The sequence below is a fragment of the Schistosoma mansoni genome, chromosome 1 (assembly GCF_000237925.1).
Source record: "Schistosoma mansoni strain Puerto Rico chromosome 1, complete genome".
NCBI lineage: Eukaryota > Metazoa > Platyhelminthes > Trematoda > Strigeidida > Schistosomatidae > Schistosoma > Schistosoma mansoni.
In genome coordinates, this window is record NC_031495.1 from 29050398 (window position 1) to 29120600 (window position 70203).

The 70203-nt window shown below is 35.9% G+C and overlaps 5 protein-coding genes across 5 annotated transcripts; 3 read left to right on the top strand and 2 right to left on the bottom strand.

Annotated features, from left to right (window-relative positions):
* Window positions 1-10490: 10490 nt before the first annotated feature.
* On the top strand, window positions 10491-10757 carry Smp_200910 (uncharacterized protein; the record flags this gene model as incomplete). Its single annotated transcript, XM_018793952.1, has 1 exon — window positions 10491-10757. One exon carries the CDS (start codon window positions 10491-10493, stop codon window positions 10755-10757), a length of 267 nt encoding a protein of 88 aa, XP_018648413.1.
* A 13773-nt stretch (window positions 10758-24530) lies between these two features.
* Window positions 24531-43768, bottom strand: Smp_025700 (putative rab9p40; the record flags this gene model as incomplete). The annotated part of the gene is made up of 7 exons (XM_018793953.1): window positions 24531-24742; window positions 27555-27698; window positions 28576-28855; window positions 30145-30363; window positions 34936-35208; window positions 41012-41276; window positions 43728-43768. The coding sequence occupies 7 exons, from the start codon at window positions 43766-43768 to the stop codon at window positions 24531-24533; spliced, it is 1434 nt and encodes a 477-aa protein (XP_018648414.1).
* Window positions 43769-44981: 1213 nt separating this feature from the next.
* On the bottom strand, window positions 44982-51677 carry Smp_025690 (putative 26s proteasome subunit; the record flags this gene model as incomplete). The annotated part of the gene is made up of 2 exons (XM_018793955.1): window positions 44982-45130; window positions 51461-51677. 2 exons carry the CDS (start codon window positions 51675-51677, stop codon window positions 44982-44984), a joined length of 366 nt encoding a protein of 121 aa, XP_018648415.1.
* Window positions 51678-56346: 4669 nt separating this feature from the next.
* Window positions 56347-57009, top strand: Smp_025680 (hypothetical protein). Its single transcript, XM_018793956.1, has one exon. The coding sequence runs from the start codon at window positions 56362-56364 to the stop codon at window positions 56995-56997; it is 636 nt and encodes a 211-aa protein (XP_018648416.1). The 5' UTR covers window positions 56347-56361; the 3' UTR covers window positions 56998-57009.
* A 61-nt stretch (window positions 57010-57070) lies between these two features.
* Smp_025670 (hypothetical protein) lies at window positions 57071-60688 on the top strand (the record flags this gene model as incomplete). Its single annotated transcript, XM_018793957.1, has 4 exons — window positions 57071-57347; window positions 58360-58782; window positions 59741-59998; window positions 60116-60688. Exons 1-4 carry the CDS (start codon window positions 57084-57086, stop codon window positions 60686-60688), a joined length of 1518 nt encoding a protein of 505 aa, XP_018648417.1. The 5' UTR covers window positions 57071-57083.
* Window positions 60689-70203: the final 9515 nt, after the last annotated feature.

Here is a 70203-nt window from a genome sequence, read left to right on the forward strand (position 1 = left end):
CAACCTTGGCATTGAGATCTCCCATCAGAATGGTCAGGTCTTTGGTTGGGCACTTCTCGAAGATCGACTGCAGCCTATCGTAGAATTGGTCTTTAGCGTCTTCATCGTAGTCGTTGGTCGGCGCATAGCATTGGATGACGTTCATTGTAATGCCCTCTCTCTTTGTTTTGAAGGAGGCTTTGATGATCCTTGGTCCATGAGATTCCCATCCTATAAGTGCATTTTGTGCTTTTCTGGACAGCATCAATGCAACTCCTTGTGTATGTGGGGCATTTTCTTCTTCATGACCGGAGTATAACAGAAGTTCTCCTGAAGACAGTCGTTGTTGTCCAACCTGCGTCCAATGCGTTTCACTGATTCCAAGCACCTCCAGGTTGTATTTTCTCATTTCTGCAGCAATTTGGAAGACTCTTCCGGTCTCCCACATTGTCCGGACATTCCATGTACCTATAAGAATTGTTGCTCTGGTTGTAAGAAGGTGCATCGGCCTCATGACTTCCGAATGAACTCGGCTTTCATCATGAGACGTCATAATTATTCCTTCTACTCCCAGGGCAGAGTTTAAATGGTTTGAATGATTTTTTCTGGTTAGCGTTTTTTTAGCGAGTTGATTTTCTACGGGATGGGGTCGCTAACCCCATGCCCAACCCTCCTCCTTTACCCGGGCTTGGGACCGGCAGCAACCCCCAGAGGAGCTACAGGCGGAGTTCAGAACTAAACTACGGGTTACATAATATCGGTCAAGAGAGCTGGAATGATGCACATAATTTTGATGAAAATTCTTATGAAGATGAGGAAAATAAGTCGGTCGAATCAAATGGTGATCAAAAAGCTAATGCAATTTTATTAGGTGCTGATTCCCCTAGCTATTAAATATCCTCTAGTGAAAATCTTAATGAATTTGATGGAAATGTTTCAGAGGAGCCAAATTCTGATGACCTAAAGTCAAGTGTCGCTCATTATCATTTAGTCATCCCCAGTGGATTCTCTATTCAATGCGAGAAATATGTCCTAAATAAAGTCATATTAATTGTAATTTGGAGATATGAGGATCCAACATTGTTTCGTGGGGGAGGATGAAGTCGGCAAATACAGTCTGGATACCTACTAGCTCGGGGGTACGGAACTAGCTTAGGGAAGCGAATATAGCGTTCACAATCGGCCAGACGTAACAACATTAGAATAACAATAAAATGTGGATAGATGTGATGCAATATTCACTGACAATAAAGATTAACACCCGTCGATATATTATTGTTATATATGAAATGTACATATATGATGTAACAGATACTAATATAGTTCAACTATAATTCAACTATTAGAAATTACTACAATATCCACAAAACCCCATTCTGATAATAATAATAATAATAATAATAATAATAATCATGTGCTCACTAGTGACTGGCTTCAAGAGGTATTTCCTGGAGTTCTAGTTAGAAGCCGTGACCAGTGGAGTTCAACCATGTCTGTTGTAAAGGCAGTTACTCACTGAGGACAATGGTGGACAGTGGTGCGATTTCATGGATGCCGGCTCAGTGGTCTGGAAGTTAAGTTTTCTTGAGAAAGACCAAAGGTCCTGGGTCTGAGTCCCACGTGCGGGGTCGTGGATTAGCACTGCTGGGGAGTTCCGTGCTAGGACGAAACGGCCGTCCAGTGCTTCCAGGTTTCCCATAGTGGTCTAGCTTTAAACGAATCATGAATTCAACTATTAGAAATTAGTACAATATTCACAAAACCCCATTCTGATTATAGTATGTAACAATTAGAACTTTTCTTGGAATCCATCTATGTTGGAATAAGACAAATAGAAAAGAATAACGAATTTCAGTAGCTATTTCTTAGGAAATCAGTTTTTATAATTTTTAACGTGTATTTGCTAACACATCCAGTGTTATTTTTAGATTCCTTTAATTTCAAACTTCCATTTGACTTATTAAGTGTTGCAGCATCTTTTTCTGTCCCTAAATCGCTGCAAATTACTTATAGGCCTGTTTTCTAAATGTTCTAGTTTGACACATAATGATTTAAGAATTTCTTTAGGATACTCTTATGTGTGATAAATTGTGATCCAGTAATTCATATTTTGATTTATATGGATTTTTGACTCTGATATACAGAGGTTAACTAGGTGTTATATTCTCGTCCATTGATCATGGCTTGATCATACCAGTTTTGTGCAGCCAGCACATGTCCATATATAAGGTCACTTAGTAGCAACCAACATGGTAAAGCCGTTCAACGCAAACCATTTATTTGACAAGTATGAGATATACTCATAACAGGTAGTTCACGTTTTAATTCGCATAATTAAATGATACAAATGTATAAACAAAATTCAGTAATAATAACTTGATAACGTCTATGGAGAACAACTGATTACTTTAGTATCAACCAATATTTCAAGAAAAAGTTAACACAAGTGAATGAAGATTAGAGTAAAGTGTATTGAAGGTTCATAGTTTTGTGAAACTACAAAGGGAATTCAGTTCCAATCTTCTTACAGATGATACAACTCGATAGTAAAGAATATTCATATAAAATCAATAAATTAAATAAAACTGAATTTCAAATTACGTGTTAAGAGAAATGTATTAGGTAAAGGTAAATCTTTATGATTGACAGAAATTATTATCACTGAATAAGAACTGAATAAAAAAATCAAGAGCTTTATCTAGTGAATAGTATATTTTAGAAATAGATGAGATAATATCAGGTCAGGAGAGAAGACTATAAAGACAAGTATATAAGCAACGACCAAATAATTATGGACAATAATCATCCGAATTTCAGGTCAACAAAGTAAGCTTTAGTCAGTTTATGGGAAGTTCTAATAACTCACCTCTTTTTTAAGTATATGCTGACAATGTTGTCTGGAGAGACAATGAATAGTTCATTGTTAAGGTATTCAACTCATATAATAAAATATCTCCAGAATTATTTCTTATCTGATCAGTAGTGATAGAGTAATCTCATATGCTACCCTAGGAGGTAACTCATTAAATTTTATAGTTAAAAGGCACAAATTATTCTGAAAGTTGGGTTTTCTTCATATAATAATTACACAATAAGCTATTATTATCATACTCCGAGTGTCCTTTCAAAGTTTTCTTAAAAGAGAAAAATGTAAATCTATCTAATTTTTCAACTTTTCTCCCATCAATTATTGTACAAGCCAAAAATATTATTATTACATTTTCATATGATATGCCGTACCTGAAAAATTAGAGGGTTTTGTTTGACAAAATATAGATTAAATATGAGTATACAAATTCGTTTATTTTATGTAACAGTAGCTGGTAACTTCGAATAATCCAATAAACGTCATCTACAAACATCATCAGTGACAAAGTGAAGATTGTGTAGGTCAACTATTATCTCTATAATGTAATAAGAAGACGAAGATTATCAGAACCATGTGATATATTAGCGCAATACATTTCGAACAATCTAATCATACATATACTTGTCAAGAACATTTGTATATAAAAATAAAAGGTGAACTAGACTGGAAATGGGGGTTAAGAGTAGACAAGGACAATCGCCTTAAATCTCAACTGTTATCGTTTTTGTTTGAACAAAATAGGATTGAGATTATTATATTCTAAGTCTTGTTTAATTTAATCTGTGTATTTCAATGATTTACCAATATGTCGCATATTTTAAAGGCAATTTAGGTGTAAGATATTGAGTTTGTAATTCTTTTTAAAGATATCATAAAAAGATGAGAATGACCTCATGAGAAACTTATATACTGACGGACAATTACGGATCACGCTGAGATTGCATAGCACCAATAGACTAGATATAATTTAAACTTGGAACGAGTAAATTCACAGACAGACTAAGATAAGCGAAAACTCTTTAGGAGATAACATGATAACATCCAACCTAACGATGTTGAACTATCAGTTTGGTGTTATGGATATTGTCGAGTTTTATTGAAATTATGGATTAATCTAAGTCAGACCAACAAGTTTTCAATGGTGATCTAACTTGGATCTGTCCATAATTTCAATGGATATCAAAGTAATTGTCATTATTTAAAGAAGTCATTGAAAGTAATATTCTATCGATGATCAGAATTCGTCTTATTTTCCTATTCCAGAAACTTATATCGTTACTAAGAGTGGAAAACTTATAGAAATGTTTCTTCATATGAATCTTGTTTATGAATATAATAACTGTTAACGGGCTCAAATTATATTTCATGTATCAATAGGAAATCAGTAAACTACGTACTACAAGAAGTACTTATCTACTATATGTTCGACAAATATACATATCAACCTCGAGATCACTAAAAACTAAGTATAACTTTGAGTTCTATAACAGATACATTTGACCTCATGTCAATCTCTCCAAAAGTGTTGCAAACATCAGACGTAATCAACATCAGTTACAATGAAATACAATAAGAAATTTACTATCGGAATCAAATAGATCAAATCTCAAATGGAGTAAATTTTTCAAAGCTTAATTTATAAAAACTTGTCCTATAAAATGCTTATATATGCTAAGTCAACTTAAATTTGAATGTGAAAGGAAAGAAGAAACTTGTGTGGCATAATAACTACCGCCTACGTAAATACTATTTTTAGTTATTGTGTATTATTACAAAAATTTGAGTTTTAAAGATTTATCCTTTAAAACAATGAAATATCCCACGCAATTTATAATTGTGTTTGATTTAAATTGGTTAAATAAGATTTTGATATTTTTAAACTCAGAAAATCTAATAACATCAAATCTAATTTAAACAAAGTTATTTTGAGCAAAAATCCTTTGAATTGACCAAATATCATATTTCTTAGTTACTTCTAAAAAGAAACACACTCATTTGATTCACTGAATACATCTTGATAATTAATAACAGATAACTCCCTTTACTGGATGAGATTATCATAGAACTACTAGAAATCAGGGATAGCTGTTTATCCTAGTTTAAGAGTTCGCGATGATATTCATCCATAAACACAAACGCATTAACTGTAACCCAGTTTGTGACAAACAAGTTTATTTTTAAACCACTGACTTAGGAGATTCATTGGTCCTCATTTCTAGTCGTAAGAAACTGATTATTTAGAGCATTCATTACTTAATGCCATCAGGGATATAATTTACCTTTAAAAAAATGATTTCACTCTCCAGAATGTTTTACTACAGTTATGAGATTTTGTCATAGCCGTTTATTTAATGTTTCCGTAACAGGTGGTAGATTTAGATTATAGAATACTTTTCAAAGGTAATCTCCATAATCAATCTGATGTTGTCGTCGAAGAGTGAGTCAAACAGACTGTCGATCAGAAACACTCATTCAGTGGAAAGTAATCTAACATCAAGTTTATAGAGTAATACCTTTGGCCTTACAAACATTGAATAACTGTTGCTGTAAGATATTGTTTACTGTAGACAGGTTGTAAATTGAGACGAAACGAACAACCAATATTTCTTGACTTATAAATATTGTCCTGAAACTATTTATCAGTTCATAGTCAAATTATTCTTAACCTAATTAAATTGTGATACTTGGCTTGAAAATATTTGTTCTACAGTTCACTTAAATAAATATGTTCTCCAGCCTAGGTATGTTTAACAAAATCCTGAAGAAAGAGTTCTCTTCTCTCTTCTCTCTCACTTCAAAATACATTGTTTAATCCACCTGATGCTATGAAGCTAAATATATATGTCGTTCCATGAGCGTTTCATCTACAAGATTTCAAGAATACTATGCAATATAGTCCAAAAATGACTAGCATGGGTGAATAAGAACATGGGCTATTCCATCAGGATAGACTGGGGGTTCGAATTTATCTTGAAACTTGTCAATTACGATGAGATCCAATCTGAACCAATCGCTATATATCTCTAGAAGCCAGAATTGTATGGGCAAAACTACTTGGCAAAACCGTGATTTATAACAAACCAATCAGATTTAACATCGAAGTTGTTTGATTTTTGTGAGAAATTCATTTACTTATGCCACATTATATCATTTCGACATTATAGTAGATGCTAACTCTTACTCAAACTCTTAACCTCATCTCCTAACTTTTAGTTCTTATTCTAATTCCTTAAATGAATTCATTAATCTATTTTCATCCTAGAAAGTAGTTGACGATTTTTAAGGTTATTTGAATATATCAGGACTCAGTAGCTGAGTGGATGACGCGGTAGCGTTTGAAGCGAAAAGTACTGGGTTCGAGTCCCAGAGTGAACATCAACTCTGAGATCCAGGTACATCCAGCTGACGAGTCCTAAATAGAACGTAACGCGCGTCCTGGATTCCACTGCTAGCCACTATCCATCTTTGCTTACAATGCTTGTGAATTAAGGCAATATCGAGGCAATACGCACAGCATGCACATATGGCCAATAAGAGACTGACCAGTTGCAGTCCTAAACATCAATGGGAAGATTCAAGCAAACAATACTAAGTGAATTTATTACAAAGTTTGTCCATAAATCATATTCTCAGTAGAAACTTTTCTAATCTCGTTATCCATGAGGATCTTAACTCACTAGTTCCTCAAAGCCAGTATCTTTCTACTTACTTGCTTACTTTACAGAATTTTAGCTTCTTAATAACTTATTTCTGTTTCTATTTCCTTTCTGATTGTATTTCATTTTAATCCTATTTTAGCATATCATTTCAAGCAATATTTTACAAAACTATCACTTCTTATCTATCTTCTTGATCAAGAATCCATTTCTTATTATCAGATGATTTAACAAGCATAATTTTCTGAATAAATTATTATTAATAGGTCCTGGATTCGAATCTCGAGAGGCGGGATCGTGGATGAGCACTGCTGAGGAGTCCCACAATGGAACGAAACGGCCGTCCAGTGCTTCCAGGTTTTCGACGGTGGTCTAGCTTTAATTAACTTTTGATCTCAACCATTAAAATTATTAATGATATTATTTATTAACATATATACTATTAATTATCACAATGGTTTATATTTTCAATTATATATTATCCTTGAAAACGAATTCTCTGTAAATGTGAACTTATAGCTGAATCACTTTTCTTTTCTTTTATAGATAATCTCTATTCATAAAACTGGAAGAGATTTTTGGATGATTAACTGTAAGGTGAACTATGTTCTTCTACATAATTGTATCTAACACAATTGTATAATCAAGTGGGTGTACCAACATTATGGAAATAATCAATAATAAAGAGATATTATTACTTATTTGGTCAAACGATGAGTAATAATTAATTAAAAATAAGAACTGAGAATCGTAGTGGTCAAATGTTTATGATAAATAATAAAAAATAATTAAATTGGAGTACACGCCTATAAATGATTCAATGAAAATTACAATATTATTTGTAAGCAATTTAGGATATACAAATACAATAATAATTTACTTACTTAAGCCTTTTACCCCTCATGGAGGAGTATAGACCGTCCACCAGCATTCTTCATCCAACTCTATCATGGGCAATCCTTTCCATTTGCGATTCATCCCTTTCATGTCTGCTTATAATTCCCGATGAAGTGTATTTTTTGGTCTTCCTCTTTTCTGTTTCCCTTCAGGATTCCAAGTTAGTGCTTCCCTCATGATGCAGTTCGGTGATTTCCACAACATATGTCTTATTCACTTCCAGCGTCTCCTAATTTCCTCTTCAGATGGAAGTTGGTTTGTTCCCTTCCACAGTAGGCTATCGCTGGTGGTATCCGACCAATGAACATTGGGTATCTTATGTAGACAACTGTTTATTAATATTTGTACATTTTTGATGATGCTTATGATAGTCCTCAAAGTTTCAGATCTGTAAAGTAGAAATGGTTTGAAGTTTGTATTGAAGATTGTGACTTTGATAATGGTTGACAGTTGTTTTGAGTTCCATATGTTGTTCAACTGTAGGAATACTGCCCTTGCTTTGCCAATCCTCGTCTTTACATTTATGTCAGATCCTCCTTGTTCATCGATGATGCTGACCAGGTACGTAGACGCTTCCGCCTCTTTCACAGTCTCTTCATCAAATGTGATTGGCTTGGTGCTCTCTGTGTCGGATTTGAGGATCCTGCTTCTTCCTCTTGTTTATGTTGAGGCATATTGATTCAGAGTCTGCTTCTACACTGGATGTCTTCATCTGCATTTGTTGGTGTGTGTGGGGTAGAAGGGCTAGGTCATCTGAGAAGTCCAAATCGTCTAGTTAAATCCGTACTGTCTATTATATTCTGTGCTTCCCGTCAAATGTGGAGGTTTTGAAAATCCAGTCAACCACCAGAGGAAAAAGAATAGGTGAGAGTAAGCAGCCTCGTCTGACTCCAACCCTCATTTGGAATGCATCTGTCCGCTATCCTCCATGCACAACTCCGCACTGTAGTCCATAGTATGAAATCCGTCAGATATTGACGATTCTCTAAGGTACATCATAGTTTTGAATGTCCCACACTATCAAACACTTTCTAATAATCACGGAAGTTGATGTTTAGTGACGAGTTCCATTCAATTTATTTTTCAACTGTGATTCTTAGTGTCGCGATTTGGTCTGTACAAGATCGAATAATAACTGCATATACGAAATAATTATTTTCATTTGAGAATTTTCAACAGTTGTTTTAATAGTAAAAATAAAAATCAACATTTGATAATACATCAAATAAAGTTGAAAAAATTTGTTTAAATCGAAGAAAATTGTTTTACATTAGTAGTTTATGGTAAAACAGTTTTTGTCGATGTGAACAACTGGAATGTATTGCCCAGAGTTTGATTGCGAATGCTGGTGGACGGCCTATGCTCTTCCACGAAGGGTAACAGGCGTAAGTGTGTAATTTATTACAGTTGGGTTTCATTATTATTAGTATAGAATTCAATTTAATAGTATAAACTAACATTTCCTACATAAAGTTAAATTTATTGCCTTTAATTCATATGGCCAAAATGAAACAATTCACTTACTAGACTGAACATAAAATATTTACTCTAACAACTTTTGACAATTTGTAATATAGTACAGTCCTAATCAAAGCTAAACAATGAATAGTTACCGACAGATCTTAATGTCTTACTAGAAATTTTGTTTATTCACCTACGATTGTGTATAAAAACTGATCTATAATTTATATCTATAAATAGATTTTTTTGTTGGTGACGTGTGAAAATGCAACCAGTATACCTTTCTAATATTTATCTACACAATAACATAGTTCTGCTTTAAGATACCTTTGAACAACTAGTTCTAACCACGCGTCCAATATAATATTTCAAAAGACTTCTGTTTATAGATAATCAGGTTTAATGTTTACGAAGTGAATTTACATTCTTTTTGGTTGGTAACTCTATCGATGGTCAATGACATATCCAAACATAACAATTCAGATAGATTTTCTTATTTAAATAAGTTCAGTGTAGTGTATGTTAACTGACAGCTTTTTATCCACTATGTTGATATACTGAGATGATCCGAAATTACACAATTACAATATAAAATGCAAACTAAGAAGACAGTGACAGATTAAAACGTAATAAGAAATAACTGATCTGAACAGATCTTTTTCAATATGTTACATTTCAACAGTAAGAACACTAGACTAACTAATAATATTGTGTTGAAATAACAAAATGATAATATTATACAGTTGAGATCATGAGTCAATTAAAGCTAGACCACCATCGAAAACCTGGAAGCACTGAACGGCCGTTTCGTCCTATTGTGCCACTCCTCAGCAGTGCTCATCCACGATCCCGCCTCTCGAGATTCGAACCCAGGACCTACCAGCCTCGCACCAGAGCACTTAACCGATAGACCACTGAGCCGGCATCCGATGGTGTTTATGTCTAACTTCAACCAATCCACGAAATTGCACAATCATCTTCCATTGTACTGAGGTAGATACCTGTGTCTACGTGACATGGATTAGCTCCACTGGTCACAACTTTTCACTGGAACTCCAGGAAATACCTCATGGAGCCAGTCACTAGTGAGTGAGACTGGCAGGTTCTGAGTTCGAATCTCGCGAGGCAAGGTCGTAGATGCGCACTGCTGAGGAGTTCCACAGTGGGACGAAACGGCCGTCCAATGCTTCCAGGTTTTCCTTGGTGGTCTAAATTCAGTTGACTCATGATCTCAACTATATAAAATTACTAAGATCTCCACGAAACCCCCTTCTGAAAATAATAATTCACAAATCTGTTCTAAACAAACTCTTATAGTCACGAATAGATAAGGATTTGAAAACAAGCAAAGACTATAAAGACATCACTGTGTTGTATTAAAATGGAAGGAGCAAGCAAGTAATTATATGAAAAGCGTTTATTATTTAATGTAAACACTGCAAATTTTCAGCATAAAAACAAGTAAGTGTTAACATTTGTGATATTTAAAATTATTCCGTCTATTAGGCATTTTCAATTATCAGAAGTGAAAAAAAAACTTAAATGATGTCGCTTTGACCATAACAATGTCATAATGAATTAACTGATGTGTTTCAGAGCTTCTGATATTCAGGAAGACATCGACGAAGATGAATATAATACCTCGTTTGTTATATTTAGGAAATCGGGTACGATTAGAGTTCGGTCATCTGAATGTACCTTTATCAATGTATTCATTTTGCCAGGCGAACTCAAAGTCGGAAGTCAGTTTTTCACATGTAAGAACATTATTTATTACGTTACTGAGTCACATTACTCATATATCATTCGGCTGGGATAATATAGTTATATTATTATCCGGGATTTCGCTGTTTATGTGTAGTTTATACTCCAAACTGAATCAAAGCAGCCCTTAACTACGGCTTCACACAGGATCAAATCGAGATGTCTCCAGTTCCACAACGAGATAGTTATTGACCAATGAATCAGAATGGTGGTTGAGCTCTATCATGATTGAAATAATTACGAAACGTTGTAGCTTAGATTCTCGTTTATTGATGAAATTATATCATGCTCTCAGCGATGTTGTCGCCGTTGGAGAACACTTTTGTAAGATTTCAGACTACAACCAGAAATATATCACTTGATGTTTTTCTCCGGTTCTCCATCAAATGTCAGTCCTCAATGTAACTTTTTTTACATCACATTGTGTTTATAACTTCTGATTTCATGAATACATAATAACCCAATGACTCATTGTAGTTAAGAGTATTCACCTAACTCATTGATGCAATTATTTTGAATGCCAATAATTTAAACATGAATAGAAAGTTATTTATCATTAATCGGTACTTTTCAGTTGATGTAAATTCTATTCATTACTTAAGTTTTCATTTAACAGTTAAGAGCAGTGGAGTATTTTCTTTTCAGGTTATACTTCATTTTCATGTGTTAATTACTCAGTCTCATTGAATCATTTCAAGATTTTCTTTGATGACAAACTCGATTATTATAACTAACACCAACTGAAGAACCTTCAAAACTCGGAGAGAGAGAAACCATACAATTTTTTGTCAAAACTTAAGAATTCAGTGGAGAGCTTGCAACCATGATCTGAAGCGGCGTCAAATTCATAACCTTCAAACCACTTATCAAACACGATCTCATTCAGTCAACCCATGTTATCTCAAATTTTACTATTGTCATATCCCGTAATCATCTAATTCATTTTATTTTTATTTTTTCTTAGAATTTCAGGACTTTCATTGCAACAATATTTATTATCAAGTACAATGTTACTGTATACTTTGGTAAATCTGAGAAACTTTACAATGCTTCTTGATTTTCAATGGATTTCTAATAGATATCAAGCACTTTTAAGAGAAGCCGCCTACAATTCATTTATTCCATCTTCTATTTACTTTTTTTATTTTAAAAAATTTCCCCCAGGTTTTTTCCACCTACACCTTGTTCAATAAAAAAGAGGAAAGAGTGAGAGATTGAGAATGAGAATAACGTAAATTGTTTCGCTTTTTTTTTGTTTTCTAAATCATCATAATGATGTAAATTACATTAATCGTACTTATTATTTTTCATAGTTTTAAATTTAATGTAACTTCATTTGTCACCTATTTCATTGATCTTTTACTGTTTAAAAACAAAAACAAGAAAACATTTTTTTAATAGAAATACTTTCTTCATCATTTAACTTGGCTGATTTACATCTCAGACATAGATTTCAATAAGATTCCATTATTATGCTTCACAATGTATAGTAGTTTCATGTTAATATAGATTTTTATTAATAGTCTGGCGCGAGACTGGTAGGTCCTAGTTTCGAATCTCGCGAAGCGAGGTCGTGGATGCGCACTGCTGAGGAGTCCCACAATAGGACGAAACGGTTGTCCAGTGCTTCCAGGTTTTCCATAGTGGTCTAGCTTCAATTAACTTACGCTTTCAACTATGAAAATACTAAATCTCCACAAAAACACTTTTCTGATAATAACTAATGAACTAGTTAAGAATATATTGTTAGTAAAGTAACCTCATAATATTTAGATTACATTCCAAATGGTAGAAAACTTTCAATGTTACAATTGTAACGTAATACTGAACCTCCTTCTTTATACTCCTATTTTGTATTGTTATTGTTAAAGAATGCTGAGCTCTCTCCACTGTACGTACACTAAGCATTTTCATTTTCTATACGGATATGAACAGCATATATTTGAATGTTGGTACTTGAGCCTTTATACAAATGATTAATCAAATGAAATTGACCAGTCACTAGAGATAAACATTAAAGTTTTAACCAATTTTTGAGATTTAAGGACCTATAATTTTTTTAAACGCATGACATTTATGCAGTCATTTATATTTTATGTAATTGATCTACTTACTTAGCGTCTTTTCAGCAAGATTCTATTTTACGGGATATGGTTCCTCATTTCATGGTCATCCTTTATCCGGATTTGAGAACGTCAGTAACCCTAGAAGGGTAACAGGAGTAAGTAAGTGAGTATCTCTTTTAACTAGTACAAATTTTTTATCTATGTTTGTTTTATATCCTGGTGAAGACATAAGTACGGGTAACTCCCAGGACCTATTACCGGACTATTATTAGATATGTATTCTTATTGTTTAACTATTGAGTAATTAGATTGTGTATATTTAAATTCATCTTATTGTAAGCTTCATTCTGACCTATGAATTATTGTTATACGATTTACTGTCCCTAAATTATATTCAGTTTATTGATTATTGTCTCCCACGTTCACAGCCACATTTGGCTTGATCTTGTACAAATATTTTCTATTTCATAGTATGATGCAGTCTGTCTGTCTGGTATATAAACCGAATATGCTTGAAATCGATGATTCGCATATCAGAAACTGCAATTGGTGTTGTTAAACTCAATTGGAAAGGCTAGGTGAACAAAGGACCAATAAGGACGCTAGACTGCTCATACCAGTTGAACGTCATTGATTTGTCACAGTGTTGATATTAGAAAAGTCGTATTTCGATTGGTGAGTAAATCACGTGATAAAAGTCGGACATAAAGTCACAGCAGTTTGAGTCCCACTTTAGGTCCTAAGGTTAATAATATTGAACTGCATACTTTCTAATTCAAAAGTGGATGTATAGCATTGAAAATACTATATGTAACTATCCATAATTTATCTATATATGCTTATATACTAATATTTTCATGTTTTTACTCCTACTTGGCACCCGGTTGTTATCAGTTTATACGATTAAACATTATTAATTATCTGTTTAGTTAAGAAGATCAATCTATATTCCATATTTTACAATCTATTAAACGATTACATAATTTCTACTGAAAGATTTCATTTTTCATTTATTTAAGAATCTTATTATGTTCAGATATTTCATGTAAAACATCTCTAGTCTATTATTAATTACTGTTAACCTACAGTGGTGTTAAATGTCAGCCAAGATTTTGTTCATTAAGATCTATATAAATCAATATGAACATTTTTATCAAATAACAACTTAGTTGAGATGATATTTAAGTAATGACAAATGATATTCATTTGTAAAACATATGGTTATTATATAAATAATATCATATCTATGCATTATAAATCTTGATAAGATAAAAATTCCAAATGAATAACAATAATACTTCATTTCAATAATGTTCTTATTATATATAGTTGAAATCATGAATCAATTGAAGCTAGATCACCATGGAAAACCTGGATGCACTGAACGGCCGTTTCGTTCTATTGTGGGACTCCTCAGCAGTGCGCATCCACGATCACGCCTCTAAAGATTCGAACCCAGGACCTATCAGTCTCGCACGCGAGCACTCAACCATGGTGGTCTAGCTTCAATTGACTCATGATTTCAACTATATAAAATTACTAAAATCTCCACAAAACCCCCTTCTGATAATGTTCTTATTAGTCGAAATAAATAACATTTATCATACATACATAACAGTTTTGTTTATTGATCATTTTTTTAAATAGATATTTCATATAAGTTGATCTTGACAACAAAAATTGTGTGATACGTCTACGTCTATGTTTGTACATAAAGGGTAGAAAAAAGTGATTAAATCTGTATATGATAAACAGTTTAATTTACTTACTTCGATTGTTGACATCGATATATTTAATATGGGAAGAAAACAGAATAATAAGAAATAAATTAGTTTTCTCTTACTCTTGTTGACATTTCATTAATTTAACTATGATTTAATTATCAGTATAGGGTTGTGGAGATTGTCGAGTTTCATTGAGATCATGAACCGACCGATGTTAGACCACCATTAAAAACTTGGAAGCACTAGACGGTAGTTTAATTCTTTTCAATAGTGCTCACCCACGAATCCTTATGCGGAAATCGAATACAGAACCTTCAGTCTTGTGTGGGAACTCTTGACCCATAGACCATTGAGTCAGCATCCAACGGTGTTCATAAATAACTCCGATCGATCCACTACTTAATTAAGTGAAAATGAAATTAAACCTTCGATAATTTCAAGTTGATTAGTTTACTAAACGAAGTTAACTGAGATAAATTGTTTAATTGTCTATTCGAATGATCTTTATTTGATCCAGATAAATTTAGAGTAAAACTCAAGAAAACGTTAGTAGTCAACTAGTATGATAAAATCAAAACAGTTGTATACCTCTTATATATGTAATTTCAATCATGATAGTTTAGTATTTCATGAGCAAAACGAAACTGAAATCTATTTGCACTTTTAATTCAGTTAGTAAAGTGCTTAGTGATATTTGATGGTTATCTGAAGAATTTATCTTCATCTACAGGGAGACTGACATTTCTAGCCAAGATCCGAACAGGGATCACTCAGTTTAAAAGCTTGGGACGCCATGACTAAGCCATTCTAATTGCTTCTGACCGATACCCCTTATTTTGATCGATCTTCTAGTATAAATACATGTCATGCTATATATTCATTAATGTCAACAAGGTTTTGTCGATCAATTGACTATATATGACAGTGGCATAATTATCTTCAAAATTCCAGATATACATTACTGATGTATGCAGATTATAGCAAACTTAGGTTCATAATTTCTTGCCGATGCCCTCCAACTACTCCACACTATTTCCAGTCACCTAGACTAGAAGGCATATTGCAATTAAGTCGGTAAAATTTAGATCAGCTGTACGGACCGTATAGGCACTACATTAGTTACTATTTAGTATTTTTTTATTTAAGATAACAGATTGGTCTCAGTTAAACCACCACTGAAAACCTGGAAGCACTGTATTTCTGTTTCGTCTTGGAACGAGGCTATTTGGCAAAATTCATGCACAACCCCACTTCGGGATCGAATCCGAGATTTTCAGTTACGAGCACGAACGTCTGACCTCTGAATCGCCGAGCTGAGACCCAGTGATGTACATGTCTAAATTCAATCGATGCGACATTCCATAGCCACTTTCCGTCGTCATAGGTGGATGACTGCCTAACACGCAACATTGTTGGACTTCACTAGTCACAGGTTCTCCCTAGAACTCTAAGAGTTGAAATTAAGCATATGATTATCATGAGAGAAGGTGGGTGGTTTGTGGAGATTGTACAGCTAGGAAGCTTCCTAGTTAGGGTTATTGTGGTCTAGCTAAGTTCGGTTTGGAATTTTAGCTGTAAAACTTCCATAATCTCTACAAACCTCCCTATATTGATATTACTTATTGAATGAAGAGTATTGAATACTTATGCATAAAAAAATGATCATAGATTAGTCTACCAATTGTAAACTCCCACCATTATTTTCTGTTATTCAATACGTGATTATGCAGTATCCTTTCAATTTCAAGTAATAACTATTATTTCTTTTCGTTAGGAACAAGTATAATTACTTGGAAATACAACCCTAACTTTTTATAAATATTATCTCCTCTCAAAAATTCTTCTACGAATTAACTCACACCTTACTTTCATTAATTTGTTTCCTTTTTTTCGTAAAAAAAGTGAGTAAAATTTTTTAAAACAACATTTTGCATAGACAAGAAGCAAATTAATATCTATCATCAGGTTAACAATGACAAGAGTGAATAAAATTTTAGAAAATCCCGTAAAGAAAAATTCAACCAATGAAGCATTCCTTAATAATATTGATTCTTGGTCGGGGTGCTCTATTTTACTCACTCATCCAAACTTTGTTTGAACGAGAGCACATTTTTATCAGATTGTGTTTTCAATAGTTGAAATTTGATTTCTAATCGACTGTATACATAAAAGTTGGTCATTTGAACTTTGTGGGTTTATACATTATGTAAATATATATTCACATAGAAAGTTTCTGATAATTATTGCTACCCAAATTAAGTAACTTTGGTTGTTTTTGATCAGTTAATGGAGCACTTTTATAAATATATTTGTACATTTTTGAATCGATCAAAATACCTGAAGATTTAACTGATATAATTCATCGAGAGAATGAATCGACGAATGTTAGACCTCCATTGGAAACCTAGAATCACTGGAGAGTCGTCTAGTCCTAGTATGGGACCTGTCAGCAGAAAGCATCCACGATCTTTCACGCGGGAATCGAACCCAGGACTTTCGGTCTCACTTGCTCACGCTTTACCTCTGGACCACTGAGCCGGTGTCTGACAATATAATTGTAAACTTCAACCAACCCACGAAATTTCACGACCATCCCCCACCGTCTTCGGTTAGTAACTGCCTCACACCCGACACGGATTAGCTCCACTGATCATGACTTCTCACTGGAACTCCAAGAATTACCTCTCAAAGCTAGTCACTAGTGAGCACATGACAATTATCAGTATAGGGTTGTGGAGATTGTTGAGTTTTGATTGAGATCATGTAAGGTGGCCTAACATTGATCGATTCATGTTCTCAGTCAAAACTTAACAATCTCTGCAACCCTATACTGGTGATATAATTCATTGAAGAATATATTATAATATTAGTTTCTACTCAGCAGTACAGTTTACATAAAATTTCAAATTAGTTTAGCACATATGAATACCTCCTTGAATTCATATACAGAAGACAAGATTTATAAATATGACTCTATCAAGGTAGCTAAACAATTTGTTATTTAAAATTAAAACACGGATTTCAGCATATTCCGTAGGGAATATGCTTTTGCAAGTGGAGAGTTGTGATTGCAGGACAATGACCTTATCGTGTCCCCTTCCGGAAACAATCCTCCTTAGCTCGGCTAATAGGCCTTCAACAGGCAGTGCGACAGATGTCATATGGATTCCACTAATACTTGTATGGCTCTTCATGAACAGAGGGCCACACTAAATGTACTTGACACTCTGAAGCGATGTCATAGTGGGAACCGTGCAATTTGAACACTTCAGAGATATGAGTCTAGAGGGCCTTGTAGCAAGCCCATTCAACTCCTGTATTTTTTGTGTGCTCTCTGTAATCCTAACATTTAATCCACTGTAAATTTATGTGTGAGTCTGATTGAGCGCATGTGTCTGCACATCAATTCTTAATCTATTCTCTCATTGGTTGTAAACAAAGACAATCAATAATTTATCCACAACCCATTAACACTCATAAATATATGTGGATTTTTAACACTCACACACACACACACACTTGTTTTCCCGGTGTGCTTGCTATCTGTACGCTTGCGGGTTTTTACCGAGCTTCAACAATAAACTATCTCTATAACTGGTGTTCAGGCTTTTGAATAATCTCGAGTAAACCCGTAATTCTACTAGGAGATTTAGCCTGCAGTAAATAATCAGTTAGCGGGATATTATTTATTTATTGGAGTCAGATATAGAGGAATTAATCCTCTACAGCCTAACCGCTGTGTTCAGTGTCTGACTATTCTATATAAACCTCCAACCAAGCATGTGTAATGGCGATGGCTTCACAATAGGCTATGAGTTCGGTGCTATTGAAATGGATCTTGCTTTAGATCCAAATGAGTGCAGATGGAAATAGGAGATCGGATTTTAGGAAGATAAAACATATGGGGTATCCTGCCATGTTTTCCTAATGAAGTGACGCTTTGGCTTTCATGATCATCTGATCAAGTACAGACAAACATGCTTCCCAAATGATTGACCTAATCAGAAAACTATAGATGAATAGGAAGCTGTAATTAGCAACCAAATAGTAGTGTACACAAATCATCAGTATATATATATATATATATATATATATATATATATATATATATATGCATCTCAGATATAGGAGCTAAGATCTTAACAAAGTGGATACGTAGCTTAGTCTAAAAACTTACCTTGTTTGCCATTTCTCGCCTACAGCTTCATATTGAGACAGCACATGTACGTAGGCGAGTGATATTTTTGTTTTTCCCCAGTCTATCAGGAGGTGGGTTATGATTTGATAAATGTGATTGGGTTAGTTCAGGATACACTCCGGTGTCCCTTTTTTGTGTGCCATGTATGGTGGCATGCCTACTATTCAAATATGGACGCATTCGACAGTGTGCTCCTTAGGGTGAAAGAAGTCTTAGTGCCTAATTAATGGCAGCCCAGGACATCCTATCAGCTGTCATTAAATACCTATCAAGTAGATTATTAACTACATTGGGACTTAATTTGTAGAATTCGGGTATGTAAAATAATGTATATCGCATTACAATTTTCGATATTATTTTAATCAGTTGTTAATAAGTAGCCTGAGCATAGAAAAATTCATCTGTAGTTCTGAACTCTTTTTTGCATTGAACAAAGTCAGTCTTAATTCGTTTGAATAAATAACAAATACTAGTTTAATCCACAGTTGAAACAGAGAGTCAAACCACTAACAGAATATAAACATTTTGGCAAGTATTATAGTAATATTTATTTATTTGTTTGTTTCCTATGGCAATCGACCTAGTATATAAATTAATCAGATGGCAATCAATATCACTATGTATAATTTCAGTACTGAAATGATTATTTCCATTATTTTTGTTTTGTTAATCAAGATGATATTATTGTACTTTTCAATCGATCTTTGAGGTAGTTTGAAATAAATCTAGAATCTGAGTTCATATTATTCTTTAGCATTCATCAACAGTCCCCACCCAAAAAAATTCCACTCCTAAAGGAAAACCATTGTATCGCTGTTCCGAATTACGTAATATACTATTTATCATTTTATAAATCTGGCCGCTTAAGTTCACTAGACGCAGTGGATTTAGTAAAACAATATTAGTCAAAGGTCAATTAGAACCAAAAATTTACTTATAATAGTTCAGCTGAATGATATTGGATGAAGTAGATTAGTTGCAACTTGGAGATCTCACTAATAATCCATTTGATTGCTGAATTGAGTGACAAGGGTTATAATTCCACAGGAAGTATCGATCCCTCAGTGATTGCAAATATGCTTTGAAGATGAGTACCAGCTAGGTTGAATCATTTGCACACTTGAAAGCGAACCATAGTTCATGAGATGTTGAGATACTTAGATTTGTGAATGATCAACTATCAATAAGGAATAAATAACAAGATATTGATCAGTCAATATAAACCATAATTATTTTATTAGAACCAATCTCATGAACCGTTACGTAAAATATTTTACAGTAAAACAAGACAAAACTTAGATATAGACTTGGACAAATATTGGAATCTATCAATTAACTTGATCAATACATTTTCTCTGTCTTAACGAGAGGTTTGTTCAAGTACGTAGAAATCGAAAACTGGACTAGTCACAAGCCACAGACCGGTTTATTTAGATAATATAATAAATTGTTGTTACGTTATAGACTTTTGACTTTTTATCCATCCGATGATTTATTGAAATGATAATGAAATGCTTCACATACATACAAATACCTTTATACAGAGATGAAAATAATTAAGTGAACAAATAATAAAACTGTCCATTGGACCAGCCATACATACGCACACATAGACATAGATACATAAATTTTGTAAGGAATCAATCAAATATTTAACGTCATTAACGAATTCGTTTATTTTTTCTACCTTATAAATAATACAAACTCGAATGTGTTACAAAACTGATCTTATTGATCTGACAATTTTATAGTATTCCGTTAACTAGTTCAAGGATTCATTACTTGTGGCTTGTTTATTTTAGAAAGACAAAGACAACAATCTTTCGTTACTTGAATAACTGTTATAACTTGTTCCGAGTGAATGACTTGTTAACGTATGACATGATAAGACCGCCAATCAGAGAGCAGCGAATTATCAATTGCAACATTGATACACGGAAACTGTACGAGCAGTCTAGAGTACGTGTCGGTCCTGCTTCTGCCTAGCCCAGCCAGTTCAGTCCAGAACAGCCTCTGCGGTATGAATCATGGCAAATAGTGTAACAATAGTTTATTGTTCAAAATAAAGCTCATGATAAGGGGAACATGAATATGAATAGTTTAGTTATTTAGCAATTATACGGTAAAAAATATATGCATAATATTGGTCCATAAATGATTCTCAAAAGTTACCATTCATAATTCTCTTCGGGATACAACAATAACGTTTTCGAAAGCTATGCTAACCCAAAAATACATATGCCCCTGAACATGTAGGTATAATATTTACGCAACAGTTATTATTTAGGGTTTAAACAAAGAGAAAATTATCGCTTTATGATTGATAAATATATCATTGTTGGAAAAAAAATATATCTATAGTTCATAAGATAGTATTATGTGGAGGATTTTCCTCTGGTAAAGTTTGAATCATACGGTCAGATGTAATTTTTTTATCAGTTACATTTTAAATACGGTCAGTTAATGAAAAATACGGTTTGTTTTTAAAATAATGCTCCACAAACAACCACACTATAGAGAGATCTATTTTAAGTAATAGAATAGTGATCATTTTTTTTGTTCTTGATCGAGAACAGTAAATGGTTAGCACCAGAGATGCCAAAAGAAATCATCCTCACTAGTGTATCTCCATTAAAGCACAATCCAACGATCAATATTCCCAGTTATGTTGCGTAGCATCGGATTACTCGGCATTCGCCATTCATACCACTCTAGGGTTTTAAACTAAGATCTTCAAGCTTCTTAATGGGAGTTTGATCTTCATATCACTGAGTTGGCATTCAATTATTTACATTTCTAACTCCAGTCAATTTGCATAAATTTGTGGCTATCACCCAATTCCATCAGTGATATTTGTTTCACGCTTGACATAGTCAAGCTCTACTGGTTAAATATCCTAACTACAGTCTCGAGAATTAACTTTTAAATTTGATCACTACTAAGCTCATAATTGTACTTGATTTTATTAAACGATGGATGTTTATTTCATTCTAGTTTCAGATTCTTCAGCACTGTATATCAACAGACCTATGTGGTATGGGATCGGCCACATTTAAACACTCCCGTATACAAGGCATAGAGGGTATACATTACAGAGGCAGAGGACAAATGTCTTGTGTTTAGTGATTCTAATAGCTCCCCAGCCTGAAATTGGAACTTTCATCCACTTCCAAATTTTAAATTAAGCTTTTGTTAGCTCCGCCCAACGGATACAATGGCGTATTTAAAAAAGTACGTAAAATAGGCTACACTATGTTTCTTAATATTACTATTGTAAGGCTCTATATTAATGATCCTGCATCCATAAACATTGTTGACTATCTTAATTTTCTGTTTATATATTTTAATACTGCAAATAGTCAATAGATTTATTTTGCTTGTCAGTGTTTAAGAGGGCGTTTTAATTACAGATGTATATGTATATACTGAGTCACGGTGTCGCTGAATCACAAAATAATATTCGAACATGAATCACTTTCGAAGAAATATATCAAGATGTAGCATATGACTAATACAATATTGCTTCATCTCAAATAATGACGTTTTCAGTTACTTATTTTTAAAATCTAGTAGTAAATGTTAGTTCTTACCTAGAAAACAAGCGTTTATCTGAAAAATTTATCAAATGTCAGTTCTACTATTGCTCGTTAATTTCCCTCCACTAGTACAATGAGAAACGTTTTGTATTATCAGGTGTATACTACTTGTGAGTAGTATGAAATCGAGTGCATAAAATGATGACAGTAATGGATATGAATCATAGTAACTACAGGAATTTCTAGTTATTTCACCTCCAGTCATTCGGACAACAGAATATTAACAATCTACAGCTGTTATCAGACTACAGAAACCAAATAAGAAGTGAAGACCCATAAGATCATAAACACTGTTAGTTTTAACGAAGCCAGGTAAACATTTAACTGCATAGAAATAACAATCGTTAATTCGAAGTTATAGTAGTTTTTACCTATTGTATACAAACAGGTAAAAATAGAATGATTCTTAAACATCGAAATGGCATCAAACTCATTTATAGTTAATGAAAACTCAATTATGTACAAAACTCGTATATGAATTCTTTTGCTTTTGCCAAATTATTGAGTTCATTAAAAGATTTCCCAATGATTGAATTGTGATCATATAAATGAACTATTAATCAGCTGACCATAAACGTAATTGCTTTCTATGCTATTTAAATATTTTTCATTATAGTTTTATGAATAAATAAATGTCCATAAGTATTATAATTTAACATATTTTTATAAAATTTGAAAATAATCTTCATCACGATTTAAAATTATATGAAGCTCCTCAGAAACGCCCACGTATATGAGATCAAAACCGTGACCCTGAAGTTTCAGTGACAGTACAACTCTGAATAACTGAGTCAGATTAGAAATGTATTTGGTTTCAATATCAGTTACTTTGTAAATAACGACCACCCAATATTTTTTATCTCACTGAAAAAATATGGCTGAACTCCAAGAATCACAGTTCTTAAAATAATTAGCTTAGTGTTTACTTTCTTCGTTTCGTCTTAATTCAGAGGGCTTCATTATTCGTTGAATAAAACACTGGAATTTCACTCACGAAAAAAGTTTGCAAGAACATATTTCATTTCTACTGACTTGTTTTAATTAGCTTCTATTTCTATTTCCGCGTTATAATATACAACAGAATGCAAACAGGTGTATATTTCCATTTATAGGAGTGATAATAACTGATTGGAAGATTTTATTTTTCTTCCTAGTTTATTGTCATTTTGTGCAACAAGTTCACTCTGATCGAGATGATCATACATCTATGATAACGATATTATTCAGATTTTTCATTCACAATAAATATTCGAATCTTATAATTAGATCAAATATTATTTCTGATGAGACCTGTTTTATTTAATTACATAAATACCTATTTTCGTCTTGTCCGCGGTGAATTCGTAGCTTCTTCAAGTTTCCGGCGGCTGAAAATCAATAGCCACGCGACTTGTGTTTCCTTTTTATTTACAAAACAATTTAACTTCGTCACTCAACTTTGCGTAAAATGTACCGTTTTAAAGTATACTACTTACTAATAATAAGTAGTATAGTTTGACTGACAGTTTATTTGTTGCCGAGTCAGGCTGAATCACTTTGCGGCATTTTTTTCTGTCATGTAACCATTTAATAGCAATCAATTCATGGAATAATATTCATTCAATCACTCACTATTGGTTTAAGCATTTCAGTTTCAAGTAAGCTTCTGAGAGTAGATGTTAGATATTATGGTTAAATGGTACAAATTCGGTTGTAACAGAGTAAATTTATTCGACTACCTCATAAGTTTGTACCCTGCTTTCCCATTATTTTAATCGAGAAGTAAGTAATTTCACACATCTGCACTTACTCCTGATCATTTTTATGACGTTTTTAAAACATTTACCTCGAAGACACTGTAATTAATTACCTATTTATTGATGGTGGCAATAAGCAAATATTCCATCCCAAGCAAAGATAGTAGCTAGTGTTTGTTTCTTTTTTCTATTACTAATGGTGGCGCATATTTCTAATTCAATAGGAAATCCATGTACTAATAAACCCTATATACGATCTTATAAAACATAATAAAATTAGGAACTGCGAATAATGGAAGAACAATAGACAAGAAATAATTTTATTTATATAAAAAGATAAATGGTAAAAATGAGTTCCATATTTAGAACAGAACATCCAGTTAGATGACTGTCGTAAATACTTACCTACTCAACAAAAACACTCAACCGTCTGAAATTTCAAAAAAAGCTATAAAACGAAAAATTTATGAGATTTTAATTATTCCGAAGTTGTGTAGAAATACATATGAACGTTCAGAATTTCATGCATTTAAAGGGGATTATAATGTATTGCAAATTAATATTTTATTTGCTGCAAATATATATTAACATTTTCCATGTGAAGAACTTTGAAGGATAATTGTTTGAACATTTAGTGGATTAGAAAGTTGATATTCACTTAGTAGAATAAGATAAGAATCATCAAACATAACACCATGAGTATCCATACCGCCGTGAATAAATAAATACTCTTGACAGTATTGATCTTCATCTTCATACTCATCAGTATTAACAATATCATCGTGATATTGATTATCTGAAGAAAATAACAGTAATAAATATAACAATTTAGAAAATCAGATTTCTGTATGATATGAGGCTATCAGGAAAAATAATTCATGAAACAAAATTGGTCAAATGTGAAGATGATTTATATGGTGAGTTGAAGAACTCCCAGTTTGGACATGGTTTAATAGATAGGTGACAAGCGATACTAGTCTATTGTATCCCTTTTTTTACTTCAAATATGAACGTTTGTAATAGAATTAAGTTAACTAACTGTATATCTTAGAAGCACGATTGTTGCATCGAGATTAAAAAGTAGGAAATGTTGGGTCGATAAAGATAGTTCTGGGGTTGAAAGTTAACTTAGCTGTTAAACTAGTCAATAATCATCAGTAGACATGTTTATGTGTATTTACATTCAAAAACAACAATACAGATCACAACATATTTACGTCCATTTACCATACTATGCACCAAGTGACTTGTATATAAGAGTTAATAGGGTTACATATTCCGTTGGATGTTGGCAGCTGAAGTAGAGTTCAAACTCATTAGATTCTGTTCTACTTATACCCCCGAATATTTTCAGGGCTTTAGATATGACTTGACAAGAACACAAAATACTTGACACTATTTAAACGCATTTTTAAGGAACTTCGTCATTTTATAACAAATAAGATTTATTTATTTATTTAAACACATAAATATTGGTACAAGGAAGCACCAGATAAATATGCGCCACACAAATCTCATTCGATTTGTGTGAGGGCTGTGATACTGCCCAGGTGCCCAGACTGAAGCAGGTGGTTTACTTAGGGGGCCACACCCAGAGCCTTTGACCTAAAGGTCTAGTCCACAAGGCAGTGGAGCATCGTAAGGAGATGCAGTCCCATGGTGGCTGGTGACCAACAGTTGGTTCATACGCCATTCGTTCCTTCAGGATACTGGAGCCCATGTGCACCATTGGTTTGGAATCAGGGTTTTCCAACTCCCCTAGGGGGATCCTACATATCCACCAACCCGGTTAAAGCGCCGGACATTCGCTTTTCGTCCTCTCACTTTTGTGAACAACACCCCCGCCACGAGAAGTGTTAAGTCGGCTTACAGTAAACTCTATCAGAGCCTCCAGAGGCTCATAAAGAGCCCAACCAATCAGCGATTAGTTAGAAGCTATGTTACTAAAATAACGAGGTCCTGATTGGCTGTTTAACATACTGCTACTATGGAAACTCAAGGTCTCTTAATTACTATAAAACCCCTGTTTTTCTGTACATAAATGAACCTTGTAGTAAAGTGTTTTTCCTCTCATACTCGTGTCTTTTCTCTGGTCTTCAAGTCAGTGTATAATTCTAGCTCGGGGGTACGGAACTAGATTAGGGAAGCAAATATAGCGTTCACAATCGGCCAGACGTAACAAGAAGGCAGTGAGTAGGACTTCCCTGGCACAGGCTATATATTCGCGTGGCCATATGAGAGCATTTCGAGAGGGAGAGCAGACTCTCCCCACTCTCGGCCGTACCAGGGCATTTGGGGGCAACAAATAAGATTAGCGCATTTGTTAGTAATCTGTTCGTAATGCTGTTTTTTTTATAACAAGCATATTCTGGTCTAAATTCAGAATAAAACACTATATCTGACTCAGTTTTGAATTTCAAGGGGACTCTCAGTTTATTTAGTATTTTAGACGTGCTTGCTTATGATTGCCAACTAACAAAAGGCCTACATTTAGAGCTTTCTGCTAAATGTTTACCGGAACAGTGTACACCACGATGATGAGTCACTTGACCAACAGAATTTGATTAACACAAGGGACTGAACAATGAGAAACTGAGTACTTTCAGGTGATCCATTTAAGTAAAACATTTTAAAAATACAGGAACCTATTCACAGTGATTCAATTTCTACTACTAGATAAGTCAAATTGAGAAACAATAATTATTAGTATAAAATAAACAACCATCAAAACTATTTTTAATTACGCAATACTAACAACTTCGAAATTTAAATATTTCACCCACTTAAAGTTCAGTTAAACGTGATGATTTAGACATTCAACTTACAACCATCAGAGATGAGCTTCGTACTCCTGTTTGAGTAGATGTGTAGTGTCGGATGCTATATTAAGCCCATATACCTTATTCTAGCTTCTGGGCAGGCCAATTGATCCATTCTTCTTAGGTCACTTTTTGATATTGTTAATTATTCACTTATCAACCTTGACTGTCTTTATACGAGCGTATATGTGTATACACTTCTTATCCTATTCACCACATGTCTGCAACTTATTTTTATCTGGTTATAAAATTGATTAACGCTTGATTAAATGGAGTCGGCTCACACGCCTACTCCACCGCGCGTCATTTCTCTTCGTCCCTCTGAATGTCTGCCCAGATCGATGAGTGTACAAAATATACGTATTCGAAATTCATTCTCGTATTTGACTTATTTAATTCCGTTATTCACTAACGCGAGTTAAGTCGATGGTCATATACAAGGTTAGGCGACATGCATATTTGGAAAACAATCACTCAGTAACGATAATCATAGGATATTACTGGAGTCAGATATAGGGACACTAAGGACGGACAGTATCACTTGCTCTACCCCACATCAGTATGGCTAGCAGTCAAGCACACAAATATGTACTTGTCAAGTAAGTAGCTTAATGAGAAACTTGATCACCACAAGTTTTATTGAGATTGAGATTGTATAAGTAGATATTGGTAACTGCTTACTACTCATATAATTGTATTAACCTGATCAGACTTGTAGACTGAAACTCATTCTACTACTGTCGAGAAATATACATATATATATATATATGTCTTAGAAAATATCAATACCTTTTGGTGATTTGAATATAATTTTCATTGAATTTTCTTTTGTATCCTTCTTAACGATTAATGAGAATGTACAATAAGCAAAGTCTAGACGTGGACTCGGTAATACAGAAGTCTCATATTTAATTTCGGTCCATTGTTTGGTACCTAATTGAAAAGAAAGTGGAAAACAAAAAAGTAGGCGTTGAACGTTAAGCAATAAAGGAAATTATTTCGATGTAAATGAGGACAACTAGTGTAATTTGATAAAATGTGAATATAAATGATTTAGTCAAGGCGATAACTTGCCTATAGAACTAAACACTCAAAACCAGGACATTGTACAGTTAGAAAGATATCACTCGGTGCAGTAAGACACTCATAATCAAAGTAGGATCTGATGCAAATATGCGTCGGTGTGATTTGATAGATTTCACATTAGTATAATGAGATGAGATCGAACGCAGTCAAGAGCTAAATATGATAAATCTGAGATCAAAGGACGACACGTATGGTAGAAAACTAAGCTGAATACTTGAAGGGAGATAGAGAGCGAGTGTATCTGCATCAGTGCCACCAATTTTGGACGAAGTCACTTAAAGTTTAAAACCACATATAACGGATAATTGGCTTAAGACATTTGTAATCAAAAGCTGTCACCTACACATGTCTTCTACTTTCATTTTATAGCCGTACAAAAATACAAGTGGGACTTCTGCAAAGTTTACTCTCTCCTTGACAGACGTTTCACCTGTGCCGTAAGTGGGGCAACGTCGCCAGCTTTTAGAATCCGTGCTGAAAGCTTGCTTGCCAGAAACCCGTGACAGATGATAAGACTCACGAAATGTGACTGATTCATTCCTTTTGGATGCATTATTTAGAACAAAAGAAACCTATCCCAAAAATTCATTGGATTTTTATTTGAATTTTCAATAAGCTTATCATATACATGGTTTATGGGACTGAGTTCTAAATATTATTATGGTCAATAACGTTGTCGACTATTAAAATCAGTTCTATATACATTCAAAAGGTTTTCACTAACTTGTATCAAAACAAAACATATCATTCAACGCCCCATTTAATGACAATCCACCAAATATTAATATTTTACTGGTATCCTGTCCATAAATTTTATTTGTTAAAATTGTTCCACCATGAGCAGCACGTGGACCTGGAGATGGAGTCTTTGTAGATTCAATACCTTCTGACTCCAAATATTCACACTCATTTTCTGCATTATCATGACTAATAGTGAGTGGTGATAAGTTATCAGTCGGATATAGTTTACTCCATATACCTTTAAAATGCAAATTATTATCAGCCTGAAATAATGAAAATAAATGCTTATTTATATTTGGGTATCAGTGAAATAATTTCAGGTAACAATATTAAAACAACTGATTACATTTTTGAGAAACTGAGAGAGAACTTTGTTATTTGAAGAACGAATTATGAATTGCTAAAATGAATGCGTAAAATTTCAAACGATAGATGACACGTTGTGGGCAAATGCTGGATGCTCATTTTTGAAAGCTAAGTAATCCCCATACGTGTTTTCGTACAAAAATTAAGAGTCTAAGCTTTATCTGTTATATCACAGAGTTCAGAAAGGATGAAACCTAATAAATAATAAACAGCTGAACTGAGCTACACCTTAGGTTAGAGTCTTCAGAAATATTTTACACCATTAGCGTCCAGCCTAATGATAACCTGAAATTTCAACTTGAAATAGCCAAAAATGTGAGCTTGTCAGTATGTTATTATTAATATGTAATATGCACTAGCCAAAATCTTGGGTTTCAATAGTCATCGTCTAAGCTCATTTCCGAAATATTTATGGCCGCTATTCCAAAAGAAAAAAAAACAAGAGTGGTGAAGAAAATTCCTTTGAAAGTTTTTAGATTAGGAAGAACTTAGAATAATCTACATCAGCAACTGGAAATCAATAACCTGGAACTCTATTTCAATTAACATTTTCATAGTTGAAATCATGAGTCAATTGAAGCTAGACCACCATGGAAAACCTGGAAGCACTGGACGGCCGTTTCGTCCTATTATGGGACACCTCAGCAGTGAGCATCCACGATCCCACACTCGCGAGACTCGAACCCAGGACCTGCCAGTCTCGCGCCAGAGCACTTGACCGACAGACCACTGAGCCGGCATCCAACGGTGTTGATGTCTAACTCCAAACAATCCACGATTTTGAGCAACCGTTCACCACTTGTCCTCAGTGAGTTGATATCTCTACAACAGACTTGGTTGAACTCCACTGGTCACTGCTTGTCACATTTTGTCAGTCTAAACATTCCTTTAACAAATTAAAGACAAGGAATTCACATTTCTTCATATATATGAATTATCATATCATCTTTATTAAACATCACTTTGATAATATAAAAGCCAGTATAACAACATAATCATAACCATTGAGCTATTATTATATAATAAATGAAGACGGCTAAAAGCTTATAGGTAAGTGTATTATAACTAGTAATTAGATATAATATTACTGAAACTACTAAAATGTAATACTGTCTATGTTTTGTTAAACAACTAACATATACAGAAAGTATTTTTCTTCTTTAATATTCTAGTAAAATTCTCTTACTTGATTAGTAAATTGTAATACATAAATATCATCAAGTAGTTTTTCATTGACCATTCCACCGTGTATATACAATTTACCTTTTGGGATACGTTCATAATTTGAATTGGTTAGTTGATAAGGAAATTCATATAGCATTAAATGACCTAATCGTGAACATGGTGGTAAACCTTCCACTGGTATAATATTCCATGAATTTATTTCACTATCATACATATAAACCTAAAGAAAAATAATAAGTAATTTACAATAAATTAATATACACATATATGTAGAGGATAAAACTGGGATTTCAAAATTTTAACTAAATATAATATGTACATTCATCTTGGTGTTATGAAACACGTTAAATTGGCTATACAATGCGAGTGCTTTACAAACACATCTCTGAACATTATCCTTGCTGGTTCTCGAAAGTGAATGTAGAACTACCAATATTTAAATACTGGAATATCATGTGAACTCTGGTCGCACAACGCCACTGTATATATCCTTTAAAATCATTTATATGGTCAATTTGGTTTGAGAGGAGTACAAATCAATAATTTGTGCAATGTAGAAGCGTTAGCAATCCCCCTTTTCAAACTTGAACTCTGTGTGTAAAAGCAGACACATGCAAACCATCATTATTCTATACCCTAACACTCACTTTTCACATACGGCAATTTGATTTTATTACATCCTTCTACTGTTTCTAAACTCTTTAATCTTAATAATTTATTATTTCCATCTTTACGTTTTTTAATTTATTCTTCACGTTTCCCATACTCATCAAGTGGATAATTATCTTTCACACATTTGATTTCACCTTACTATCTTTCGTCAAATTCTCTATCGTTAAGCGACTCTTTTTCATATGTGATATGATGTAATCATCCTCCTATTTTTCAGCAGACCATTTGAATTGCAAATTAACTATAACACAAGATTGCACAACTTGAATAAATAATACTGGCAAAAACATTTTCTTCATTGAAATGACTTTTCAGTGTAGTTATTTGATAATCTTAACTATGGAGTGATGTAAATTGTGCTTTCTATATATATCCTGATATAGAATACATGAAATTATTTAGGTTCTATGATATTCTGAAATAAACTTATGAACAAAAATATCTTTAAAAAAAATTAGACTGATAGATCTAATACTACTTATTTAAAAAAATGATAAACAATCAAAAGTACACAAAGTAAACAATAATCTTTAGAAATATGTTTACATGATCTTTAAATTTGATTCATAGTTATATTAATATGAAAATCTATTGGTGAAAAGATAATTTTTTTAAAAATCTGTTATTTAAAAACTGTATTGTATGAGTTCACCTTTTTTCACATTCATACAAACGACATTTTATGAAGTAGGAGTCATTTGAAATAATTGCTAAGATTTGAAGACTAGTTAAGAAAACTGTTATATCTGGCCGATTGTGAACGCTATATTTGCTTCCCTAAGCCAGTTCCGTACCCCCGAGCTAGAACTATTCAGCGACTTGAACACCAGAGAAAAGACACGAGTATGAGGGAAGCACTTTACTACAGGGTTCATTCATGTACAGAAAATACAGGGATTTTATAGTAATTAAGAGACCTTGAGTTTACATATTAACAGTGTGTTAATCAGCCAATCAGGATCTCGTTATTTTAGTAACATAGCTTCTAATTAATCGCTGATTGGTTGGGGCTCTTTATGAACCTCTGGAGGCTCTGTTAGAGTTCTCTGTAAGCCGACTCAACAAAAACGAATATAACTGTTATATCCCGATGAGAATAATGAATAGTAACTGTTAGGATCTATCTATTGTCTAATACTATACATACATGATTGTTGATCAACTAAACAATGTATATTCATATTCTTCTTATCATAGACTTTATTTTGACCTATGGACTGTTATTATACGATTTACCATTCTTAAGTTATGCCCAGTTTATTAATTACAATCTCCCACAATCACAGCCACTTTTTGGCTTGATCTTGTACAAATGTTATTTCCTATTTTGTGGTTTGATGTAGTCTGTTTGACTTGTATATAAATCAAGTACATTTGAAATATATGATTCATACGTCAGATGCTGAGATTGGTCTAGTGAATAGTTATCACTATACGGAAATACAATTGTGGGGAAGGAAAAATATTCACGATATTATTAGCATAACTGGATACTGTTTAAGGATCCCCATCATATTAAAAGACTAATATTTGAACGAAGAATATTCTTTTCGATAAGTTCTCTTCAGGTTCTACAATTATATATCCAAATTAGTAATCCGAAAAAATTCCGAGGTTGAAAGCAAAGTACATAGTTTAAAGCATGTAAATTTAGGATTGTCAAACCAAATAGAATGAAATTGTTATTATTGATACGACTCATATAGAATGTTAACTCGAATCTGTATATATGTTAAGTGAAAATTTAAGATCTGTGATCAGAATAAATATGGGTCAGATAGGGTGAGAGAGATATGATAGTACAATTACAACTCGATCAAATGTTTAATGTAAGACTAAATTGTGTGAGAAATCAGTAAGACGTAATAAAGAGGGATGAATGCGAAGTGCATGAATCATGTACAGGGGAGATTAACTTTGATATTTAACCAATAATAATAATAATTTTTCATAGTTGGAATCATGAGTCAATTGAAGCTAGACCACCATGGAAAACCTTGAAGCACTGGACGGCCCAGTGGTCTATCGGTTAAATGCTCTGGCGCAAGACTGGTAGGTCCTGGGTTCGAATCTCGCGGATGCGGAGTCGTGTATGCGCACTGCTGAGGAGTCCCATAATAGGACGAAACGGCCGTCCAGTGCTTCCAGGTTTTTCATGGTGGTCTAGCTTCAATTAACTCATGATTTCAATTATGAAAAATACTGAAATCTCCACAACACCCCTTCTGATAATAATAATAATAATAATAATACAAAGATTCGTGAATAAAGATAAGAGAAACAATTACATTTGACTACGAAAGGTCGTAAGTACAATAGTCAAATTAGGTCATCCAATACCTAAGAATACTATTGATTAATTGGCCTTGTGGTTGGCCAGGGGAGATGGAGGGGATGATATTTCTTTTGTAGACATAGCTCCGGTTTTTTTCATCCGGATGGCTACTACCTCAGCCGTTTGAAGGACTTTAAGCCCGACAAGCCTTGGTGAAAAATTACTGACCCTATAAATAATTGAAAAGCACCGGCTTAAACTGACATTATGACCAGTTTGTACTAATTAGGCATTCTAGGTAATTCATCTTTTAGCTTCGATGTCACCATTGGGTGCGTAGAAAACATTAAACGTAGTTCACCGGCGTTGAAAGGTTTTAGGATTGTTCTGCGTAATCTCTGAGTTAGTATTTCACTAGCCGCTTCCCCCCAGAATTGTAGGCTCATGAACAGGGATTTCTTCTTGACCGTTTGAATTTCGCCTATTTTCACTTTCGTGATCATATATTTAATTATAAACTTTTTAGGGTAACCGTCTTCCCTAAGAGTATTATGCAAGGTGTTTAGCTCATCTTCAACTATATCTGCAGAACATATAGTGCGTATTCGGTAACTACGGGTCTTGATAAAATTTCGTTTGTACTGTAGAGGTACAAAGCTAATAAAATGCGTGTACTGCCCAGTCCAAGTACTTTTTCTGTTTACGTTTCTTTTTAATGATCCATCCGCTCTCTTAGTTAAGAGAACGTCCAAAAAGGCTATTTGGCCATCACTCTCTTCTTCCGATGTAAACTGAATGGCTGTATGCACTTCGTTAAACTGCCTGAGAACGTCTTGTTGTAATGTATTATCTTTGCACAGGATGAATGTGTCATCCATATATCTACAGTAAAATTTGAATTTTTCTTGAATAATCTTTTTTAGTGGACCGTTCTCTAGTTTGGCTAGAAATATATCAGCTGGTATAGGGCCTAGAGGTGAACCCATTGCAACGCCATCTGTTTGTCTATATATTTCTCCGTTGAACTTCAAATTCACATTCATGGTGCATTTCAGTAATAACTCTTTCACGACATTAATAGGAACTGTAGTTTAAATTTCATTTTCAATCAGTTGTTCCCCTATATATTCTACGGTCTCTATCATATTACGCCGGTGAACTACGTTTAGTGTTTTCTACGTGCCCGATGGTGACACCGAGGCTAAAAGATGAATTACCTAGAATGACCACCTCATTTTGCATTTATCAGTTCGACTGCTCCTATGGAGCAAATTATAACTGGATATTGTTCGTTTAAATTCCATATGACTGAACATAGAATTAGCCTTTTTTTGCTAAATTACTACCTAAAATTAAGTATTATACTATTTAATTAAAACGTATTGCAATTTTCTCCATACAATGGGTTGAATAAATTCAGTCTATTCCCTATGAAATTATTATGTTTGCTTACTGTTCAATATTCATGTAGTACGACTATTTAAGCCTTTTGCACATCGTTTGTAAACCAGTTACATACTGATGTTTGATAAACTAGTAACAAACAGTAATATATCTATGGCTACACATATTTATTTATTCGGAGAGTTAGTTCCAAGGCAAACATTATAAAGAATATCATAATGAATATATTTTCAATAAGTCGTAAAATCTATAAAATAATGTTTAGCTACCAGTTTAAAATCTGGAACCATCAACTTAAGAGCAATACTCATATCCTACCTCTCAATAAAACGGTAATAAAAACAAAGATCTTTCTTCCAGCAATCTACTTTTCTCTATATCGCATGTATTAACTATGGTTATAGAAAATCAAGTAAACAGATTTAATCAATGGGTAGTTACTTTATCATCTGACACTGGCTGACTACCAACATTCCCACCAGAGAATACTATGAGTTGATTATATTCAGTTAATGAAACAGAAGAGTTTTGTGTGCGAGGATGATAGATGAATTGTTGAATATCAGTATGAATGCGATCTTGAGTTAAACTTGCAGTGATTCTCTCCTCTTCATTAATTGACGGATTTTCAGGCGTTGATAGACAATGAATTTGTAGACGGAGTAGTTGACTCAAAGGACCTGTATTTGTTGCACCACCAAATATTATTAATTCCTAAAAAACATTCATTCAGATTCATGAACGATAAGTATCCATTTGGTAACATTTTCTAAACGAAATAACACGAATAAAAATTTATCCAAAGCAAATATTATAAACTACACACCAAAGTGGGAATGAGAAAAATAGTTTGAATTCGGGTACTAAGCTGGAAGCTGATTTTGATACATTTCTTAATCAGCAGGCAACTATAAAAATAAGAAGTTATTGATAACCTAACCTGCCAACCTTCAGTTCAATACATGTGCTTGATTGCTTTATCACGGTAATACTGTTCTCTTGCAAATGAAAATTTAGATTTTTCAGTTGACTACGTTTATAATTATGATCACATATTTGTTAAGTGAGAATCGGGTTGATTGACTATTTGTACTTTATCACACTCATTGGCATTCATCCTAAAGTTTTGTACCGGCTAATGTAACGTTACTGTAAACATAATCTCCGGACTGAACGTTCTGTTTTTCGAATCGCTTAAATGGTATATAATTGATTTGGCTCTTATAGTTGATGTGCGTCATGAGTTCTAGGTCACCAAACGTAAAATTTCAAACTCAAACTTCATTTTTTATTTGCATATAATTTTTGATCCTAGACAAATTCACGACTTTTTATATACGTCTTCACTTGTTCATCACATCGTTTCTTCGAAATCATTATTTGGACTGGTTACACGAATATTGTCTAAAATTTAGATTCCAATCGGGAGACAATTAGATCACATCGCTATCAGCCATCGATGGAGCGGCTCGATAGAAGACTGTCGATCATTCTGGGGCACATGTTTAGACTCAGATCATGCTCTAGTGCGAGCTCGTATCTGTCTGCGTCTTACCGGACGTAGGAAAGACACTGAACGGAAGCCTCTAAGGGTTCTACTTAATGATAGGCAAGCTAAGAATATATTTCAGGAACAACTGGAAAAACAGTTAGGCAGCTATGTAAGTTGTGCCCACCCCGAAGCAGCGTGGAATGACATCCGAAAAGCTGTGGAAACAGCAGTGATATCCGCTAGTAAGGTAAACCATAAGGTTAGGGAGAAACAATGGATCTCAACAGCATCTACCGCACTGATAGATGCTCGAAAACTCATTCCACTTGGCTCTGAACATAACGAAGAGCGGAGTCAACTTAAGCGCAAGCTAATAAGAAGCCTACGCAATGATCGTGAACAGTGGTGGGTAGCGAAAGCAAGAGAGATGGAAAAGGCAGCGGCAATAGGTAACAGTAGACAGCTATTCAGACTCATTAAAGAAACCGGTATTAGGAACCCAAGTATCAGTGAAACCATCTCAGATAAAGATGGGCATATCATTCATTCTCAATCCAGGAGATTGGATCGATGGGCAGAACACTTTAGGGATCAGTTCAACTGGCCTTCAGCCACACTTCAGTTACTCACGATCCCCAGTCGTCCTGAATGGCAAATTGATGTAAGTCCTCCAACTCTCTACGAGGTTGAAAAAGCTATAGGAAATCTAAAGCGAGGGAGAGCCGCAGGCCCTGACAGATTTACCCCTGAGATTTTTAAGGATGGTGGTCCAGTACTAGCAGCGAGATTGACTGAGGTCTTAGGTAGAATCTGGGAACTGGACGTAATTCCATCTGACTGGTCCCAATCACTGATTGTGCCAGTCTATAAGAAAGGACAAAAGTCCTCCTGTGACAATCACAGAGGGATCAGTTTGACTAATATAGTGTCTAAAATATTAGCTTCAATAATACTAGGTCGCCTAACCAAAGCTCGTGAAGAGCAGACTAGAGAAAACCAGGCTGGTTTTCGACTTGGACGTGGTTGCATAGACCAGATATTCACTCTACGTCAGGTCCTAGAACATAGACATACATTCAGACGTCCCACAATCGTAGTATTTCTTAACCTTAAGGCGGCATTTCACTCCGTTGATCGTGAGGTTCTATGGCAGTGTTTGTCACTGAAAGGAGTACCAAAGAAGTACATTAACCTCATAAAGGCTCTCTACTCGAACACAACTGGTCGAGTTATAGCCTATGGCGAACTGTCATCAGAAGTGGTTACCTCAAGTGGTGTTCGTCAGGGCTGTCCACTCTCCCCATTCTTGTTTAACTTTGTCGTTGACATGCTTTTAGAGATAACACTTTCATCGTCTCAATCTCTAGGAGTTGAACTTTTACCAGGAGGCTCACTTGTAGACTTAGAATACGCCGACGACATAGTTTTACTCGGTGAAGACGCTGACAAAATGCAGAGTCTTCTGACCACTATAAGCAACTATGCAGGCATGTTCGGGATGCGATTCTCTCCCTCGAAGTGCAAAATGTTACTTCAGGATTGGGTTGCATCGACACCTGAACTAATGATAGGGAGTGAAGTAGTTGAGCGTGTCGACCGCTTCACTCATCTTGCGAGTCTCATCAGCCCTTGTGGTCTGGTGTGTGACGAAATCTCAGCACGGATACAGAAGGCTCGTCTAGCTTTCGCCAACTTGCGTCATTTATGACGTAGGCGAGATATCCGTCTAGCAACAAAAGGACGGGTTTACTGTGCAGCAGTTCGTTTTGTCCTACTTTATGGCAGTGAAACATGGCCGATAAGAGTAGAGGATATTCGTAGGCTACTAGTGTTCGATCATAGATGTCTTCGAAGCATTGCTCGTATATCCTGGGACCATCGAGTAAGTAATGCAGTTGTTAGGAAACGGGTACTAGGTAATGATAACAAATCCATTGATGAAGTAGTGAAACTTCATCAGTTGAGATGGCTGTAACACGTGTTACGTATGCCCAACCACCGACTGCCCCGACGTGCAATGTTTCATGGTGTAGGATTAGGTTGGAAGAATGCTAGGGGCGGCCAGACCAAAACGTGGCAAAAATCCATGAAGTCACTAACAATTGGACTGGGTCATGTTGGTAGGTGTAGACTACCTGGTTGGGATTCGCGAGATGATAGCAACCGATGGTTAGAGACCTTGAATGACATGGCTCAAAATCGTTTGCAATGGCGAAGGTGCATCCACTCTTTGTGTTCTACCAAATTCTTACCTTTTGAATTTTTCATGTCCCTATCCTTCCTCTCTTTCCAAATTTATTTCGCTGGATTATACTCCTTCAATAACATCTTCAAACCCTAATCTTTCACATGATGCTTATAGTCTTACTACTTCTACCAATATAGGATTTGAATCGACAACTTCATCTCGGTGCTAATTTGGTATGGCAACTCGAACTGATGTACGTACGTACGAAGTTCTACGTTGTGACTGACTGACTGATTGAATCGGGAGACAAAATCGATAACTTAGACAAATATATAACTCTAATCAGTGGCTAGAGGCTTTGGGTAGTATATCTCAAGATCAATAACAATGGTGCTGACGAAATCACTCTTCATCTTCCTTTAGATCTTCAGCTCCACAATCCCTTCACACATACTTCGACTTTCTTTTATCTCGAACCTTTTTTCTGATTATAGTTGTTACTACAATATCTCAACTTCCTTACCATTCATAATTTCAGTTTCATTTCTCCATGCTCTATTTTCATTATAACCGACTGACAATCGTGGTTGTTAAACATTCGTTTGAATTAGGCAGACACGTTTCATCAACCTAGTAATTTCACATCAACTATTCGACTCCTTTAGATGACTCAAGTATTTTTATAATTATTCTTTGTTTATGTGACTTCTGAGTCCAGTCAAAAACCTTCATGAAATAACAGTATTACTTTAGTGTCTGATTTATTAAGAATCGTAGTGTGAAGTAAATAACATGTGCATTATAGAATGGTAGCCCAGTGGTTAACATGTACTACTTTTAATCACTGAACATCAGATTTCAACCCGGTCTTATCAAATAAGGTTTGAGTAATCGGGTAATAATACTAGCCATCACACGAAATGTGTGACTTGAAACCAAGTTACTTTTACTTACATAAGCCTGATACCTCTCGTGAAGGAGCGTAGACCGTCCACTAGTATTCTCCATCCAACTCTATCATGGGCAATCCTTTCCAGTTGCGATTCATCCTTTCCATGTCTGTTTATAATTCCCGATAAAGTGTATTCTTTGGTCTTCTTCTTTTCCACTTCCCTTTAGGATTCCAAGTTAGTGCTTTCCTCATGATGCAGTTCGGTGATTTCCACAACATATGTCCTATTCACTTCCAGCGTCTCCTAATTTCCTCTTCAGAAGGAAGTTGGTTTGTTCTCTTCCACAGTAGGCTATTGCTGATGGTATCCGACCAATGGAAATTGAGTATCTTGTGTAGACAATTGTTGATAAATACTTGTACTTTTTGATGATAATTGTAGTATTTCTCCAAGTTTCAGCTCAGTACAGTAGAAGTCTTGACGTTCATATTGAGGATTCTGAATTTGATATTGGCTTGCAGACAGTCATTTTGAGTTCTATATGTTCTTCAACTGTAGGGATGCTGCCCTTGTTTCGCCAATCCTCGTCTTTACGTTTGCGCCAGATCCGCCTTGTTCATCGGTGATGCTGACCAGGTATGTGAACGCTTCCACAGTCTCTCCATCAAGTGTGACTAAGTTGTTATTCCCCGTGTTGTATTTAAAGATCTGGTTTCTTCCCTTGTGTATGTTGAAGCCTACTGATGCAGTGACTGCTGCAACACTGGTTTTCTTGATTTGCATTTGTTGGTATGTATGGGATAGAAGGGCCATTTTATCTGAGAAGTCCAAATCGTCTAGTTGAATCCGTACTGTCCATTGTGTTTCGTGTTTCTCCTCAGATGTAGAGGTCTTCATAACCCAGCTAACCACCAGAAGAAAGAGGGGGGAGAGTAAACAGACATGTCTGACTCCAACCCTCACTTGGAATGCATCTGTCAGCTATCCTTCATGCACGGCTCTGCACTGTAGTCCGTCGTACGAATTTCTTTTGATGTTGATGATCTTCTCAGGTACACCCTAGTGTCGAGGAAGGCTCCATAAGGTTCTCCTATCCACACTGCTAGACGCCTCATAGTCAAGGAAGTTGATGTACAGTGGCGAGTTCCAAGCAATTGATTGTTCAACGATGATCTATAGTGGCCGAACATATTCTCAGTTACTGAACTGCATTAAATGAAAGATCTATATCGACTGGGTCATGAAAACCGATTATCATTCATATTCCAAACACAACGATATGATTAGTCAGTGAGCAAATAAAGGGTACTGAGTCACAGCGTCTATGAAATTGTAAATAAGTCCATCTGTCAGGACGATAAATGGTGACTTTTAAGTTATTTACTTAAGCATATCATAGAATCATTGTGAATGGTTTTCAGTGACTCAGTAAAGCTACTACCTACATTGACGTTGGATGTTGTCAAGTTGATGACTAGATTAGTCGAAGAAACCACTAGTTATTGAAGAAAGGGTGGTGGCTCTAAGCAAAACGGCACAAAACCAATGCATTCATTGTCAACTTTATACCTACACGTTTCTCTGTATTATTTTTTAACTTCGACTTTTTGTGCTAATGACAAATATCACCACTAGAACTATTTAACTTATAGGTTTTAGTCTATGACCTTAGGTCATGAGAACATGAAATGTTAGGACCGACTGGCACTATGGAATGTTACTATTTGAATAGTTGATTAGTAATACACCTATTGTTTGCAACCAAATGCACTTGTTTGGGTTTGTGTAGAGCATTTCAGCAAGCTATCAAAATAAAGTAACTTGAATTATCAATCTAACGTCAAATAAAATGGTCATTATGAAAACATACCACTTACTTTATAACCAAAGTGATTTGTGAGTAAATATGAAAGATTCATGAACAACTCCGGTTTTTCAACTCACCTGATTGTTTAAAATTGCACTGCTATGTTCATACCTTCCCAGACCTGGAAAATCAATTGTCTGTTCCAAATCAACAGTGTACCACTTAAATGATGTTATATCCAGAATGTAGGCTTCATCAAATACTCCTGAAGCATCTGCACCCCCGATCATTATAATCAATGGTCGGTTGCCAGTGTCCCCACATTCCACTCGTATAGCATGAGTTGAATGACCAACACGTGCAAGCGGTGACTTTCCTTCTAAGATGTAAGACACCTTGCACCTACGATAGATACATTCACCAGAAAATTAATTATGTAGTGTTAACAAAAATGACATACACATTTCTTGATTACTAGCTTGAGTTCATATATTTTTTTCTCACTTTCATAGAGAATAAGGTAAATCAGTACCTATAAATAAAACCTAAGGACATTTTTGTGTATGGGAGTAATATTGAAGAATGTTTTACAATTATCTGAGCTTAAATGAAAAGGGAGCACGCTGATCTTTGATGCAAAGCCTGATTTGGATGACGCCAGTGGTACTGATAGTTTATGTTTTAAAACTTTCCGTTCCGGTACATTGGTGGAAACTGAACTGACTAACGTAAATCAATGATTAAGTACAAAATCATATAATTGACTATGAGCAATACATTTTGTGTGAAGGTTGGTGATATTTCTCAGTCAGTAATTACGGAAGTTTATTTTGGCTGAATGGATGGTCTTTAGTGGTTATTTTACAAATTTTATTCTGAAAAGTTTGGTTTCAAAAACGATAACAGACACTTAGTTTCCTCATGTATTGACAGACTATTGTAAGATAGAGTTGAGTTATGGGATTGCAAAACAGCTCCCTAGTTAATTATAACAGTTAAAATTACTAGATAATTTATGATTTAAGAGAATGTGGGTTTTATAGTCCCATACTTTTAAGCATAACCAATTAGAATTGGTTGCCTCTTCGAGTAAAGTTGAGTATATCTACCGCTTCACTTATCTCGAGAGTCTCATTAGCCCTCTTGGGCTAATGTGTGACGAAATTTCGGCTCCGATTCAGAAAATTCAATTGGCCTCAGCTAATTTGTGTTACTTGAGGCGTAGACGGAAGATTCGCCTGACAACCAAAGAAAGTGTTTGATACGTGGTAGTTTTCTTTGTTCTACTTTATGGATATGAAATATGGTCATTAAAAATGGAAGGTTTTTATAAGTTACTAGTATTCGACCATAGGCGTCTTTGAACCATTACCCGTTTAGGGAGAGAGTACTAAGTGGCGATGGACAGTCGATTGATGAGGTAGTCATAATCAACTGAGGTGTTTGGGACATGTGCTACGTATGCCCAACCACCACCTACCTCGACAATGTTGCCTGTTGTAGAAGAAAGTTTGAAAAAAGCTAGGGGAAGCAAAGCATGACATGGCATCAGTTTATGAGGTCACTGACAATTGGAGCGAGACATGTTAACAGGTGTAGAACACCTGGTTGGGGTCCATGTGTTAGAGGTTTCGGACAACATGGGTCAAAATTATTTGTAATGGCACAGGTTCATATATTTTCTGTCTTCTTCCAAATGCTGAGCTTCTAAATTCCTCGTAATTTTCTTATTTTACTAATTTGTATATTCTTGAATCGTATCTTTGATGCCTGATCTTTTCTATTCACTTCTATTATTCTGGTATTTAGGCTGACAAATTCATCCCTCCGTGTTTATTGAATATGGCAACTTGAACCGATGAACATGTGCCAGGTCATACGTTGCGACTGAATGACTAATTGATAAGTAATAATCATGTTTGAGAGATCTGATACGATAATAACTTACATTTTCATCCTGCTCATACTAAAAGAACTTGGTATTATTTTTGTCACAACAGATTTAGTCAGTTGCTTGTGGGGAATTTTACTTGTAATCAAGTAACATAACTTGGGTACAGAAGGGTGAGAGGAAACTCAAATTAGTCTGAATGGAATACTATGTTAATAATAATCGAACCGTTAATATAAACGTTTTGGTTAAGGCGGGACTGAATTTAGTAATGATGAAGACAACATAACTGAGGTATCTCCCAGGCTTACTGAGGGTTCTTTTCAAGACCAATATAGACTGATGAGTCTTGGTTGGGTAGTTATTGCCAGTCACGTAATAATATACCAAACTGTATACAGTGTTAAGAAAAAATAGGGTAATTTCAGGTAATTAGACAGATACTAGGAAAAGTGCTATTCATTAGGAATGTCGAAACTATGTCGCTGAACAGTTGAGTGTGTGACTTTCTCAATAAAAAATCTTATTAATAAATAAAACTGACATCAATTTGAACCCACTGAAAATGAGAGGAATAACCCAGATTTTGAACGTAAAACAAAAGTGAGAAGGCGGAGAGTGATTTTGTTTCAAGTGTGAAATCTATCCACACAACACGTAAAACAGGGTGATGTAACTGTTAAAACGGCGGAAAAGATAAAAAGTAACAACAGATAAAACGTATCGTCGCGACCCTTCGCTTATTGACAAATATCAGTGGGTCCCATGATCACCTCGTATTATTCGTGTCTACCGACTGCTATGATCCATTTTATCATTACTGACCAAGCTATTCGCGACAATTAAGACAATAAAATGCAACTCAAATGAACGCTTCAATTCTTTGTTACTAAATACCAAATACTGGCCACAAAGAATGAAAGGAAATAATACATGGAAAGCTATTCTGCAACCCAACTCACCAGGAGCCACGTATACTCAGTTTTTCAAGTAATTTATGCATATTATAAAATTATACAGAGCTTCGAGCGCTGTGAAGAGTTTTTTCGTAACAAGATGTTTTTCTTAACGATAATCCCATTGTTGCCACTGCTGGAGTAAATTGAAAGAGATGATGAATTTCCAAACGTCAGAAAACTGTGATTCAAGGGCTTTTTAATGTTCCGACGGTATATATAAGGTGCTGGGTCTTCATAATAACTGTCAACAATATCATTGCTTCGTTTTGAAGAATTTTCACCGTTCACACTACAAACCGACATATGACTAACATGTTGTAGCGGTTTGCATTAATCTTGAAGCTATATTGAGTGTTGTGGGAGAGTACAGAGTTTACTGAGTCAAGAAAGCTGACGAATTCGTCAGAAAGAGAAAAACAGGATGGGTCGACTGTTCACTAAGCGCGCTAAAAGAAATTAGATTAATCGATGAAAACAGTTGGAAGAAGTCAGCAATAACACAAGAGTGAGATTAAGACGAATCAGCAATAGCAACTAGAAATCCAAGCATGATATTTTGAGTCTGTAAGCCATGCTCAACTTCATAAAAATGCCGTACGGTTGTCTAGGTTACTCTTTGTCTAAACTAATATTCAATACAAATCTTTTGGTTTTTAAAAATATGTAAATAGGTAAACTGAATTTGTTAACCAATTTATTTTGTTTTTATTTAGTTTGCTTGATCATGATTATTTTGAAAGAACACTATAGCATTAATTGTAGATCCAAATAATTAGTGTTATCAACATTCACCACTGAAGTCAATCGTCTTAGTTCCAGTGGATAATGCTAGCTGAAGGGGCTAGGTTGGAAACCGTTGTCATATCCTGGCACGGCTTAGGTGGTACATTTTTACTTAGTCAGTGTGGCGGTAATTAAATTCTCAAAACGAATAGTTCCGTAAGCCTACTATATCGACGCTGACCTCATTAGCTTTACTGGGCACACCCTACCTAAAGGTGCTTGGTCATATATCCACATTAGATCACCATCCAATGTGCTGTGCTACATAGTCCTAGCAACCATTAGTCTGTGTAGATCATTCACTTCTCGACATACTGACAACGTTCCATATATGTTTCCGAACTCCTTTATTCCTGACTTCTAATTTGTGTGAATTTGGAATCCTTCAACTATGAAAGTGTTTTAGGCAGAAGTGTTGTCAGGCCCTGAATATCCGTGACACCTTAATCACCTTAGAAGCAACTTATTCATCGATTATTGTCTCCTTTCAAATATATTTTTCCTCCAAACCTTTACAGCCATCAAGACATCATGGCTGAGGTGCTCTAATAAAAGCTCAGCTTTACTGACTGCTGTATCTCGTCTATAATTAGCCAGAAATTCGCAAGATTTCTCCAACTTTTCTGATAATCAGAATGAAGTAACGTCAAAACCATAGGGAGCTGATGGGTAATCTTCCCCATGTCAGAAAAAGGTGTTTTCATTTTGGCACACATTATGTTCATGCTTACAGACGTATAAATAGAAGTTGTTGTGAATTTATTCAAACGCAACTTGCACATTATTCTACGGAAATGAAGCTTAGAGTAAAGCAAAAGTAAGTAATCAGTTTGTTGTATAACATTTTCCAGCTGCAGTTTATATCCGATCAGGGTTAATTAAATCGTTGATACTTCCTCCTACACCATACTTCGGTAGTATCCCGAACTGAGCCGAGGATAGACAAAATCATTGGGCTTGATCAGAATGTTGACCGGCCAGTCTAGCAGTCTGCTGTGGTACGCGGTGTACACAGTCCTGAGAAGTCAAGATAAGAAAACAAGTTCACGTTTGCTCCAATTCTGTGTAACATTTTGTAAAATTAGTTTTATTCTGCACGAAATCTTGACATCAGTTATTATTATTCACAAACAGTTTATGGGGACATAAGCTTTGTGAAGAAACTGTGGTGTTTGTATGAAATAATGATTCTTTTGTACTTGAAGACTACCTGATTATTAATTCCAAATACAACACGTTCGTTCATGCCTATCTAAAACTTCTTGGTTAAGTTGAGTTAGTTCTGGGATTCCCAGTTCGTACAACAACATAACTACTCCTTATTATCACAGAAACAATTTCGGGTTGATCCAGAAATGCAATAATACACAAGTTTCAATAATTTTGGCATAATATTTGTCACAGTTGAAAAAAAACAAGTTCTATCTGATTGAGAAGAATATAATAATAATATATATTCTGAAAATAATATTTACAGAATTCACACCAGTTTACAGGCATGATCAGATTGATACAAAAAGCAACATTTAATGTAGAGAACAAACATGAAATATAAGAAAGTTTTATGTTTGCTGGTTTAGTAATTGATAAGTAGTTTATATATGGCATATATCGCGGCAAGCCAATGCAACACCAGGGAACTTTTAATTTTTTCGTAAGTGGATAGCCTGATGATTTATGAGCGTTGTTCTGTAAGGTTATTGAATTGAATTTAAAGAAGGAAAGGGAGAAAACAAGAGAATAGGAATGAAGGAAGCGCGAAATATATAATTAGTTCAATAAGTGTGCTTGTGAACGCAGGACAAGAATAGACGATTATGTATGTGTCTCAGTGTAACATTTTAATCACCAATACATAGAGTTTGTATTTCTCTGTGTGACACTATTTCAGATCAGCATATTTAATGAAATTTCATCAATAAAACATGTGTAAAAGGTTTTCAGTGTGACAACTATATTGTTCGTAGATTTGTGATTGTATTCGTTCCTAACCACACAATCTTCTAAGCTGAACATGTAAATACTGCTAAGATCCACTAACGACATGTAACGCTAAGAGAAGGTCGACAAAGGTGAACGTGGGAACATTCATTCATTCAATAAGATGGCATGGCTCGGCTTTGCAGTTGTAGTCATTCTTGTGTAACATAACACTTCTATTCACACAAAACATATAGTTCTATATCCAGCCTAAAAGTGTCTTTTAGAAACTTACTTACTTACGCTTGTTACCCCTCGTCGAGGAGCATAGGCCGCTCACCAGCATTCTCCATCCAACTCTGTCCTGAGCCTTCCTTTCCAGTTCTTTCCAGTTAACATTCATCCTTTTCATATCTGCTTCTATTTCCCGGCGTAGTGTGTTCTTTGGCCTTCCTCTTTTTCGCTTCCCTTCCGGATTCCAAGTTAGGGATTGAGTCGTGATGCACATTGGTGATTTCCTTAATGTATGTCCGATCCACTTCCAACGTCTTTTCCTAATTTCCTCTCCAGCTGGAAGCTGGTTTGTCCTCTCCCATAAAACGCTGTTGCTGATAGTATCCGGCCAATCGATGTTGAGTATTTTGCGTAGACAACTATTTATAAATACTTGTACCTTCCTGACGATGGATGTAGTAGTTCTCCACGTTTCAGCTCCATACAGTAGGACTGTGTTGACGTTCGTGTTAAAGATTCTGACCTTGAAATTAGTTGAGAGTTGTTTTGAGTTCCATATGTTCTTCAATTGTAGAAATGCTGCCCTTGCTTTGCCAATCCTCGCCTTTACATCTGCATCCGATCATCCTTGATTATCAACGATGCTCCCCAGGTACTTGAATGTTTCCACCTCTTCTAGAGTTTCGCCATCAAGTGTGATTGGGTTGGTGTTCTCCGTGTTGCATTTGAGAATCTTGCTTTTTCCTTTGTGAATGTGGAGGCCTATCGATGCAGAGGCTGCTGCTACATTTGCTTTTAGAAACGCTCAACATCATTTTGATGGTGGTTGCGATACGAAGAGTCAGGATAGACAGTGATATGACTTCCGCGTAAGATCTTATCGATCAAACAGTCACATCATGACAAATCTGTACTTTTAGGATTAAGTCTATTATTATAGTAGTATCCATACGGACATAAACCATAATTCTACAGATTCTGTATGATATTCGTATGTTTTACAGTACCGTGTATCTTTTCATTCATATAATGCTTACTGAGTTACCATCAGGTGTGTGTAAAACCAGTAGATAAATGAATGTATTTTGTTGACAAGGAAGTTTTGAGAAAACTTGTTTTGAGGAAGTGCTTTTGATAAGTGAATGAATTCACAATGCGCCAGTTTTTCGCATTTTACTTTTTGTCATGAGAATTACAGTAATTCCCGTTCTCCAAACATAGGAAGTAAGATCATTGACACATCAGTGGGTACACGAACAAAACAGCGGTGACACGTCCATAACAGGTCTTTTAAACGACATCCAGTAACTGATGGCCAGCTGATAATTACTGATGACTTACTGCCAAGGTCGCAGTTAACTGTCATCCTTTATTACCCTTTATTTAAGAGGTGCTTCAAAAAGTATAAAGCACTAGCTTGATAAAACATACAGCCAGCTTCTTATGGAGAAGGCATTCCCGAAAGTTTATCGAAGCTACTCATTATTATCACTGGCTTTACTGAATATTACGTTTTTGTCATAGTATAGAGTGGTCACTACAAAATATTTCCAAAAGTTTTCTTTGGAGAATAAAGAAAGCAAGTGAAAGAAACTGATAACTGCATACGAATATTCAAAAGTTAAGTAGATAAACTACCCATAATTAAGTGAAATGTCTTTCGAAGATTTGAACTTTTAAAACTTTTCAGTTAGAAACATGTTAAAGATTAGAGTTTATTGACTGAGTTAACTCTAACAACCTATTTGTCGTGCAGTATATTCTCTAGATAAGGTGTTTTAGGGCTTTTATACTTTTGCATGCATGTATGGATTCTAATGTATTGGCATAGATTCACAGCATACTCTAATAACTGCCTTCAGTACTCTCAGAAATACAGCAAAGTGCCCTTTCAAAAGCTCGGTGAAGAATAATGGGATACAGTACAGAATAATAGATAATATGCAAGAATTTACAAAGTGTCAGAGTACATGTCGAATAACTCTAAAACCGTGCGGCCTATTTATCTAGTAAGTCAGACGGAAAAATTCCTTCGATAACAAAAAATTGTGAGAAGACCAAGAGCGATCAGAGGAAAAGATTACACCAAGATCATTGACCTCCGACTCTGCATTTATAAGCATCGTGACATTTCAACAGGAAGTTAAGTGTAGTTCACGTCTCAAGTTTAACTTGGCAGTTTGGCATTTAGACAGGTTCATTGTGACACCATTAATAAGAGACCACCATTCAATACAAGATAAGAACTCATTCATTTCGAGGGGATGTAAAGGGGTAGAAATCGACTTGCATATTGTGAAATCGTCTGCAAGTTTAACAAAAATGTTTCCTGTCGATGTCAGACCATGCAGAAAAGAAGATAAAAGAACAGCTCCTTACGGCACACCATGAGACAATAGATGTTGAATACCTTCCCTGAAACACATTGTACTGTTCTCTTTCAGAGAGGTAGAAGCACAATCAGTTGGTTATACAGATGTCACTGTTGATGCTGACTAACTTGTTAATTAAAAATTGTCTTGGGACGGAGTCGATGGCAAAGATGAAGTTCTCTGAGCTGAACACTATGTGATGGTGCAGAACAGCAGCAGCACCTAAGGTGCTTCTTTGGAATTTGTAAGCGGGCTGATACGGATCGCTCTGCACTTTCAGTGCAGAATGATTTGGGAATAGCAGAAATTTTTCTAGTGTTTTGAGGAAAGGTGCAGTTATTACAATGGTTCTTGATTTCATATTCTTGTTGCCAGATACTTTCTTAGGTATTCAGACTATCTTTCTCCATGTTTTCGCTAGAGTATTGGTTGAAGGTCCTCGTGGATTAATAACCAAGAAATTCAGCTCATTTTTTCACAAAAAGTTTTGTGATTTCATTAGATTCTAAACATTAGGAAAACTTTAGTGACTGGAGACATTTTTGAAAAGCGGTTTCAGAACACAACTATTCTTAAAACTTGTGTATATAGGAAGCATAACTTCAGATGACTGCAGTACAAAATACTTTGGGATTACTCAAGCTTTTATCCAAGGCTTCTGAAGTGAAAGAACGATGAAAAATCTTTATAGCGCATTATCAAAGCCTCATGCCTAGGTCTAGGTTGGATTTTCAGTTAAAATACCCAATACAGAAACACACCCGACATCTTTACTTTGGATGTGAAGGACTCTAAAGATAGGAAATCACGATGAACATTCACTGATAGGGACAGTATTTTGAACATTGGAAAACAGTGTATGCTAAATTGGAATATCAGTACCTCAACGCTATCAAGTAGAGTATCGATTATCGACATTAGTTGCTACCTTGATGTGGTGGTCGTTAAGACAATCACTAATCCAACTTCGTTTTCAGGTCCTTCAAGAAATATCCTTCCACGTTGTGGGCGGTCGAGAAGTGGTATCAACCCTCATACTCGTGACAGCACACGAGACCACGTTGGTCACAATCAAATCCTTCCTACACCTCCTGATAACTCTCTTATCTCCATGACTAACCCTTCTCACGTCTCTTTATCGCCCCGCACCTCTAGAGAAAACGATTGGAACGTTATTCCTGGCCTCCTGAAACCACTCACTAAACTACATGTAGGAGCTTTTAACGTCCAAACATTGTGCCACATAGGACAACAGGCTTCCTTAGCTAGGACTTTAAAATCTCGCACCATCGATGTATGCTGCGTCTCCGAAACGCGCATACAGGATCCCAGTAGCGTCATTCATTTGACCTCACTATGTCAAAATAAAGAACTATCATGATTCACGTTTCGTGTACCTGGAAGCCCTGATGCTACTCTCCGTGGCCTCACTAGCGTAGGTGTAGCATTGAGTCCTAGGGCAGAACAAGCTCTTTTAGACTGGATCTCGGTAGACAATCGTTTGTTTACTGTCCGACTAAGCGGAACAGTAGAGACTCAGAAAGATAGGGACACTCGTCGTTGCCTCTCCGTCGTCTCTGCCCACTCTCCCACTGACTGCAGCTCGGATGATGTAAAAGATGAGTTCTACAGAAAGCTTTCCGACCTTCTCCGAAAACCTAGGCGCTCTGATGTGCTAATAGTGGTTGGTGACTTCAATGCTCAAGTAGGTAAACTAAGTGAAAGACACCTGGGTGGATCTTATGGTGTCGTGGCGAAAAGAACAGATAATGGAGACCGTCTGCAGCAGCTATGCTCAGATAACTGCCTGTTTCTTGCAAGTGCCAACTTTAAGCACAAGGAAAAGCATCTTTTGACCTGGCGACCGCCGAATTCGTCCCAACGTTGGACCCAATTAGATCACATCGCTATCAGCCATCGATGGAGCGGCTCGATAGAAGACTGTCGCTCATTCTGGGGCACATGTTTAGATTCAGACCATGCTCTGGTGCGAGCTCGTATCTGTCTGCGTCTTACTGTACGTAGGAAAGACACTGCAGGGAAACCTCTTAGGGTTCCACCTAATGATAGGCAAGCTAAGAATGTATTTCAGGAACGACTAGAAAAACAGTTAGGCAGCTATGTAAGTTGTGCTCACCCTGAGGCAGCGTGGAATGACATCCGAAAAGCTGTGGAAACAGCAATGATATCTGAGTTTGTGTATTCTCAATTATTTGACGAGCACTCGGTAGATCGCTAAGTGCTGTCAAGTAAATCATTCCAATAGTTGTGTTAAGTATTATTTTCGCGTCCATGGATTTGCCAGAAAACTCATCACGAACTTCTTCGAGGAATTCGATACCCTGCTGCGGATCTGTAATTACATAGTGTTCACTAATCGGAACTCATAATTCAGCTAAAGAGAGTGGGTTGATTTTATAAAATCACCGGGAAAATTGGTACTGAGCAAAATTAAATTTGTTTTTGACCGGAACTCAGGATTTTTCAGCAGACATTCAAGTTTTAGCGTTAGTTGATGCCACAATTTCTTGGTATAAAAATCCGAAATTCCAGTCCAATCATCTTGAAATGGACCAGCTTCACTGATTCTGTCATTCAAATAATCTTGAGCAGTAGCTGACGCAACCGACCACTCAAACTTCATTTTACTAGTGCACAAGTACCGACAGGTTGTCTGCCAGTACGTTAAACCATAAGGTTCAGGAGAAACACTGGATCTCCGCAGCATCTACCGCACTGATGGATGCTCGAAAACTCACCCCACTTGGCTCTGAACATAATGAAGAGCGGAGTCAGCTTAAGCGAAGGCTAATAAGAAGCCTACGCAGTGTCGCGAACAGTGGTGTGTAGCGAAAGCAAGAGAAATGGAAAAAACAGCGGCATTAGGTGGCAGCAGACAACTGTTCAGACTTGTTAAGAAAACTGGTATGAGGAGCCCAACTGATAGCGGAATTGTCCCGGATAAAGATGGACAAATTATTCATTCTCAATCCAGGAGATTGGATCGATGTGCAGAACACTTCAGGAATCAATTCAACTAGCCTTCAGCCAAACTTCGGTTTTCAACGATCCGCAGCCAACCTGAATGGCAAGTTATTGTAAGTTCTCCCACTTTTTACGAGGTTGAAAAAGCTATAGGAAATCTAAAGCGAGGGAGAGCCGCAGGCCCTGACAGATTTACCCCTGAGATTTTTAAGGATGGTGGTCCAGTACTAGCAGCGAGATTGACTGAGGTCTTAGGTAGAATCTGGGAACTGGACGTAATTCCATCTGACTGGTCCCAATCACCGATTGTGCCAGTCTATAAGAAAGGACAAAAGTCCTCCTGTGACAATCACAGAGGGATCAGTTTGACTAATATAGTGTCTAAAATATTAGCTTCAATAATACTAGGTCGCCTAACCAAAGCTCGTGAAGAGCAGACTAGAGAAAACCAGGCTGGTTTTCGACTTGGACGTGGTTGCATAGACCAGATATTCACTCTACGTCAGGTCCTAGAACATAGACACAAATTCAGACGTCCCACAATCGTAGTATTTCTTAACCTTAAGGCGGCATTTCACTCCGTTGATCATGAGGTTCTATGGCAGTGTTTGTCACTGAAAGGAGTACCAAAGAAGTACATTAACCTCATAAAGGCTCTCTACTCGAACACAACTGGTCGAGTTATAGCCTATGGCGAACTGTCATCAGAAGTGGTTACCTCAAGTGGTGTTCGTCAGGGCTGTCCACTCTCCCCATTCTTGTTTAACTTTGTCGTTGACATACTTTTAGAGATAGCACTTTCATCAGCTAAACCTCCAGGAGTTGAACTTTTACCAGGAGGCTCACTTGTTGACTTAGAATACGCCGACGACATAGTTTTACTCGGTGAAGACGCTGACAAAATGCAGAGTCTTCTGACCACTATAAGCAACTATGCAGGCATGTTCGGGATGCGATTCTCTCCCTCGAAGTGCAAAATGTTACTTCAGGATTGGGTTGCATCGACACCTGAACTAATGATAGGGAGTGAAGTAGTTGAGCGTGTCGACCGCTTCACTCATCTTGCGAGTCTCATCAGCCCTTGTGGTCTGGTGTGTGACGAAATCTCAGCACGGATACAGAAGGCTCGTCTAGCTTTCGCCAACTTGCGTCATTTATGACGTAGGCGAGATATCCGTCTAGCAACAAAAGGACGGGTTTACTGTGCAGCAGTTCGTTTTGTCCTACTTTATGGCAGTGAAACATGGCCGATAAGAGTAGAGGATATTCGTAGGCTACTAGTGTTCGATCATAGATGTCTTCGAAGCATTGCTCGTATATCCTGGGACCATCGAGTAAGTAATGCAGTTGTTAGGAAACGGGTACTAGGTAATGATAACAAATCCATTGATGAAGTAGTGAAACTTCATCAGTTGAGATGGCTGGGACATGTGTTACGTATGCCCAACCACCGACTGCCCCGACGTGCAATGTTTCATGGTGTAGGATTAGGTTGGAAGAATGCTAGGGGCGGCCAGACCAAAACGTGGCAAAAATCCATGAAGTCACTAACAATTGGACTGGGTCATGTTGGTAGGTGTAGACTACCTGGTTGGGATTCGCGAGATGATAGCAACCGATGGTTAGAGACCTTGAATGATATGGCTCAAAATCGTTTGCAATGGCGAAGGTGCATCCACTCTTTGTGTTCTACCAAATTCTTACCTTTTGAATTTTTCATGTCCCTATCCTTCCTCTCTTTCCAAATTTATTTCGCTGGATTATACTCCTTCAATAACATCTTCAAACCCTAATCTTCCACATGATGCTTATAGTCTTACTACTTCTACCAATATAGGATTTGAATCGACAACTTCATCTCGGTGCTAATTTGGTATGGCAACTCGAACTGATGTACGTACGTACGAAGTTCTACGTTGTGACTGACTGGGTGACTGAGAGTATCGATTAGGATGGACGGACAAGTTAAAATAAGCGATTTCTTCAGTTTCATCACAAACATTTGTGAGTAATCTGTCACCTCAAGAAATTTGGTTATATAACAAGCTACATGGATGGAGGAGAACTAGTTGTCGCTCCATACTTTGACTTTACTAAAGCGTTCGACAAAGTACAACAGTCGTCTTTACTATTTAAACAGACACTCAACTTGATAAGTAAATGCACGACTTAGTCTCATCTTTCTGCAGGAACTGACCTCGGGCAGTAAATGTAGGGCAACGTTCCTCTTTCCCTCAAAAAATTACTAGTGTCCCCATGGGCAGTCCTACTGCATGCGCCCCCTAGACGGACAGAAAATCGAGAAATATAGTTATCTTAATAGACTCCTCACTCCTGGCCTTTATTATAAAGAATAATGTAAAGCATAGAAATTGGACCCCTTATAGTCTATACAAAATAAACCAAACATTGACTTATTTTCAAAATTCTAGGTAATGAAACTACAGTACACTGTAGTACTTCAAAGTCTTCCGGAAATAGTAATTATGATTTTGTACTGAGGAAAATCAAAGTCAACATTTTTGTAACACGCTACACGATCCCCTAGAATAGACTACTATTAAACACCCAGGCAAATCAAACTCCTACTCAATTCAAATCTATTTACTAGGCATGTCTTTTTAGTTATCTGTTGATCTCTACAACATACCCCCCAACTATTGATGGCCTTGCACGTATTGGGTTTTAGAAATACCTTGCACCACGACTGCATAAAAACTAATGCAACTAGACGCTACACAACTCCGCCTGTAGGCCTTATAGGGTTATTGTTAGTTACTATCTCGGGTAAAGGAGGGAGGTTGGACATGGAGTCAGAAACTCTATCCCGTAGGAATCAACCTTTCTAAAAAGACGCTAACCAGAATACACGAACTAAACTACTTAAACACTGCCCTCCGAGTTGAAGGATCTTTCAGAGCAAATGTCGAGATTTGTCGCAAATCACGAGGTCAATGACCCTTCCAACAACCAGAGCAACAAGTAATATAGGTTCATGAAATGTTCGGACACTGTGAGAGATCAGGAGGATCAGTCAAATATCTATGGAAAAGGGCAGATGCGAATAAGTGTTACCCATTGGACTGAAGCTGGACAGAAAAGAACAGATCATGGAGGAATGCTACTGTACTCCGGTCACAAAGAAGAAAATGCTCTACACACTCAGAGAGTTTCTCTGATGCTATTTAAAGAAAGATGTAACGCATTTATAGGATGTGAATCTCATGAACCCAGGATATCCTAACTTCTTGATCAATAGTGTTTTATGTTCCTTCTTGTTATACCGTGATTTGTAAAGGTGATCTTAATCATCATACCCATATTTTTATCTGTGCCTGGAATACCTGTGTATCCGTTGCCCAGTCTCTCACTGACTCTGTGGTTCTTACGCTTTCCGCCTCACATAAAAATTAACGGGTTATGTATTCACTGATTCTGCCTAACTACCAACGTCTTCAGTCAATACTCTTTCATCATTTCCTTGCCCTGTGAATTCATATTTGAAGTATACGCACCGGCAGAGCAACTAATATCCGAATTTCGGTTTCATGGGGCAATAACGTGGTTAGTGGGCGGAATGTGCAAAAGTAATAAAAGGGTTTTTTTAGTGGCATGCGTCATCTTCATTTTATTGGAGTATACAATGGGTACTAAAATGGAACTATTTTGCTTACTGTTTAAGATATTTTTGGCTTCCGAAGCGTAATAGTTGTCTTTTTATGACTTTTTCCAGTGCTTTAACTTCAACACTAGTGAGGCTGATCAGTCCATAGTTTGATGGGCGTTGTATTGATAACATTTGATGGACTGGAGTCATAGTTGTTTTCTTTCAGTACACGGGCATCTCTCCCTAGCTAAGTGAAATTTTCAACATGTTGGTGAGTGGGGAGAGATTGTGAGCTTCAGGTTGCTTTGGGTGGATGGAATAAAGCCATCGACTTTCCTATGTTGAAGAAGTATAGTGCCTCGAGCTCGATGTCCACATTGTCTCACTTGTAAATTATTCAATATGAAGTTCTGAGAGTCAAGCATGCAAAAAAGCTCCTCAAATAACATATAAAAAACTTTATTCAGAAGTAATCAGGTTTTTAGTTCCTAGATAACATCAACAGGAATAAATAAATAAGTCCTAACCAATCTTTGAAGATGATAGAAATGTGAAATGGGATGTATCGCAAAGTAATAACAAGGCTCTATATAAATATCGAATACCAGCAGTAGTATGTTATTCATACAACAGCCGTTTAAAACTAATAATATCCATTCATCTCGCGTATCTAATATTTGTTGTGGTATTTGTTCTCGCGGCTTTATTAGACTGTGTGCTACAGTAAAGGAAAGTGATGTCAGATGACTCAGCGTTGGAGGAGCAGCTTGCCGAAATGGTAGCCTTCGAATTAGATCTGGATACCGTAAATTTCGATTCTAAGTTTTGTCCCACATCATTGGGAAGTCCTTCACCAGTCGACTTTTATTTACAATATTTGGGGTTATATTTGATGAAATCTGATTTGATCAATGCAAGGTTCCTATGTAAAAGAATGCCGCTCAAAATCAAGGAGAATGCGTCAATCAAGTGCTTGTGGGAGCTAGGTCGGTTCCTTGTGCGAAATGATATGAAATCTTTTTTCGCTCGCTCTTCACAAGTTCTTGCAGATGCAAAACAGCCTGATATTCTCGTTCGAATGGTCAAACAAATTCGTGATAGACAGCTCAGCTCAGTTACAGACCTTTTTTTTCGTGCATACTCACACATATGTGTTGACTTCTTATGTGATTACTTAAGTATTTCCTCTCAAGATGTGTGCGAACTCTTCCTAGAAAAAGGCTGGAAAGTCTGTCCAGACACCCGTTTTATATCCCACTCCGGTGAACTTGCGTCAGACAATGATAAAGCATTATGTTCTGAGAATGACACAACGAATAATGATCTTATGAGCAGGTTATCTGAATTGATGTGTTTTATGGAAAATCATTAATAATACAATCTTAAAATATAAACAGACTTCTTGATTTGTTTCTGTTTCCTAATTTCAGTAGCTTTTTCAATTTAAGGTTTTTGACTATGGACGTGAAGAGTGCCGAATTTATTCAACATCCTAAATCTGCTTCAGTGTTCTCACTATGCTGTCCTGAATGTAAATTTTCTGCTACATCAACATTCGACCTCCGGAAGCATGTAATGAGTGTTCATTTGGATCCTTCAGGAGTTCATTTTTTTGAGCTACAAATCTTCACCTGTTCTGTTTGTGGTGTTTCATCAACTAATCATGTTCAAATAAAGGATCACATTACAGTTCACTTGAGAGAGCGTAAGGGGGATGAACAAGTTAGTTACACACCTAAAACTTGTAAAAACGTGGTTTTATTTTCCAGAATGAGGGATTTCGTTGTTTCAAAAAATAACAAACTAAATTCATGCTCACAGAAGTGGGTCTTATGTAGAACATGTTCTATTTATAATTTATTGTAGCCGAAATTGTAAATCTGTAGGTATGCGGTAACTCGTTGTGCCCCACTTTAACTCGACTTTGTCTTAGTGGTTTATAAAAAGGTTCATTAAGTAATGAAACTAGGTCAGTATTAAGAAAAGATGAAAAGAAATGTGAAACGATTGGACTTAGCTTTGGCACAATAGAAAACGGTATTCTGCTTATCCTGTTATAAAGCGAAGTGACGTGAAACGTCGCGTATCTGTACACTGTAGTCATAAGTTTAGGGTTATACGAATTTATGTCTGACCATTGGATTTTCATTGGTTTGTTGGTACCTTGTAGTTTTAGTTAAATAGTTTGAGAGTCCTAATGAGTAAATCGTACTTTTATTGACATCTCTCGTTGGTCTGATTTACATGATAAACAGACTCTTAAATTACTTGTATAACATCCAGTGTTGGATTTTAATAGCTGAAGATATTTTCTTATCGGTAACGATGCTTTCTGTGGCTGTCGCATAATTTCAGCAGGACTAGATAATCTATAAAAAGAACATTCACTTCACCTTTAGAACAAACTAATGATACTATTTTTAAAGCTAATAAGTTTTAAGGACGGGTTTTTAAAACTGGAAATTTGACTAAATAAGGTGAGCCAACTTAAAGTTTAAGCAAAAAAACATTATACAAAACCTGATTAACAGCTCTACGTAAAATGCACCTTATTGCAGTAGAGCAACAACATTTCTGAATATTGACAACGAATAATACACGCCATTCGATATGATAAATTAAGTTCGTACTTCATTTGTGTAAGTTTGTTAGAGAATGAGAAGTCACAGTTTTTTATTATATTTGAAGTAGCGGTTCCTCATTCTCTTTTTTTCGTCTTTTTAATTGCTTCAAGTCTGCGGTCATGGCTCAGCGTATTGTACTAGGTTCATGTGACGACGATGACTTCCACTGTTCCAGTGAGTCAGATTACGAAGGTGAGGAAGTTCAGTTTAATACATCTCCAGAAAAAAAAGAACGCAGTTCGAAAAGTGCACCCTCTATTGGTAGTAATGACAAATTATGCTCTAGTTTGACGTGTGGTATGCCTTCCGTCACTCAGACCAACCTTATTTCTTCAGATTCTAACCAAACATCGACTGTTTCTCTAAAACCTAGTCGACATGTTCCGGGCAAACAACCTCGTGTAGTTTGGCAAGATTGGTCGAAGCTGATTACACGATCTGATAAGAAGTTTATATGTTTAGTGTGTAGGCGATTTATATATAGTGGTCGTACTGAAGTAGTTTTTCATGCAGTCACAAGGCATTTACTTTCAGTAAGTTGATTAATTTTTATACAAATTACCACACATTTAAATGCACTCTGGTAAACAATCCTAGTTTAGTGTGAATTTTCATGATCCAGATTCTTTAAATCGACTTCCCAGACTTCTTAGGACGAACAAACCAACTAAGACCTTTTTTCGTGACAAATATCCTTCTTTACTTTCTAGCTAATTGAATATACTATCTACGCAGATAAATAATCGCACAATAGTTTGTTTTCAATTACTTTTAATGACTCAATTTTTCCTGTTAAACCAACCTTTTTATACTTTGCTGATTTCCTCGTCGTTCACGTCTTCTTGAAATGCAACAACTGCTGTTGAAGTTTTAACCAACTAACTATCGATAAGAACAGTTACCACAAAAAACGATAGGGAATGCATTGTTTACTGCTATGGAATATCTATAATGTGAAAATTTCGTACATTTTTGTTCGGGATAGCGTTACTCTTTATTTTCATGTTATTTTGATAAACCGGGTAATTAGACCTTGAATTTTCATATATATATATATATATATATATATATATATATATATATATATAGCTCAGCTTTCTAAATTGATATATAGAACATTAGATGATCGGAAACATAGTCTGCGTTTTTCTTCCAACGAATAAATGGTGTTTTTAATTTTTTCTTCTGAACAGCATAAACTGAGTTATATATATTAAATATATAGGAATACTTCATTTTATTACTTCCGTCCTTATACTTATTCGTGTGTTATCAAAAAGTTAGACTAGATTCAGTCTTCTAGAATTAGGTTTAAAATTGGATAATTCGCGAGTGAATAGTATTTGACCAATTAAAGAAATAGGAAACCCATTGATTATCCGACATTACCGAATTTTGATTTAAGATGAAAAATTTCAGTTATTGTTTAATTGTTCGTATTTCCTTCAGTATATTTTGCATATCTGGTTTTATTTACCGCTTATTTGACAGGGGGAAATCGAACATGATTTAACACAGTATGGACGACTGACAGAATATGTGAAAAGACAAATAGGCCGATACTTTTCTGATGGTATGCGTATACGTTCTGGTGTTCACTACAAAGATGCTAAACGTGTAGAAGCTGCTCTATTCCGTTCTATTGAACTACATCTTCGCTACCAGCCAATATCTGCCGGTGAAAACGGTCCGGAAAAGCGGACGAAATTTATTTGTTCTGGTTGCGGTACTAGTTTTACTGAACCACAGGTACGTTTTTATTACAGTGATATTAATTCCTGTTTATATATTTATCTTTAAAAAATGGTTTAAAATAGTTTTTTTCATTAACTACACTGTTGCCATTCGTATTTCCTTGTATTACAGGTAGCTTATGCACATGTCAACGATGAACTGCGTGCTTTTCTCCCGGAGTTTATGCGTGCTCGTTCTTGCCCTTGGTCATTAAGTACACGAGAAGAATGGGTGTGGACTGTTCCAGATTTACCAATCAAATCTTTGCCTCTTAAATCATCTACTGCAGTTAATAGTAGCACTGAGTCTGATAACCATAGTATTAATACTTCTGAATCTCATACTCCCACAATTCTTAATGATCGCGTTCATAAAACAGAGCAACCAGATCATAGTTCATCACAAACTCTTAGAGCCGGTGTTATAACTACTACTCCTGCTGCGACTGTTATTGTTAATAATTGTATCAGTAATAATAACAACAGCAGTCGAATAAACAGTAGTGAATGTATCACTATACCTACAATTTCACCTTGTTCATTGACTACTGTATCTGGGTTCCTCCCAGTCCCAATTATGTCTATTCATCCTGGTTCTACTCTTAGTTTTACCAGTCCAACATTAGAATTTACTCCGCGAACCATACAACCTAGTCAATCCATCATACCTATTAGTTGTATACTTACTACTAAACCATTATCTTGAATATAAATAATATCTACAAGCATTTATTTTATGATCTGCATGCATGTTAGCTATTTATCTAAATACCAACTTGGTAGAAATTTCATTGCATAAAGCCAAAGTGAACGGACTCCATAATATGGATTATTTGCTTTTTCTTTTTCTGCATTTTATTCATTTAATTGATGAAACACTAGTATTTCTATTCTGTTTTATATTTCGGTTTCTTATCTTTCAGTAAAACAACCAAACCACATAATCACTTGTGTATTGTACATTTTATTTTTATCACTTATTTATTTTCATGCCAGTCATGACAACGAAACTAATAGTGTCGGTGAAACACTTCTGTAACTTAAAGGAATTATTTTGCCTTTTTTTATCTTCTTAATTTAACGTAGCTTGGATAATTAGATTTGCACAACGGGTCTTTTGTGTGTGACCTTACGTTTTGTTCTCAGAAAATGATTTCTAGTTGGCTTCTTTTTGTATAATTTTTTATTGACTAGCTGTCATACGGTAAACCAAGAAGCAATAAACAAAATGAAAGGGAGTGATTTTATCGAAATTTAACCAAGAAGCAATAAACAAAATGAAAGGGAGTGATTTTATCGAAATTTATTCAACAAACCTTTGATACTAGCGGTTATTGTGATCGGTTGTATATATATATATATATATATATATAATTTATTTGTAATCAAACGAACGCAGCCTTTTTTAATTGCCCTGTTTAAATGTGTAGAATTACCAAATGTTGAAAGGCTCGTTGCAGCACAGATTGGTCAGTGCTAGCGTCTCAGACCGTGAAGGTGAGTTACCCTAGTTTCAATCCCACCGAAATCGTCAGTTCCCTCAATATCACACCTACCTCTTATTGACAAGTGATATCTCGCATAAAACCTAGGTCTAGGGTTTCTTTCCAACTGTTACCAACTAACTAACATTGAAACCTAAGGCATGAAATATTCCATCAGGACCTGGTATTAGTTATTTCTCAATACTCAATCAATATAAGGAATTAGCAGTTACTCAAAGTTTTCCCAAACAGGAGTTTTGTTGCCGCTCATCTTTGATTTTGTCGTACAATTCAAGCGTTAAGCAAAGCATTTTAAAGTTATCATGACTTATCAATCACGCTGGTTATCCTAACTACTTTTTGCAAGTTTAATACATTTGACTTTTAATCATCAGACAACTGAGATGTTAGTGCTCATTTTCTTGTTTGAATTGTCAAGGAATATTCATTTTGTTAGCTTTATCTCCATTTTAATAATTCCTTACAGTCATACTATTAAACATTTCTAGATGCTATTGACATTTATGTTTCTTTATTTTGAAATTTTCAGATGAGTAAACAGGCTTAATGATTTTTGCTGTTTATTTACTCCCTGTTATAAGAATGAAATTAAGATACACTAATACTTTGTATTTTAAAACGTTTGAGTTATAGATAGTGACTACGTCAATAAATGAATTCATGTGACGTGTTCAAATGTGCTTACGATGGTCAGTCAGTCAGTCAGTCAGTCAGTCACAACGTAGAACTTCGTACGTACGTACATCAGTTCGAGTTGTCATACCACATTAGCACAGAGATGCAGTTGTCGATTCAAATCCCATAGTGGTAGAAGTAGTAGGAGTATAATCAGAAATCCAAAAGATTAGGGTTTGAAGAAATTATTGAAAGAGTATAGTACAGTGAAATAAATTTGGAAAGAGAAAAAGATAAAGACATGAGGAATTCAGAAGATTATAATTTGGTAGAACACAAAGAGTGGATGCACCTTCGCCATTGCAAACGATTTTGAGCCATGTCATTCAAGGTCTCTAACCATCGGTTGCTGTCATCACGCGAATCCCAACCAGGTAGTCTACACCTACCAACATGACCCAGTCCACTTGTCAGTGACTTCATTGATTTGTGCCACGTTTTGGTCTGGCCGCCCCTAGCTTTCTTCCAACCTACTCCTACACCATGAAACATTGCACGTCGGGGCAGTCGGTGGTTGGGCATACGTAACACATGTCCCAGCCATCTCAACTGATGAAGTTTCACTACTTCATCAATCGATTTGCCATCCCTACCTAGTACTCGTTTCCTAACAACTGCATTACTTACCCGGTGGTCCCAGGATATACGAGCAATGCTTCGAAGACACCTATGATCGAACACTAGTAGCCTACGAATATCCTCTACTCTTATCGGCCATGTTTCACTGCCATAAAGTAGGACGGAGCGAACTGCTGCACAGTAAACCCGTCCTTTTGTTGCTAGACGGATATCTCGCCTACGCCATAAATGACGCAAGTTGGCGAAAGCTAGACGAGCCTTCTGTATCCGTGCTGAGATTTCGTCACACACCAGACCACAAGGGCTGATGAGACTCCCAAGATAAGTGAAGTGGTCTACACGCTCAACTACTTCACTCCCTATCATTAGTTCAGGTGTCGATGCAACCCAATCCTGAAGTAACATTTTGCACTTCGAGGGAGAGAATCGCATCCCGAACATGCCTGCATAGTTGCTTATAGTGGTCAGAAGACTCTGCATGTTGTCAGCGTCTTCACCGAGTAAAACTATGTCGTCGGCGTATTCTAAGTCAACAAGTGAGCCTCCTGGTAAAAGTTCAACTCCTGGAGGTTTAGCTGATGAAAGTGCTATCTCTAAAAGTATGTCAACGACAAAGTTAAACAAGAATGGGGAGAGTGGACAGCCCTGACGAACGCCACTTGTGGTAATCAGTTCTGATGACAGTTCGCCATAGGCTATAACTCGACCAGTTGTGTTCGAGTAGAGAGCCTTTATGAGGTTAATGTACTTCTTTGGTACTCCTTTCAGTGACAAACACTGCCATAGAACCTCACGATCAACGGAGTGAAATGCCGCCTTAAGGTTAAGAAATACTACTATTGTGGGACGTCTGAATTTGTGTCTATGTTCTAGGACCTGACGTAGAGTGAATATCTGGTCTATGCAACCACGTCCAAGTCGAAAACCAGCCTGGTTTTCTCTAGTCTGCTCTTCACGAGCTTTGGTTAGGCGACCTAGTATTATTGAAGCTAATATTTTAGACACTATATTAGTCAAACTGATCCCTCTGTGATTGTCACAGGAGGACTTTTGTCCTTTCTTATAGACTGGCACAATCAGTGATTGGGACCAGTCAGATGGAATTACGTCCAGTTCCCAGATTCTACCTAAGACCTCAGTCAATCTCGCTGCTAGTACTGGACCACCATCCTTAAAAATCTCAGGGGTAAATCTGTCAGGGCCTGCTGCTCTCCCTCGCTTCAGATTTCCTATAGCTATTTCAACCTCGTAGAGAGTTGGAGGACTTACATCAATTCGCCATTCAGGACGACTGGGGATCGTGGGTAATTGAAGTGTGGCTGAAGGCCAGTTGAACTGATCCCTAAAGTGTTCTGCCCATCGATCCAACCTCCTGGATTGAGAATGAATTATATGCCCATCTTTATCTGAGATGGTTTCACTGATATTCGGGTTCCTAATACCGGTTTCTTTAACGAGTCTGAATAGCTGCCTACTGTTACCTATTGCCGCTGCCTTTTCCATCTCTCTTGCTTTCGCTACCCACCACTGTTCACGATCATTACGTAGACTTCTTATAAGCCTGCGCTTAAGTTGACTCCGCTCTTCGTTATGCTCAGAGCCAGGTGGGATGAGTTTACGAGCATCTATCAGTGCGGTAGATGCTGCCGAGATCCATTGTTTCTCCCTAACGTTATGGTTTACCTTATTAGCGGATATCACTGCTGATTCCACAGCTTTTCGGATGTCATTCCACGCTGCCTCGGGGTGGACACAACTTACATGGCTGCCTAACTGTTTTTCTAGTTGTTCCTGAAATATATTCTTAGCTTGCCTATCATTAAGTAGAACCCTTAGAGGCTTCCCTGCAGTGTCTTTCCTACGACCAGTAAGACGCAGACAGATACGAGCTCGCACTAGAGCATGATCTGAATCTAAACATGTGCCCCAGAATGAGCGACAGTCTTCTATCGAGCCCCTCCATCGATGGCTGATAGCGATGTGATCTAATTGGGTCCAACGTTGGGACGAATTCGGGGGTCGCCATGTCAAAAGATGTTTTTCCTTATGCTTAAAGTTAGTATTTGCAAGAAATAGGCGGTTATCTGAGCATAGCTGCAACAGACGGTCGCCATTATCTGTTCTTTTCGCCATGACACCATAAGATCCACCCAGGTGTCTTTCCCTTTCACTTAGTTTACCTACTTGAGCATTAAAGTCACCTGCTACTATTACTACATCAGAGCGTCTAGCTTCTCGGAGAAGGTCAGAAAGTTTCCTGTAGAACTCATCTTTTATATCGTCTGAGCTGCAGTCAGTGGGAGAGTAGGCAGAGACGACGAAGAGGCAACGACGAGTTTCCCTATCTTTCCGGGTCCTTACTGATCCGTTTAGTCGGACAGCGCATAGACGACTGTCTACTGGGATCCAGTCTAAAAGAGCTAGTTCTGCCCTAGGACTTAATGCTATACCTACTCCAGCGAGGCCACGGGAAGTAGCATCAGGGCTTCCAGATACACGAAGCGTGTATCGAGATGAAACTTTATTTTGATTAGGTGAGGTCAAATGAATGACACTACTCGGATCTTGTATGCGCGTTTCGGAGACGCAGCACACATCGATGGTGTAAGATTCTAGAGTCCTAGCTAAGGAAGCCTGTTGTCCTATTTGGCACAATGTTCGGACATTAAAAGTTCCTACATGTAGTTTAGAGCGTGGTTTCAGGAGACCAGGAATAACGTTCTGTGTACTCGAATCGTTTGCCCTAGCGGTGCGATGTGATAAAAGGACGTGGGAAGGGTTAGTCGTGGAGATAACAGAGTTATTAGGTGTAGGAAGGATTTGAAAGCGACCAACTTGGTCTCGTGTGCAGTTAAGGGTATGAGGGCTAGTATCACTTCCCGGCTGCCCACACCGTGGAAGGGTATTTCTTGAGGGACCTGAAAAAGAAGTTGGATTAGTGTTGGTCTTAACGACCTGGGAGCGTGACCGCAGTGCCCAAGGGACAACTGCTTGAGGCCGGTCACGCACGGCCTTTTTGTGGGGGATTTTTGACGTGTTAGCTCCGTTCTTCAAAAGTCCTTACCGCCGGAGACGGAAATCCGTGGGATAAGGCGAGGTGTGCGTTTTTAGGATCGACCTTTTCTAACCCCACCCCTCCTTGTGGGAAGGCAGCATCGCTGTCATGCTGGTTGTCTGAAGGAAACACCTTACTGCTTTCACACCTCTGTACAGTCAGCAGTACGACTTCGCCTTCGGACCTTGGGATTGCTGCTTTTAGTCTCACCGCTCTTCAACCGACCTGTCTGGCATGGTAGGACCTTGAGGAACGATTGTTCCAGCCAGCATAGCTCGATTGGATCATCACGATAGGCAAGCCCGACCACCACGTCAAGGTAGCAGCAACGGTCGGGGCTTACGATGGTATTTGAAACAAATAATAAAGGACCGTTTTTATAATGTGATAAGATTATTCAAACTGTAGATAAAAAGATTGTAACAAATCTACAAACAGAAAACTGGGGATATTGTCTTAATTTATTTATGGATTTTGAAGAAGATAGATAAATAACGTAGTTCATAGTACTGATGCATTTCTTAATGTTTGCTGGAACAAAGTGCACAATGTTATTAAATAAATTTTACTTATTAAGAGAATAGACAGGAAGCGGCTTTATTGATCCTCAGCATCTTAGGCCGTCGATTAATGACTAAGAAGCTTGCGTATTTCAGATTATAGCTTTTTATTCTACATAACCTAAATAATGTTATTGCATAGTTTATCCTTTTGTCCAACCAGCGTAGGTCATTCAGTCATTTTACAGTCGTAATCTTACGTAGGCCAAAATATTTCCAAAGGTTGACACTTTGTTGAATAGAAGTACAAGTGTTATGTTCTGATATTCGCTCTACTTAGACATAATTTGCTGGATGAATTTATCTTATCATCCATCTAGTTTGTTCAATTAAAACGCAGTCGTACACATGATTTTATTTGTATCATAAATATGTATAATTCGACTGGTAAGCTTAGGTAAGACTTGTCTTTTGTATTTTACGAAGCAGTCTGGAATAAATTTTATGCTCTCAAAATGAGTCTATCATTTGTTATTGAAATTAATCAATGTTAAACATTAGAGTTTCATTGACTAGTTTATGACTTTTGGTTAAATAGTCTAACCTTAAAGTCTTTTTATTAACGAAATGATAAAATGGAGAATATTAGTGCTAGCAATTTTCCTTTTGTAAACATAAACTGTGGTTGTTCTTAGTAATGGCAATAAAGTTTGTTTGAATTACTTCTTAACGAAATAAATCATTTGATTACTACAGTTAAAGAAATCTTCAACTATTTTTCCATAAGTATACATGTCCTGTAACAATAATGAAGTGCAAAATTACTTTTTGCTAATAAAATTGTTTATTATTACGAGGATTATAGTCAACAATGAGTGAATAGCTATGTCATAGTTCGATTCTAATGCGGCAGTTTTTAGATTATGTTAATATAGAATGTTTCCAAGGCAAAATAGAAAACACTTAATTGGAATTATTGTTTCTCTGTTTAGGTAGATGCGTAGAGTTAGCAAATTTAAATATACACTCACTGTGAATCGAAATATCATACGAAACTATTCTAACTATTTTCTTTTACCCTGAGGGCTTATCTGCAAAGTGACGAAAGTTTGGTGTTCGGAAGGGTACATTCGTATTTGGTTTTTCGACTGAGTTCATCAACAAGCGTAGGCTAAGTATATTCACCCACAACCCCTGGCGCATCAAACTCAAGAGCTTCGAGTCTGGCAGTGAGTACCTAACAATTATATCACGATGTCGGTACTTGTGAGAAAGTCCCATATTAGGTCGACACAGTGGTCCCTATTTTCTAATGGTGCTCTAGCCAAGATTAATCCGTGACAAATGCCATTTAAAAATTGTGTTAATTCCCATAAATCCCCTCATTGGAATTCACATATTTTTTCTAATAAAATATTTGTTAAAATTGTGGGAACTCAATAAATCACAAATACCATAAGATCTGTAGCTCAATGGACCACCTAAATCTTTTACTTTAAAGCAACACGATATATATTATGTGAATGTAGTTAGAACTTCCTCGTATGTATTATTGCTCAGTTATTTAAATGAGTGTCCATATGTCAATTTAGTAGAATTCAACAAAGTGACTGACTAAACAACACGATGTTAGTTACTGCCAAAGGAGTAGCTATTGTAAAGCATTTCATTTTCACACGTTAATTCTGGACTAGATTGTGTATTCGTATCATATACCACTGTGATTCCAAGTGGTTTAGTCCAACTCCTGTATGAAACAACAGTTCCCTTGGAATCAAAGTTATGCCTTGTCTTTAAAATTTCACAGTAATATGTAAATTTTTAAATCACCAATTACTGCAAATAGTGTATCAAAATTCATAAGTGAATGTTCAGCCTAAAACAATTCTTAGTTTGCAAGATTCAAGTGAGTGGTGTTCATTAGAAGGTTGTGATTTTATCCTAAAACTTACGCGAAACTATATAGGATATTTAGATTATGGCTGGCAATGGAGTCTAGGATGCACTCTTCATCCTACTTAGGACCATTTCGATCTATTTACCTGCATCCGTGTTGTTGCTCACATAGGGAAACAAAACCAGTGCGTTATCCATTTAGTTCTAGTCCACTCACCTGAATAACGGGTATGATACTTATATCGTTATTTTTAGACTGATCGAAATTCGATACGGAACATTACCGACGAAATAATTCAAACTCTTTATAATTAAACAATACTGTTCCACGAAACACAATTATTTGTTCAGATGGTATTGATGAATCTTTTAAGAACTATACAGCATATTTGTCCTTGTTTCGACCATTTGAAGCCTCAACTGGCGATCAATCAACAGTTATTCCTAACCGCAGTAAATTTACACACCAATACAACTATTTTATCTTTCGTACACACAGTCACCTTTATCATATTGAGGAAAGTAAGAACAAAGATTTGGGTAGACTAACATGAATTCAGTTTATTTCATTGAATTCTCGTCAACTGCTTACAACTTGTAATGTGTAAAAATTAACATTACAGAATGAGTTGAAATAACTTAAATAAATGAGTTCAGTTGAAAAGTGTTGTGAACATAGAACAGTGTAGTGTAAGAAGAATGTGAATCGGTTGAAGAGAATACATGAAATGTTGTGCGGAAGAGCATTCCACAATATTGATAGTAACAGAATACTAAGGAATTACAAGCAGATGGTCAGGTAATGAACGAATGTTAATAGTAAATAAGGATAGAATAAGTAAAGCTGAATTAGTTAAAATAAAGTCGGTAATCTAGAAGATTCTAAAAATGGACGTAGGAATACAATCACTTGAAAGAGTTGAACAAAATTTCATGATGTAACAAAGAGACGTTTTTGTCACCAAGATAGAGAAAGCTTAGCAACCATCTTCTTTTGAACATATAAGCTACATTTCTGAAGCTTGATAGTAAACGCTTAGGTAAACCAACAGAGGTCTATTCATTTTATTCTTACTTACCATTAACATTTGTTCATTACCTATCCACTCGCTTGTAATTCTTTAGTATTTTGTTATTATCAATATTGTGGAATGTTTTTCCGTACAATATTTTATTTTTCCATATTACAGGTTACAGGTAGTTGACGAGAACCCAATCAAGTAAACTGAATTCATATTATTCTTTCCAAATCTTTATTCTATCTTTATTTCAATAAAAAATTAATTCTAAAAAGACCTTGTAACTGCTGCTCTAGTTAAGAGTTCGTCAATGGAATTAAATTTTTGAGGATTATAAATGTTTATTTTCAGTGGAACAAGTTGTTACAAGGAAGGTTAAAAAAAGAAAACATGTTTATAAAAATTGAACTAAGTTAAATAAAACGAACACACTTTTAATTTTTTCAAGGGAAAGGGTATTATGCGTTGATTTTCAACAGTACTTCGTCGAGTTTTTTTGTTGTTGAATGAAGTAAGTTTTGAATATTAAGTTAAATAATAAAACAATAAAATAACAGAATGAAGTACAGATGATTTCTTTATTTACTGATGGCAGTCAGAATGAATTGAAGATGACCAGTCGATTGTACCACAATAACCAAGTCGATCCCAACGTATCCAATTTAGACGTGCAATTAAATCTAGAGAAATATTTTTTATAAATTAGTAAGTGAAAAAATGATAAAGTTGATCTATATATTATAGAAATTTATAGTGTATCCCATTTTTTTCAGTCATAAAGAAGCCTGAAAAAATAATGTTGATGAATGAACATTTCGTCTTATTCAACTTATTGGAAGAAAATAAAATACATCAAAGTATGAAGGAAATTATAGTATACATTTGCTACGTTAAAATAGAATGTATAATATGTACGAATATTCGTCAAGATTAGAAAGAATAGCTTGACAAAAAATTATGCGCCGAGTATAGAGAAGTCATTATATGTGAAA

Coding starts and splice junctions, on each gene's coding strand:
- Smp_025680 (XM_018793956.1), top strand. CDS start 56,362: ATGTCAGATGACTCAGCGTTGGAGGAGCAGCTTGCCGAAATGGTAGCC.